The sequence below is a fragment of the Lactuca sativa genome, unplaced genomic scaffold, assembly GCF_002870075.4.
Source record: "Lactuca sativa cultivar Salinas unplaced genomic scaffold, Lsat_Salinas_v11 Lsat_1_v11_unplaced_17, whole genome shotgun sequence".
Taxonomy (NCBI): domain Eukaryota; kingdom Viridiplantae; phylum Streptophyta; class Magnoliopsida; order Asterales; family Asteraceae; genus Lactuca; species Lactuca sativa.
In genome coordinates, this window is record NW_026440209.1 from 1 (window position 1) to 66,922 (window position 66,922).

Below are 66,922 nucleotides of genomic sequence, written 5' to 3' on the forward strand. Positions count from 1 at the left end.
TAAATTTTAGCATCATCTCCTGAATACTAAATTAAAATTGCATTGCTCCTGGGGTACAATGAAAAAAAAAAAAAAAAACTAAAATCAACAATCATGGAATCGACAATTATCAACAACTGAATCTGAGTGAGTAAACATACATGCACTTTGTGCCACAATCACAACTGTAGGAAAAATGAGATGGACTTAATATTTATAATCTAAAGGTTAATAATATTGTTTTTAATTGTAGAATAGTGAAAGTTCATTACACTTATATATATTTCATCAAACGATTAAACAACATAAAAAATCTCCTTTGTTGTCGCGGAAAACAAGAAGAAAAAGTCAGCAACAGAGTTGAACTTCCACATCACTGGAAAAAATATTAAAAAGATGAAGGAATTCAAAGCAAGTAAAATCGATACACATACAAGAGAAATATACTACTAAATAGTGTACAACAGACAAATAGTTGGAAAAAAAAACAGTGTACATACTACACACCTCATGAGAAGTAAAAATCATTTGCTTCAAAGTTCATTGTTGTGACTGAGTTCTTGTTAAAAATATAAAAATGTGGGCAAAATAGTCATTTTACATGGATTTAATGGCTACCTTTAGGCAGCATGAAGCGTTAAAAAAAACAAGTGGTTATATAATAGGGACAAAATTTGTAATTTAGTAGTATAAGGCTATTGATATAAATTTCTAAGTACAAAAATGATAAAAGTTGATAGGATGGTAGTAAATTGAATAGAGTGGGTGAATAAGAAACAACAAACTATCTCAATTGCAATTTAACACCATGTAACTGTAGAAAAAAACCAGCTCCATTGTGAAAGTTAATAACTTCAAACATAGAATTAGTAAAAGTATAAAAATGGTGCCAATTATGCTTCAAAGTTCACCAATTAGTAAAAAAAACCAGCTCCACAAACTTAATTAAACATGCTATATAAGGATACAAAAAAGGAAAGACGCCATAGTATTATAGAAATCATTAATTAATAGAGGAGAAGAGAAGTCACCTATTTGTGCCCCTTAAATTCTAGCATTATGTCCTCCTGAATATTTAAGAAAAATTGCATTGCTCTTGACTCTTGAGGTACACTGGATAAATCTGAAATCACCAACTATGAGGCACATAAACTAACAATGCTGACTGATGTATGATAAATGATCAAAAAGAAGAGGAATGAGCAAACAACCTAAACCACACCACATTAATTAAGGTTGTATAACAAGAAACAAAAACTGGAATTCAAGATCATATTAATGCATAAAACAAAGAGAGGAAAAGAAATTCATTATCAGTATTATCAATGATCAAAAGGAAGAGGACTGTAAGTAGAAACACAATAATGTTCAGTTCAAGCAAATAGCTAAATGCTTTCATGAATTGAACTTGTGTATTGTAGCATCTTACCTTCGATTATAAGTTCATAACATTGTATTTTCAATTAAAGGATTGATATTTTTCTTATTTAGTAGGGCATTATACTTTGAAAAATATGCCTTATTATAATTAATAACAGTAAAAATTGTTTTGTATTTGTAAGATATTGCTATAACTGGGTAAGTATTTCAAAGTGCCATGTTGTAATAGGAAGAATGATGCTATAATAAACAAATCAATGAAAGTACATTGTCATTTATTGCATTTATCATAAGATAAACAAGTGTTTCCTTCATCTTCAGTGAAGGAAAAAAGAAGTGTTTCTCTCAACATGCTTTGGAGGATAGGATAGGAATCCCTGATTTTGAACTTTCTGCACAAATGAAACCAATCATTTTGATCATTGAGCATTACTGAATTAATAATCACAAAGAAACATATAAATGAACCTTGCATTTTTGCTATATACATAATAACATGTGCTCCCCAGTGTGTTGCTCCTATCAAATTATTTTTCATGAGAAGCTTACAAATAACCTATTAGAGAAAAAAAAAAAAGTTAAAACAAAAAGACAGATTCTTGAAATTCAACATACCAATCAGGCAATGGGCTAAAAGCATGACTTTCAGGAGTGATTAAAGCACCTCCTTATACACACTTTGAGTAAACCCACAAATCATCATTCACATAAACACCATTATATTCATATTTCATATAATCAAGTAACCTACAGTTCCTGATCCATAGACTATAAGCACACATACACACAAACAGAGTAAAATGAACAATATTAACAATCTGTAGTCGATTCCTCTGAGATTATACAGTGCACTGATTTAGATGGTTCTTAAAAATTTAGAGTACAAGTCTTAAGTTAGGTTAAAAGAAGAGGGAAATTGCTAATTCCACAACCAGAGAAAAAGTATGGCTCAAATGGTTCATGGAGCTATGAATATGAATAAAACATTTGGTGCCACCATATCAACAACAGAAAAAAGATGAGATGATCTTAAGATTCATAATCAATTAAGCTTTTATAAATTTATTCTCAGTTATATAGAATGGTAAAAGTTCATTACATATACTAACATAGGATAGTAAAGCCATTCAAATAAGCCCTCTCTCTCTCTCTCTTGACATGAGACACAAACAAACTAATTTAAAAGAAAATCAAGGATAAACATGTGTGAAACAAATGGGACAAAGGTTAATAATGAAATAAATAATTAAAATAAGACCCCAGGCATCTAAAGACGATGGAAAGATACCCTTACTGTTTGAATAAAACTGACTTACTAAGACTTATGACCAAGATACCCTTACTATATATTATTAAACTTACTACATCAGGATAATTCACAAAGCTTTCCTTCTCCTGTAGAAAAACAATGTAACTATCTTAGGATCTGTACAAAAGGTATATATAATTAAAATATAGAATCATGAAAGTTCACAACATTACTACATTTTGGCTGCTTCGCCATAAAACTGACTTACAGAATCATTACACTGCAATAAAAGAGAGAAATCATCTCACCAAAATGGAAGAGAACTCTCATGCTTGTGCTCCACAACTTTCAACCACAAACCCAAAAAAGCAAAACACATAAGAGTAAATATACATGCATTAAGTGCAAAATGATAAACTCATACGATGATCCAAAATTAAAAGTTTCAATAACATAATGGTGAAACTGCACTAGTCTGTTATAAACAGATCGGATGCCTAAAGATAGGTGGAAAAAAAAAAGACAAAAAGCTCAATTGCAAGAGTTGACAAGAAGATAACCAAACCTGTGCATGAGGCAATATGTTTAGATTTACAATTAAAAGGTTGATAATATGATATAGATATGAAGCACAGAATGGTGAAAGTTGATTAGAATGATTTAAATATGCAGGATGCATGCAAGAGTTGACAAGAGTGGAATCTGAGTAAACATGCATGGACTTTGGGGCCTCTGTGGCAACTGCAGAAAAAAGATGAAAGTTTAAGAATCTATAAATGCTCAATTGGAAAATGAAGAAAGTTCATAACATTGCTATAAATAGATATAATGACTAGGAGTACCAAAAAAATCCTGCATGTAAAAAAAACCATGAGTTTACCAGAACTCAAAAAGGAAAAAACATTTAACTGAAAACTAGTAAAAACTAAGAGGGAAAAAAAAGTGAACTTAAGTTCAAATCAGTAGTTAATAATTTAGATTCCATTACACTGCTATAAACAGATAGGAAGCATTGGAATACAAGTTTTGTCTAGAGAAACCCAAAAAGAAAATTATAATAAATTACAAGTAATTAGCACTTTGGTGAATATCATCAATCAACTAACGAAAATGTGTGATAGTTGAAAAATAACTAATCTGACAAGAACTCTTTCAATCATAGAATGGTGAAAGTTCATTACAAGTGCTTTTTTTGCTTCACCAAAAAATTAAACGGAAAACCAAAAGAAAGTCACTATAAGAGGTAGACTTCATCATTACCAAAAAACATTAACAAGAGATATATAAACAACTTATATTATCTCCAAAATAAGAAGGCAAATACTGAATATACATACATACCATCATGCATAGAAATGAATGTGAGTATACATATACTATAGATGCATTAGATGCCACAATAGCAATTGTAGGAAAGAGTTCATATGATCTTAGGATTCATAATCAAAAGTTTAACAATTAATTAAGAAGATTTCAATAACATAATTTATTACATTTCTATAAATAGATAGGATACAATTTACCATCATCCAAGAGTTGAAAAAAGATCCAGCTCACTTGCAATTAATTTACCACCATGCAAGAGTTGACAGGAATATAATAATATATGAGCATGAGGCAATCTTTAGATTTATAATCAAAAGGTGAATACTCTTATATTTATATGCTCTACTTTAGATCTACAACACAAAAAATTACATTACAACTTCTATCATTCAGATCTCTCCCAACGAAATGACTTCTCTAACAATCAAAACCTAACTCCTCTCTTCCGTATATATATCCACAAAATAGACAAGTTAATGGAGATAAAAATAAATGTGATACCCATTTATCCCCTTATTAAATTTCTACCCCAACAACAAAGTACATAAAGATAAATTGGTTGAATTTTCAAAGTAAAATGCCTTGATAAGAAAAAAATGATATGATTTTCAAAATAAAATGCCTTAGAGAAGAAAATACTTGAAAGTTACAATGTTTTTAACACAAATAAAACTGTAACGTGCAATGATACAAGTGGGATCATTTTTTACAGGGAAATATGCTTATTATATAAAAAAGAAAGTACAATGCTATTGTTTCTAGGTAGATTTTTCAAAAAAAAAATGCCTTAATAATGAAAAATTCGATAGATTTTTAAAAGTAAAATGCCAATGTATCACTTTGAAAACAGTGGAGTAATAGAATAGTTATTTCTATGATTTTCTAGATCAAAATATCATGTAGTTCCCCATCTACTACCCCCTTAAGAACTCTATAAGGACAACACATTTAACAGATAAACAAGTAAAATGTATTAACTAGAAGCAAAATGTAATAAACATGCTAAGGATACCCACTATATAATAAGAATAAAAGTTATAAAAAAGTAATTATAAAAGATAAAGATGAGTTATGAAATAATATATATTTCAAGTGCAAAATGGAAAAAATTCATTTGCAATGCTATCATAGACTGGGCAAATAATACGAATAAGAAACAACCAACAAACATCTCAATTGCAATTTTGCACCACAAATGAGTTGAAAAGAACCAAATCAAAGTAAACATGAATGCATGTATTATTAGGTTCCACCATAGGTACATAACTAGATAGGATTCCTAAGGTTGAAGAACACACACTTGGGCTACCTTTCCTAATGAACAAATCCAAAAGGTTATTAAACAAATGAAAATATATTAATATGGAATAGATAGGATAACACAATGCAAGAGTTAACAAGAACTCAACATGAGTAAACATACATGATTCAGAATCAAAAGGTTAATAATTTATAACCACAGAAAAACGATGAGTTGTTATCAAGCTTCATAATCAATTGGACTGAAGAAAAAAAAACTGTTTGAAAAACAATGAGATGTTATCAAACACTAACAATGAGGTTATTAATAAAAATTCCTAAATGCAAAATGATAAAAGTTCAATGCACTGCTTCATAGATAGGATGCAAGTAAAATGAATAGAGTGGGCGAATAAGAAACAACAAACTATCTCAATTGCAATTTAACACCATTTATGAATCGACAAGAACAAACTCCACATGCATTGAAGAAAAAAGCACAAATGATCTTAGCATTCATAATTAAAAGTTTAACAATCAAGATTTCGAGAAAAATGATACACATTCAAGAGAAGTGAACAATTTCCATCTCCAGATAAGAAGGCAGATATATTACTGCATAGCTCATGTATAACAACATAAACAAGGTCATGGAAAGAACTCAAAAAGGGAAAATAATAAACTGGAAACTAGTAAAAACTATTAAATATGTGAGCACATAAAACTTTATAGAGAGACCCGAAAAAAGAAGGGAAAACAAGGTCAAATCAAAAGGTTACTTATAATCTTAAATTCCAAGAACTGAATTGTAATTTACCAGTATTCAAGAGTTGACAAGAACTGAATCTAAGTAAACAGATGATGTACATTTGGTATAGCAACCATAGAAAAAGATGAATATTTTCCAAAGTAAAATGCATTGAGAGTTGCAACGTTTTAACACAAATAAAACTAAAAAGTGCAATGCTATAAATGGGTTGAGTTTTTAAAGGGAAGTGTGCTTATTATGTAAAAAATGAAGATATGATGTCATGTTTGGTTTGATTTTTCAAAAGAAAATGCCTTCATGTTGAAAAATATGATAGATTTTTAAAAGCAAAAAGCCTTATATGAAATACATAGACATGGGTTGAAGATAAATTTTTTGGGCTTGCTTACTCGTGAACAAATCTAAAAGGTTATTAAGCAAATGAAGATATATTAATATGGGATTGGATCATAAACCATTTAAAGAAGATTAATTTGAAGGAAAAAAAAATGTAAAATATATAAAATAAGGGTAAATAAGAATGGACAAACCAGACAAACTGCAATTTACCAGCAAGCATGAGTTGACAAGAACTGACTTTCAGTGAGCATATATGTGTGTTTTCCTCCACTATAGACTCTGTATAAATAAATTAGATGTTGTTAAGATTCATAATGAAAAGGTTAATAATGGAAATTTTCATTAAATAAAGAAAAAGACCCCAAGCATCTCAAGAGGATGGAAGACAAGTAGGTGAATAAGAAAGGAAAAAACCATCTATCTCAATTGCAATTTTCCACCATTCATTCACGAGATGCTCTTAAGCTTAAAAATCAAAAGTTTAATATAATAATCTATACACTGCTATGAATCGAGTGTCTGAATAAAGAGTTGATGAGAAGACTAAATATGAGTAGAGCATACATGCATTTAGTCATCATAGAAACTATTAAAAACGAGGTGATATGATCTTAATAGAACGGTTAAAAATCAAAAGGAAGAGGAAAGAGCAAACAACCTAAACCACACCACATTAATTAAGGTTGTATAACAAGAAACAAAAGAAGAAACAGTTTTCACCATGAAACTTATAGCCATAGTAGTTTTGTCAAGACTTTTGAGTTAAAAAAACACACTTTAATAAGTATAGACATTCCTTTAGATTGAGGAACTCATATGTAGATGGAATACCAGATATGGAAATCAAAAACTTTAATAGTAAAAAAAAGAGGTAAAATAATGTTTTTAAAATATGGGCTTATTATATAGGTTTTATGAAACTTATCTTGATGTTAAAACTTTATCATTTTGTGGGACAATAAAGTTCACCTACAAATACAATTCATGACAAATCCAACTATTGAGGGATATTCCCAAACCAAACCTTGAACCACAAATACAAACATCACTCAAATCAAATCACTATGTTTCATTATGTATCTTCTTTATTCTAAATGATTGACAAAGAAACTCAAACAATGAACTTAAAAAGAATAGAGAGTAGCAAATATATTACAAATAAATAAAACCAAAAAATTAAAAGATTATCTCTGTATAAAATGAAGAACATGATGAAAAACAAGAAACCGATAACCAAGAAACTCAATGACCTTAATTTTCAAGTTGGAAAGAATTATATAAGGAACCTCTGACATTCAAAAATCAAAACCCTTCAAAAAAAACAAGATGTGATATTAAGATTCATAACAAAATTAAAGAGCTAATAAAGGAAAAAGTTCATTCTTTAGGATTTGCTTCTACAACAACTTAAACAATCTCCATGTTCACCAAAAGACTGTTATCAACAATAAACAAAATCCAAATAAATTTAAAAAATACAGACATGGTAAAGTGGCTGAATGGGTGAAATGGTTTGTATGGAGAAAAATACTGTATAGATAAAGCATGTTTTTTTGTTACGTATTAGGAGTGACAATTGATTAAACCAATGACATTTTACAAAGTTCAAAGTTGAGGAGATCAAAGTAAAATTTAAAAAAATAGAGATAAAAAATACATTTTACAAAGTAGAGTTATTAAAATTCATAATGGAAAAATTCATTAGATAAAGAAAGAGACCCCAAGCATCTCTAGAGGATGGAAGACAAGTAGGTGAATACTAATCTTGCAACAGAAAGAAAACAAAGAAGTGTGAAGCTATAAATGGGTTGACTTTTCAAAGGGAAATTAATATGCTTATAATAAGAAAAAATTAAAGTACAATGCTATAGATAGTATTTTTGTTTTCAAAAAAAAAAATGTCTTGATGAGGTAAAAACTTGATAGATTTCTATTATAAGTAAAATGCATTGCTATATTTTGGTTTGAAATGCCAATCAATGTAAACTAATACACACAACACAACAAAATATATACCTGCATAAATAATTGAAGTGTTTTGCTGTTTCTCAGCATACCCACTATAATTGACAAGATTTAAGAACACACAACAAAATAAGAGGTAAGAATATTCAAAATTAAAAAGAATAAAAGGGGTGGGATAATTACATCAAACAAAAAATAAAAATAGAAAAGGTTAGAGAAGTTTACCTCATGAAAGACTTCCTTGATACCCTTGTGCTCTTTAATTACTACACATGTTGAAGATATCCAAAAAATGATTTGTAGATAGTCATATTCTAATATTCAACATACAGTTATTTCTTTCATCTAACAGGAAATGTTAAATGTTGATTTTTATTTTGTTCATATTATAAGGTTTTATTAATATAAATTTCTAATTGCAAAAAAGATACTACTAAAAAGAGATATGAACACAGCAGGTAAGTCACATGTTTGTGCCCTAAATTTTAGCATCATGTCCTGAATACTTAAGAAAAATTGCATTGCTCCTGAGGTACAATGAAAAAAAAAAAAAACTAAAATCAACAAACATGGAATCGACAAACATACATGCATTTTGTGCCACAATCACAACTGTAGAAAAAATGAGATGGACTTAATATTTATAATCTAAAGGTTAATAATATTGTTTTTAATTGTAGAATAGTGAAAGTTCATTACACTTATATATATTTCATCAAACGATTAAACAACATAAAAAATCTCCTTTGTTGTCGCGGAAAACAAGAAGAAAAAGTCAGCAACAGAGTTGAACTTCCACATCACTGGAAAAAATATTAAAAAGATGAAAGGAATTCAAAGCAAGTAAAATCGATACACATACAAGAGAAATATACTACTAAATAGTGTACAACAGACAAATAGTTGGAAAAAAAAACAGTGTACATACTACACACCTCATGAGAAGTAAAAATCATTTGCTTCAAAGTTCATTGTTGTGACTGAGTTCTTGTTAAAAATATAAAAATGTGGGCAAAATAGTCATTTTACATGGATTTAATGGCTACCTTTAGGCAGCATGAAGCGTTAAAAAAAAACAAGTGGTTATATAATAGGGACAAAATTTGTAATTTAGTAGTATAAGGCTATTGATATAAATTTCTAAGTACAAAAATGATAAAAGTTGATAGGATGGTAGTAAATTGAATAGAGTGGGTGAATAAGAAACAACAAACTATCTCAATTGCAATTTAACACCATGTAACTGTAGAAAAAAACCAGCTCCATTGTGAAAGTTAATAACTTCAAACATAGAATTAGTAAAAGTATAAAAATGGTGCCAATTATGCTTCAAAGTTCACCAATTAGTAAAAAAACCAGCTCCACAAACTTAATTAAACATGCTATATAAGGATACAAAAAAGGAAAGACGCCATAGTATTATAGAAATCATTAATTAATAGAGGAGAAGAGAAGTCACCTATTTGTGCCCCTTAAATTCTAGCATTATGTCCTCCTGAATATTTAAGAAAAATTGCATTGCTCTTGACTCTTGAGGTACACTGGATAAATCTGAAATCACCAACTATGAGGCACATAAACTAACAATGCTGACTGATGTATGATAAATGATCAAAAAGAAGAGGAATGAGCAAACAACCTAAACCACACCACATTAATTAAGGTTGTATAACAAGAAACAAAAACTGGAATTCAAGATCATATTAATGCATAAAACAAAGAGAGGAAAAGAAATTCATTATCAGTATTATCAATGATCAAAAGGAAGAGGACTGTAAGTAGAAACACAATAATGTTCAGTTCAAGCAAATAGCTAAATGCTTTCATGAATTGAACTTGTGTATTGTAGCATCTTACCTTCGATTATAAGTTCATAACATTGTATTTTCAATTAAAGCATTGATATTTTTCTTATTTAGTAGGGCATTATACTTTGAAAAATATGCCTTATTATAATTAATAACAGTAAAATTTGTTTTGTATTTGTAAGATATTGCTATAACTGGGTAAGTATTTCAAAGTGCCATGTTGTAATAGGAAGAATGATGCTATAATAAACAAATCAATGAAAGTACATTGTCATTTATTGCATTTATCATAAGATAAACAAGTGTTTCCTTCATCTTCAGTGAAGGAAAAAAGAAGTGTTTCTCTCAACATGCTTTGGAGGATAGGATAGGAATCCCTGATTTTGAACTTTCTGCACAAATGAAACCAATCATTTTGATCATTGAGCATTACTGAATTAATAATCACAAAGAAACATATAAATGAACCTTGCATTTTTGCTATATACATAATAACATGTGCTCCCCAGTGTGTTGCTCCTATCAAATTATTTTTCATGAGAAGCTTACAAATAACCTATTAGAGAAAAAAAAAAAAGTTAAAACAAAAAGACAGATTCTTGAAATTCAACATACCAATCAGGCAATGGGCTAAAAGCATGACTTTCAGGAGTCATTAAAGCACCTCCTTATACACACTTTGAGTAAACCCACAAATCATCATTCACATAAACACCATTATATTCATATTTCATATAATCAAGCAACCTACAGTTCCTGATCCATAGACTATAAGCACACATACACACAAACAGAGTAAAATGAACAATATTAACAATCTGTAGTCGATTCCTCTGAGATTATACAGTGCACTGATTTAGATGGTTCTTAAAAATTTAGAGTACAAGTCTTAAGTTAGGTTAAAAGAAGAGGGAAATTGCTAATTCCACAACCAGAGAAAAAGTATGGCTCAAATGGTTCATGGAGCTATGAATATGAATAAAACATTTGGTGCCACCATATCAACAACAGAAAAAAGATGAGATGATCTTAAGATTCATAATCAATTAAGCTTTTATAAATTTATTCTCAGTTATATATAGAATGGTAAAAGTTCATTACATATACTAACATAGGATAGTAAAGCCATTCAAATAAGCCCTCTCTCTCTCTCTCTTGACATGAGACACAAACAAACTAATTTAAAAGAAAATCAAGGATAAACATGTGTGAAACAAATGGGACAAAGGTTAATAATGAAATAAATAATTAAAATAAGACCCCAGGCATCTAAAGACGATGGAAAGATACCCTTACTGTTTGAATAAAACTGACTTACTAAGACTTATGACCAAGATACCCTTACTATATATTATTAAACTTACTACATCAGGATAATTCACAAAGCTTTCCTTCTCCTGTAGAAAAACAATGTAACTATCTTAGGATCTGTACAAAAGGTATATATAATTAAAATATAGAATCATGAAAGTTCACAACATTACTACATTTTGGCTGCTTCGCCATAAAACTGACTTACAGAATCATTACACTGCAATAAAAGAGAGAAATCATCTCACCAAAATGGAAGAGAACTCTCATGCTTGTGCTCCACAACTTTCAACCACAAACCCAAAAAAGCAAAACACATAAGAGTAAATATACATGCATTAAGTGCAAAATGATAAACTCATACGATGATCCAAAATTAAAAGTTTCAATAACATAATGGTGAAACTGCACTAGTCTGTTATAAACAGATCGGATGCCTAAAGATAGGTGGAAAAAAAAAAGACAAAAAGCTCAATTGCAAGAGTTGACAAGAAGATAACCAAACCTGTGCATGAGGCAATATGTTTAGATTTACAATTAAAAGGTTGATAATATGATATAGATATGAAGCACAGAATGGTGAAAGTTGATTAGAATGATTTAAATATGCAGGATGCATGCAAGAGTTGACAAGAGTGGAATCTGAGTAAACATGCATGGACTTTGGGGCCTCTGTGGCAACTGCAGAAAAAAGATGAAAGTTTAAGAATCTATAAATGCTCAATTGGAAAATGAAGAAAGTTCATAACATTGCTATAAATAGATATAATGACTAGGAGTACCAAAAAAATCCTGCATGTAAAAAAAACCATGAGTTTACCAGAACTCAAAAAGGAAAAAACATTTAACTGAAAACTAGTAAAAACTAGAGGGAAAAAAAAGTGAACTTAAGTTCAAATCAGTAGTTAATAATTTAGATTCCATTACACTGCTATAAACAGATAGGAAGCATTGGAATACAAGTTTTGTCTAGAGAAACCCAAAAAGAAAATTATAATAAATTACAAGTAATTAGCACTTTGGTGAATATCATCAATCAACTAACGAAAATGTGTGATAGTTGAAAAATAACTAATCTGACAAGAACTCTTTCAATCATAGAATGGTGAAAGTTCATTACAGGTGCTTTTTTTGCTTCACCAAAAAATTAAACGGAAAACCAAAAGAAAGTCACTATAAGAGGTAGACTTCATCATTACCAAAAAACATTAACAAGAGATATATAAACAACTTATATTATCTCCAAAATAAGAAGGCAAATACTGAATATACATACATACCATCATGCATAGAAATGAATGTGAGTATACATATACTATAGATGCATTAGATGCCACAATAGCAATTGTAGGAAAGAGTTCATATGATCTTAGGATTCATAATCAAAAGTTTAACAATTAATTAAGAAGATTTCAATAACATAATTTATTACATTTCTATAAATAGATAGGATACAATTTACCATCATCCAAGAGTTGAAAAAAGATCCAGCTCACTTGCAATTAATTTACCACCATGCAAGAGTTGACAGGAATATAATAATATATGAGCATGAGGCAATCTTTAGATTTATAATCAAAAGGTGAATACTCTTATATTTATATGCTCTACTTTAGATCTACAACACAAAAAATTACATTACAACTTCTATCATTCAGATCTCTCCCAACGAAATGACTTCTCTAACAATCAAAACCTAACTCCTCTCTTCCGTATATATATCCACAAAATAGACAAGTTAATGGAGATAAAAATAAATGTGATACCCATTTATCCCCTTATTAAATTTCTACCCCAACAACAAAGTACATAAAGATAAATTGGTTGAATTTTCAAAGTAAAATGCCTTGATAAGAAAAAAATGATATGATTTTCAAAATAAAATGCCTTAGAGAAGAAAATACTTGAAAGTTACAATGTTTTTAACACAAATAAAACTGTAACGTGCAATGATACAAGTGGGATCATTTTTTACAGGGAAATATGCTTATTATATAAAAAAGAAAGTACAATGCTATTGTTTCTAGGTAGATTTTTCAAAAAAAAAATGCCTTAATAATGAAAAATTCGATAGATTTTTAAAAGTAAAATGCCAATGTATCACTTTGAAAACAGTGGAGTAATAGAATAGTTATTTCTATGATTTTCTAGATCAAAATATCATGTAGTTCCCCATCTACTACCCCCTTAAGAACTCTATAAGGACAACACATTTAACAGATAAACAAGTAAAATGTATTAACTAGAAGCAAAATGTAATAAACATGCTAAGGATACCCACTATATAATAAGAATAAAAGTTATAAAAAAGTAATTATAAAAGATAAAGATGAGTTATGAAATAATATATATTTCAAGTGCAAAATGGAAAAAATTCATTTGCAATGCTATCATAGACTGGGCAAATAATACGAATAAGAAACAACCAACAAACATCTCAATTGCAATTTTGCACCACAAATGAGTTGAAAAGAACCAAATCAAAGTAAACATGAATGCATGTATTATTAGGTTCCACCATAGGTACATAACTAGATAGGATTCCTAAGGTTGAAGAACACACACTTGGGCTACCTTTCCTAATGAACAAATCCAAAAGGTTATTAAACAAATGAAAATATATTAATATGGAATAGATAGGATAACACAATGCAAGAGTTAACAAGAACTCAACATGAGTAAACATACATGATTCAGAATCAAAAGGTTAATAATTTATAACCACAGAAAAACGATGAGTTGTTATCAAGCTTCATAATCAATTGGACTGAAGAAAAAAAAACTGTTTGAAAAACAATGAGATGTTATCAAACACTAACAATGAGGTTATTAATAAAAATTCCTAAATGCAAAATGATAAAAGTTCAATGCACTGCTTCATAGATAGGATGCAAGTAAAATGAATAGAGTGGGCGAATAAGAAACAACAAACTATCTCAATTGCAATTTAACACCATTTATGAATCGACAAGAACAAACTCCACATGCATTGAAGAAAAAAGCACAAATGATCTTAGCATTCATAATTAAAAGTTTAACAATCAAGATTTCGAGAAAAATGATACACATTCAAGAGAAGTGAACAATTTCCATCTCCAGATAAGAAGGCAGATATATTACTGCATAGCTCATGTATAACAACATAAACAAGGTCATGGAAAGAACTCAAAAAGGGAAAATAATAAACTGGAAACTAGTAAAAACTATTAAATATGTGAGCACATAAAACTTTATAGAGAGACCCGAAAAAAGAAGGGAAAACAAGGTCAAATCAAAAGGTTACTTATAATCTTAAATTCCAAGAACTGAATTGTAATTTACCAGTATTCAAGAGTTGACAAGAACTGAATCTAAGTAAACAGATGATGTACATTTGGTATAGCAACCATAGAAAAAGATGAATATTTTCCAAAGTAAAATGCATTGAGAGTTGCAACGTTTTAACACAAATAAAACTAAAAAGTGCAATGCTATAAATGGGTTGAGTTTTTAAAGGGAAGTGTGCTTATTATGTAAAAAATGAAGATATGATGTCATGTTTGGTTTGATTTTTCAAAAGAAAATGCCTTCATGTTGAAAAATATGATAGATTTTTAAAAGCAAAAAGCCTTATATGAAATACATAGACATGGGTTGAAGATAAATTTTTTGGGCTTGCTTACTCGTGAACAAATCTAAAAGGTTATTAAGCAAATGAAGATATATTAATATGGGATTGGATCATAAACCATTTAAAGAAGATTAATTTGAAGGAAAAAAAAATGTAAAATATATAAAATAAGGGTAAATAAGAATGGACAAACCAGACAAACTGCAATTTACCAGCAAGCATGAGTTGACAAGAACTGACTTTCAGTGAGCATATATGTGTGTTTTCCTCCACTATAGACTCTGTATAAATAAATTAGATGTTGTTAAGATTCATAATGAAAAGGTTAATAATGGAAATTTTCATTAAATAAAGAAAAAGACCCCAAGCATCTCAAGAGGATGGAAGACAAGTAGGTGAATAAGAAAGGAAAAAACCATCTATCTCAATTGCAATTTTCCACCATTCATTCACGAGATGCTCTTAAGCTTAAAAATCAAAAGTTTAATATAATAATCTATACACTGCTATGAATCGAGTGTCTGAATAAAGAGTTGATGAGAAGACTAAATATGAGTAGAGCATACATGCATTTAGTCATCATAGAAACTATTAAAAACGAGGTGATATGATCTTAATAGAACGGTTAAAAATCAAAAGGAAGAGGAAAGAGCAAACAACCTAAACCACACCACATTAATTAAGGTTGTATAACAAGAAACAAAAGAAGAAACAGTTTTCACCATGAAACTTATAGCCATAGTAGTTTTGTCAAGACTTTTGAGTTAAAAAAACACACTTTAATAAGTATAGACATTCCTTTAGATTGAGGAACTCATATGTAGATGGAATACCAGATATGGAAATCAAAAACTTTAATAGTAAAAAAAAGAGGTAAAATAATGTTTTTAAAATATGGGCTTATTATATAGGTTTTATGAAACTTATCTTGATGTTAAAACTTTATCATTTTGTGGGACAATAAAGTTCACCTACAAATACAATTCATGACAAATCCAACTATTGAGGGATATTCCCAAACCAAACCTTGAACCACAAATACAAACATCACTCAAATCAAATCACTATGTTTCATTATGTATCTTCTTTATTCTAAATGATTGACAAAGAAACTCAAACAATGAACTTAAAAAGAATAGAGAGTAGCAAATATATTACAAATAAATAAAACCAAAAAATTAAAAGATTATCTCTGTATAAAATGAAGAACATGATGAAAAACAAGAAACCGATAACCAAGAAACTCAATGACCTTAATTTTCAAGTTGGAAAGAATTATATAAGGAACCTCTGACATTCAAAAATCAAAACCCTTCAAAAAAAACAAGATGTGATATTAAGATTCATAACAAAATTAAAGAGCTAATAAAGGAAAAAGTTCATTCTTTAGGATTTGCTTCTACAACAACTTAAACAATCTCCATGTTCACCAAAAGACTGTTATCAACAATAAACAAAATCCAAATAAATTTAAAAAATACAGACATGGTAAAGTGGCTGAATGGGTGAAATGGTTTGTATGGAGAAAAATACTGTATAGATAAAGCATGTTTCTTTCTGAATGAGAATAAATGACCTATTACCCTCACTTTCCAAAAAAGTATAGTAAATGTCATCATAAAGAATTGGTAGTTTGTCAAAATAAAATAACTCATTTTGAAAAATACGATAGATTTTTAAAAGTAAAATGCCTTGACAGGCTAAATTTAAAAGTTATAATGTTGTAACTGAAAGAAAACTAAAATGCACGATGTTATAAAAACGAGGTGATATGATCTTAAGACTCATAATAGAAAGGATAAAAAATGGAACCATCAAAGAAAAGAAAAGCTTAGAGAAGTTTACCTCATCATAGACTTCCTTGATACCCTTGTGCTCTTTAATTTCTACACATGTTCAAGATATCCACATAATGATTTGTAAACATGATCATGTTTCTGCACATGAAAGGTAGGATAGTCATATTCTAATATTCAACATACAGTTACTTCTTTCACCTAACAGGAAATGTTAAATGTTGATTTTTATTTTGTTTACAGTTCTCTTAGGTGGCACCTCATCAATAACAGTAATGGGCAAACCCAAAAATTAAATTATTGTGGCCTTTAAAATAATCAATTCTGCATCAGATAAATAACTCTCAATTTTGTTGAATGGAAAATTACATACCTTTGAGCTTTAAAACCTTTCATAACATCTGATCTTTGACCTCCTTCAAACAAGTCATTGGTTGTGAGTTTCTGTCCATTGTTGTGATTGCATGAGTTCTTGTACAGAGTTAGTAAAAATATAAAAAATGTGGGCAAAATAGTCATTTTACATGGGCGGCATGAAGCCCAAAGACCAAATCCAAAAAGGATAAAAAGTGCAAGAAAAACAATCCGAAAACAAGTGTTATAAAATTTGTGTAATTTAAGTGTCTTATAAGGTTTTATTAATATAAATTTATAATTGCAAAAACATATCACTGAATAGAGATATGAACAGAGAGAGCAGGTAAGTCACATGTTTGTGCCCCCTAAATTTTAGCATCATCTCCTGAATACTAAATTAAAATTGCATTGCTCCTGAGGTACAATGAAAAAAAAAAACTAAAATTAACAAACATGGAATCGAAAGGGACAAGTTAATTACACTGCTATTTGAAAGGGAAAAGTTAACTAAAACTAGCATAAGATTAAGGACTTAAAAGCTGTAAAATAGAAAGGGAAAAGTTAATTACACTGCTATTTGATTTTGCTTCAGCAACAATTAAACAACCTAAAAAGGCTCCATTATGTTATCAATAATAGAGTTGTTGAAATTCTTGATTACATTTTTCAGATTAAAAAGAAAGTAAACTCGTTTCCAGACAAGAAAACCTAAATTCTATCTCCAAACCTAAATAGCATAATCTAGAGAAAAAAAAGAAGAAGTCCATGAACATACTACATACATCAAAACCATAATAATAATCAAAAAAAGAATTTATAGATTTTTTAAAAGTGAAATACCTCAATAAGAAATTTTTTGAAAGTTAAAATGCGAAAAGCGAATAGTGCAATGCTTTAATTGGGTTGATTTTTCAAAAGAAAATGACTTGATATAGTAAAATATGATACATGTTTAAGGAAACATTTGAAAGTTTTATAAAAAAAATGTAAAATCTATAAGATAGGATGCACATGAACATGAATAAAGGGGGGTAAATAATAAGAATGGACAAACAACAATTTACCACAAAAGCAAAGGTTGAAAAGAACTGGCTTTCAGTAAACACATATATGTGTATTTCCCTCCGCTATAGCAAAAGTATAAATAAATTAGATATAATTAAGATTCATAATGAAAAGATTAATAAAAGAAAAAGTCATTAACTAAAGAAATCGCAAGAGGATGGAAGAGAAGTAGGTGAATAAAAAAGGAAAAAGATCTCAATTGCAATTAATAGAAGAGAAGAGAAGTCACCTATTTGTGCCCCTTAAATTCTAGCATTATATCCTCCTGAATATTTAAGAAAAATTGCATTGCTCTTGACTCTTGAGGTACAATGAATAAAAACTAACAATGCTGACTGATGTATTATTATTTATTATAAATGATCAAAAGGAAGAGGAAAGAGCAAACAACCTAAACCACACCACATTAATTAAGGTTGTATAACAAGAAACAAAAACTGGAATTCAAGATCATATTAACGCATGAAACAAAGAGAGGAAAAGAAATTCATTATCAGTATTATCAATGATCAAAAGGAAGAGGACTGTAAGTAAAAACACAATAATGTTCAGTTCAAGCAAATAGCTAAATGCTTTCATGAATTGAACTTGTGTATTGTAGCATCTTACCTTCGATTATAAGTTCATAACATTGTATTTTCAATTAAAGGATTGATATTTTTCTTATTTAGTAGGGCATTATACTTTGAAAAATATGCCTTATTATAATTAATAACAGTAAAAATTGTTTTGTATTTGTAAGATATTGCTATAACTGGGTAAGTATTTCAAAGTGCCATGTTGTAATAGGAAGACTGATGCTATAATAAACAAATCAATGAAAGTACATTGTCATTTATTGCATTTATCATAAGATAAACAAGTGTTTCCTTCATCCAAGTCTACTAATGAAATGTGACTTACCACCTATAGTAGTTTTGTCAAGACTTTTAAGATTTAAAAAAATTACATTTTAAAAAGTATAGACATTCCTTTATACTGAGAAATTCATATGTAGATGGAATACCAGATATGGAAATCAAAAACTTTAATAGTAAAAAAAGAGGTAAAATAATGTTTTTAAAATATGGGAAAACTTATCTTGATGTTAAAACTTTATCATTTTGTGGGACAAAAAAGACAATAAAGTCTACCTACCTACCTACAAATCCAACTATTGAGGGATATTCCCAAACCAAACCTTGAACCACAAATATAAACATCACTCAAATCAAACTACCATTCAAAAGAAATTTCTTATAATTAAAAACATCAATACCTCTCAACCTTGCATTTTTGCTATATACATAATAACATGTATGTGCTCCCCAGTTGTGTTGCTCCTATCAAATTATTCTTCACGAGAAGCTTAGAAATAACCTATTAGAGAAAAAAAAGTTAAAACAAAAAGACAGATTCTTGAAATCAACATACCAATCAGGCAATGGGCTAAAAGCATGACTTTCAGGAGTGATTAAAGCACCTCCTTATACACACTTTGAGTAAACCCACAAATCATCATTCACATAAACACCATTATATTCATATTTCATATAATCAAGCAACCTACAGTTCCTGATCCATAGACTATAAGCACACATACACACAAACAGAGTAAAATGAACAATATTAACAATCTGTAGTCGATTCCTCTGAGATCATACAGATAACTGATTTAGGTTAAAAGAAGAGGGATATTGCTAATTCCACAACCAGAGAAAAACTATGAATAAAACATTTGGTGCCACCATATCAACAACAGAAAAAAGATGAGACGATCTTAAGATTCATAATCAATTAAGCTTTCATAAATTTATTCTCAGTTATATAGAATGGTAAAAGTTCATTACATATACTAACATAGGATAGTAAAGCCATTCAAATAAGCCCTCTCTCTCTCTTGACATGAGACACAAACAAACTAATTTAAAAGAAAATCAAGGATAAACATGTGTGAAACAAATGGGACAAAGGTTAATAATGGGGGAAAAAAAAAGTCATGAACTAAAGAAAAAGACCCCAGGCATCTGAAGATAATGGAAAGAAAAATAGGTGAATAAGAAAGGACAAACATGCATTTGTTGCCACCATAGAAACTGTAGAACAAGAATAAGATGATTCTAAGATTCAAAACTAAAAGGTTGATATAATCTAAAGTGGTGTTTGTTTTCTGCCAAAAGCTCTTTTTGACCTCTTATGTCTACGGGAGGAAAGACATTTGTGAAAAAGACTGTTTGCTTTTCAGAAGACAAAGGATATATAAAAAGATCTTTTTGACATCTTTTTCCGGAAGACAAAAAAAAAGCTTCTAACTTTGGAAGACATTAATTTTTAAGTTCTAATCCTAATTTAATATTTCTTTTTCCACCTATTTTAAGATTCAAAACTAAAATTTGAATAATCTACAGACACTGCTATGAACCGAGTGTCCGAATAGAGAGTTGATGAGAAGTAAATATGAGTAAAACATAGCGGCATTTAGTCATCATAGCAACTATATGAAAAGCTCAGATGATCTTATGATTCAATAACAGAATCAGTACACTGCAATAAAGGAGAGAAAGAGAGCTGAAATCAGACACATCCACATTGAGAAAATATCCCACCATAATGGAAGGAGAAGTCTCATGCTTGTGCTCCACAACTTTCAACCAGAAACCCAAAAAAGCAAAACAAATTAAGACCATTATAGAAAAGAAGATGCTTTAAATTCATTAGATTTAGTCAGACTCCCATCTGTCTCCTGTAAGGTATATATCCACATACAGAGAGAGCATCAGAAAAATCACCATATCCATAGCTTCAAATAACTAAATATGAGTAGAAAATTTTGACATTAATATGATCTTATGATTCATAAACAAAAAGATTAATAATCTAGAGGGAAATTGTCAGAAAAGTCCCAATATTTACGGAAACGTTACAGTTAAGTCCTAATTTTTTTTAACATAAAAGCCCCGATTATTTCATTTTGGCTCAAATTAACAAAAAAGTCCTTTTTTTCTTTTAACAGGAAATGACATATTACCATGTAAAATCAACTAACCGGGACTTGTCTGTTCAAAAAAAATAAATTGGGACTAAAATGTAACTTTTCCGAAAATATTGGGACTTTTCTGACAATTTCCCTCTAGATTGCAACTTAGCAACGTACAGGAGTTGACAAGAACTGAATCTGAGTGAGTAAACGTACATGCATTTTGTGTCACCATGCATCATCACAACTGTAGAAAAAAGATGAGATGATCTTAATATTAATATCAAAAGGAAAAGGTTAATGATATCATTTTTAATTAAACAATGTAAAAAGCTCCTTCATTTCTCATCGAGGAAAACCAGAACAATTAGACAGAGTTGAACTTTTCCTCATTACAGTAAAAACTACAAATCAGAGAATTAATATTTATGAACAGAAGTAAAACTCATATAAGTGACACTGATATATCCCTTTATCTTTCAAACCACAACAGAATACATACATTAATTAAAAGTTTAGCCAACAAAATAAAAAGATGAATAATATATACCTGAAAGTGGTACCTAAACACATGAAAATAGTCTACAAGAGGGACATCATATTCAGGCTATTAGTCGAGTTGTTTTGAACATAATGTCCTTCCTGCAAATAGCCTGGAAAGCCCATACCATTAGAGATTAGAAAGATTCAACCAACAAATAGGAGCAAGATAGAAAAGACCATTTGATTCAAAGTTCATTGTTGTGAGTTCATGTACAGAAGAATTAGTAAAAATACAAAAATGTGGGTGAAATAGTCATTTTACATGGATTTAAGGGATATCTCAGTTGCAATTTAACATCATGTATGAGTTGACAAGAACCAAATCAGAGTAAATATGTGTGCATTAAGTAAGTGAAAAAAAGTTCAGGTGAAAAAGAAAAGACAAACCAGCTAAAATGAAATTTACCACTGTGCAAGAGTTGACAAGAACATAATCAATCTTTAGATTTACAAACAAAAGGTCGATGATATAGATTTCAAGCACAGAATGTTGTGAATATGAAGGATGCCTAGGAGTATGAATATGAAGGTGAATAAGAAAAGGCAAACAAGCTTAATTAATTGCAATTTACCACCATCACAGGAATGGATTCTGAGTAAACATCCATTGACTTTGGGTGGGGCCTCTATAGCAACTGCAAAAAAAAAAAAAAAGGTGAGCACATAAAACCTTATAAAGAGACCCAAAAAAGAAGGGAAACAAGTGAATTTAAGGTCAAATCAAAAGGTTACTTACTAATAAGAAAGGACAACCTAACTCAATTGTAATTTACCAGCATGCAAGAATTGAAAAGAACTGAATCTAAGTAAACAGATGTACATTTGGTGTCATCATAGCAACTATAGAAAAAAAAAAGAAAAAAAAAAAGATGAGAGGATCTTAGATTCTAAGAACAGGATCATTGCACTGCAATAAAAGAGAGAAAGAAAGAGCTGAAATCAGACACCTACTTGAATGGAATATCCACATTGAGAAAACATCTCACCAAAATGGAAGAGAACTCCCCAACTTTCAACCAGAAACCAAAAAAATAAAAAAGGAAACACATAAAGACCATTATAGAAAAGATGATACTTCAAAATCATCATCATTAGTTATCCTGTAAGGTATATATCCACAAAATAAACAAGTTAATGGAGATAATCATTAAAGAAAAATATTTGTTATATAAGCCATACTGATATCTCTGTATAAAATGAAGAACATGACGAAAAAAAAAAGAACCCGATAACCAAGAAACTCAATGACCTTAATTTTCAAGTTGGAAAGAATTGTATAAGGAACCTCTGTCATTCAAAAATCAAAACCCTTCAAATAAACCCATCAAAGAAGAACCAAGAACAAGACAAGTGACAGATGAAAAACAACATATGATAAACAAAGAATTGAATCTTTGGATCCATACATGCATTTGTTGCCACCATAGGAACTGTAGAAAAAGAATGTGATGCTCTTAATATTAATATTCAAAAGGCACACAATCTACACTCACTGCTATGAATCGAGGGTCTGAATGAAGACTTGATGAGAACTAAATATGAGTAAAAAACATTTAGTCATCATAAGATTCAAAATAGAAACAGTCATATAGCTCTCCAGATTAAGTGCTTAACCCATTAAGCCAAAAAGAAACACTAAATATACATTCCATAGCATGAATATGGTACTAATTAAATAGTGTAGAACACACAATCAGTTGGAAAAAAAACCATAGCATCAAAGAAAGAAATTCCTGACCACACTACTCATGATTCATATAAGCATTTAACTGGAAACTAGTAAAAACTACAAGTGACACTGATGTCCCTTTATCTTTTAAACAACAACAGAATACATTAAAAGCTTAGCCAACAAAATAAAGATAATTAATAACCTAAACACGTGAAAATAGTCTACAAACATATATGAGCAACACAGAAAGAACTCGAAAAGGAAAAACATTTAACTGGAAACTATAAAAAGGTTACCACACAAAAGCTTGCATAATAAGGGAAAAGAAAGAGAAGTTAAGTTCAAATCAGTAGTTAATAATTTAGACTTCATTACACACTGTTATAAACAGATAATCTAGATCTGAAACATGTAAAAATAGAGACAAAATATGACTCAATGAGATGATCTTAAGATTCACAATCAAAAGGTTGTTAATAATCTCAGATTTCAAGAACAGAATCATTACACTGCAATAAAAGAGAGAAAACATGCACATAAAGACCAATATGGAAACAAAGATACTTCAAAATCATCATCATTAGTCAGCCTCCAATCTGTCTCCTGTAAGGTATATATAATATCCACAAAATAAACAGGTTAGTGGAGATAATCACTGAACCTATATCATTGAAGAAAAATAACTTTTACATATATGTGATATCCCTTTATTTCTACTCCTACAACAAAGCACATAAAAATAACTTGGAATTGCTCATCTAGAGAAACCCAGAAAGAAAACACGTTTGTAGATGAACAAATTCAAAAAATAATATATTTATATGGAACAGATAAGCCATCTAACAAAGCATTACGAAACAAGACACATCTCTCAACTATTTTCAGAAATATTCATCAAACCCTCCCTACGATAGAAGGGGAAAACCCCCAAAAAATTTATTCTGATTCATTCTATCTTCTTGTTCTTAATGATTGACCAAGAAACCCAAACAATGAACTTAAGAAGATTAAAGAGCAGGATCAATCGACTATCAAAAACTATTTCAAATAAACAAAACCAAAAGATTCTAAAGATTATCTATGCATAAAATGAAGAACATGATGAAAAACAAGAAACTGATCGATAACCAAGAAGTGGAAAAACCCCCAATTTTCAAGTAGGAAAAAACTGTATAAGAAACTGTTAGCCTTTCAAAATGAAAACCCTCGGAAAAAATCTGTCAAAGAAGAATCAAAAACAAGACAATCGACAGAAGAGAAAATTAAAAGATGCAAAATACAGACATACATGGGTACTTGAAGAGACTTATCATGGGTAGCTTGCTAATGCTGTTGGAGAAGAACGATCGAAGGGAGTGCAGATTGATTACTGATATATGTAGGTTTCTAAAGGCGGTTTATGTGCGCAACGGTAAATATATTTTATTTCCTTATTTCGCGTATCCAACTAACGATTCTTCTTCTTCATGGTTTTTAAGGCGAATCTAAAGATACCTGATTTAAAACCACTTTGACTTCGAGTAAACCCCTAGGATATCATAACATATTAAATTTTCACAGTATTGGTCTAAAGATATACGAAATTATTAAAATTTTTATTTATAACCATCTAGGATATACTAAAATTCTAGTTTATATTTTCAAATATTAAATATTTTATTATAGGAATTGTGATATAATATCTCAATTTTATTTTGTATACTTATATAATCAAGTTTATTTTATATAATTACACAATCATTTTTATTTTGTATAATGTCTCAATTTTATTATAGGGATTTTTATATAATATTTCAATTTTAAAATTGTTTTTAACGGTCGTATTTTAAGATGAATCTAACAAACATGAATAGAGATTTGTCCAAATTCTTTCATTTAACCTTAAAGGATAAACAACAAAACACGAATAATTAAAAACATAATATCATATTTTTTTCATATCAATAATAAATAAAAATAACAAGTTTCATTTACAGTTGTTTTGTCAAATACTATCAAATTTTAATGTTATTAATTACCAAGAACATCAACTACATGAATATTATAATTATTAAGTGGTGCATTCGGTGGAATATATGCATTAAGTCGAACATTATACAATATTTCTCATCTAGTAAAACATTCTAATATGTTGTCACTTCAAACTGGCAAAACTATAAGCATTGGGTGTGATTCTTGTAAATCAACTTTCACGTAATGGCCATTTATAGTGAAATATAGGGTAAGTTAGAGGGTGATTATACACATTCATCGGCAGCCTCACTAAGCTTGTATAGTGGCATTCCAACCTGGGGTATTCCATCCTAATGATGACTAGACCAGAGGTTGACTAGGTCTGGGGTATTCCAACCTGATGGTCGATTGGACCCGACATGCATGATTGTATGTTTTATCGTATGGGATATTTTGGGAGAAACTCACTAAACTCCGTGCTTTCCCAGTTGCTTATTGTTACAAGTATCATCAGTTTTCTCAGGAAGATGAAGGCGTGAATGTACACATTCATCAGCAGCAATGAAGACTTCGCGTTTTAAATATTACTCTAAAATTATTATAAATGTATTTGGAATAAACCTTTTCTCAATATTTTTTTTCTAATTTGGAGGATTTCCTTAAATAAAAATGAAAATTTTTTGTTGTGAAAATGGGACGTGACAACGAAGTTTAGCGTGTTCCCCAAGATACCACATACAGCACAACATATATATATATACAATTATGGGTTATCAGCAACCTTGAGAACTATTAACAGTCCCAATGAGCTAACAACACGCCCGATGGGTTATCAGCAACCCTGTTAGCTATCAGGCATCAGCAGGCCCAGTCACATATAAATAGCATAACATAACCATAATAGCTAGACCATGTTGGTTATCATAAGTACAGCTATCCTAACACCCAGGTAAGAGTAAGTAGGTAAGAGTAAGTGAGGAGACTCACCAGATACTACGACACGAAAATCTAGCACCTGAACTTTCGGATCTACACTCCGCCTAGATAACAAAATAATTAACTCTAATTAATAATTAAGGTCCAAAAACTCACTTGCAAATCCAAATCCCACGGCTAATCCTTCTAAGGGTAAAAGGACCATTTTACCCTTCACATGGTCTAAAAACCCTAAATATTGACCAAAGGTCAAAGCCAACGAAAGCCAACGCTCAACGAGTACGCTGAGTGTACCAATCTTTACGCAGGGTGTACAACAGGGCCAGCTTTCATCAGGGAAGTATTAAGCTACGTTGTGCGTAGCCAATAGTAAGCCCGACGTACTCCGTTTGCCTCTATTTCCACTAAGTTAGTGTCTTAATCCATTAAGACAACCAACCCAACCACATATCTGACCAATGTACGATGTCTTAATCCATAAAGTTGTTGGCTTTAAGCCTTTTCACCATGTTTTGAAAACCGGACCGGACCGGCCGGTTCAACCGGGAACCGGTCGCGGATCCGGTTCTTTAATGCTAAAAAACCGGTATTCATGTGAACCAGTAAAAACCGGTCCGGTTGAACCGGTCAAAACCGGAAATTTTAAAAAATATTTATTTTTTTCGTTTTTTGTATTTTTTATTTAATTAAATATAATTATGCATCATCCGGTTTTTCCGGTTTTTGAGACCGGTCCGACCGGTTGGACCACCTGAACCATCGAACCGGTAAGACGATCGGTTCAGTCTCCTATCCGGTTTTCAAAACCTTGCCTTTTCATGGTTAGGGAGGACTCAATATAAAAATCTTCAGCTTCTAATGCACTCTAAGCTACTTTATTCATGCATGAACCAAAAGGAATGATCAAGGAACCATTTTTGTGAATCCACAAGTCCCATAATACATGAAAGAACAGCTATAAACCCCTGGAGTACCCCAAACTCATAAAGGTCTAATCTTTGGGGACAATACTATTAAAAATTCGAACATGGAGATCTAATGAAATGCTTTCCAAGATACAAACTTTATACATGAAAATGATGCATAGGGAGGGAAGTTTTCTAGATCTACAAGCTTGCTAACACCCACTCCTTTTTCTCTAGTTTCCTTCTTTAACTAAAAGCACCAAAAACACCTAAATGAACTTGCAAGGCTCACACAATCACCCAAACTTAGGATTAGGGTTTAGGGAAGGTTTGGAGGATGATAAGGGTAACCAAAAGAGGACTTAATGTTCTTTATATAAGGAGCAACCCATGGAATTAGGGTTTGGAGTCTGGGCTAGTACGCCAGGCGTACCACACGTATGCCCAACGTACTAGCTGGCTATTCGCGATCATGCATTCTGCATGAGTACACTGCACTTACTCATAAGTGCGCGCTGCGTACGACCTAATCCGCAAGTCTAAGCACAGTTTTGGAAGGCTAAGCACAGTTGTTCATCGGCCGGAGAAATCTCTTTGTTATACTTGCTATAGATTAAGGTCTTCTCATTGGCATCATATTCATTACCAAAGATTTTGTCATTTGCTGAAAAACTGAAAACCTTGTTGATAAAGATTTTAATTCTGGCGAACAACCTTCAGATCCTTGTTATGGATTTATCCTTAAAAAATAAAGGTACAGGAGATTCTGAAGAGCAACCTTTCAGATCATTCGTTAAGCTTCGTTGAAAATGAAGATGGTTTTCAAGGAAGACTAATGATTAAACAAGAACTTCTTTCAAAAAATTGAGATAACAGATCTTAAAATAAAGAAAGAAAATATATTCAGAAACGTTCATTCAAGATTTAATATTTTGAATACGTTAAAAAGAAAAATGAAATATTTTACTTCATTAGTACAAAAGAAATTTATGTCGACATAAAATATACTACATTATCTGTTTATCTACCACTATTAACCAAAGAACAAATAAATTGTAACCTAAAAGATATTCCTACATAAATAAGATCTAAAATTAGAATGGTCCACATCGGAGCAGTAAAAATTCCAATCACATCTCAATTTCAAGAAGGAATTCATTCTCCAATATAAATGGCCTTGATTGATGATAGAATTAAGCATCGACAAGATTGTATTCTTGGTGTAGCCTGAGGAAATCTAGCTTACCAAAAATTCATGTTTTCAGTTTATCCTAAATTTGCCTTAGATCTAAAATCAACAAAATTAAATAAGGTTTTATCTTTTATTCATCACTTTGAAAGAAGTGATCTCATGAATCCAGGAGATAAACCCTTCACAATAACCTACCTCATAGGATATGCATTAACAAATAGTCATCATAGCATAGATTATAAAAAAGAAGAATACATAAAACTTGAAGATGTATTATGTGATAACTTAAATTTAAGATGTAGAAATATATATGTAATTAGATTATATCATCATAATAAAAGGATTAAATTCAAGGAATAATGAGGTAATTAGTGGAGAATTATGGGGATTAATGGCAAAAACCGTCATCTTCATTAGGGCTGTAAATTTGAGCAAATGAAAGGGCTGCACCAGTTGTAGACTTAGGTGATATATATAGCTTGAGAAATCAATTGGAAACCCCATTGGAATTTCGAAAAGGGTGAAGAATCGAGGAAGAAATCGGAGGTAGAAGGTTGTGAAGGATTTCAGAGTTTTCTTAGAAATTAAGGTATGATTATTCGAATTAAGCTTAATATAATAGCTTAGATTGATGTATATGCATGGTAAACGTATTTTGGTTCAACCTACAGTCTCAATTCGATCAAACCAATAGCAATTTGATAAAAATCTTAGGAATGAAACTTTTGGTATAATGAACCCTGAAATTTGTATGATTGTGAGTTTATTTGTTAAATTTTATTGATAACAAGAAGTGGAGATGCTTAATGGTGATTTTACAATTAAATTTTACAAGATTTTTCAAAGCTTTCCAGTTTAATAAAAATGGCAGAAAAGGAAGAAAACAAGAGTGTCGGGTGAGGAAGAAAGCTAGTTCGGGTATGGAGGGTCAACGTGTGCCGTAGCTTTTAGAAATAAAAAAGAGTTTAATATTATTGATAATTTGTTTACTTTTTCATGTGGTTAGAAAAAAAATTGTGATTACAGCGAAGCAAACTGTACATTTTTTTTATTACCTGTTTGCAAATCGATGTATATGCCATTTTCTTTTCAAATATGAAAATACAGTATTAGCCCCTCAACTTTTAAAACTATTTATTTTACACTATCATATAGGAAGCTGGAATTTTCAGATAGAACCCCTGAGTTTTATAAACTTACCAATTCTTTTGAAGTTGTAGGATTTAACATAGTTCGGTTTTAGCCCTACACTTTGGTATAATATAGTTCAAAATAATTTCGGATATTACAAATAATCCCTTCAAGTATTTTAACGTCACTCACTTATTTAATTATTGATTATTTATTATTCTAGAGCATTTTTAACGGGAAGTATTATAATCTTCTAAAAGAGTTATTACGCGTGTCATAATTAACGATGGTCGAATGATGTTGATGGTTGAACCAAAATGGAAGCATGGGATGTTTGATAGGATTATAGTCTTAGAAAATATTTGTTGGTGGAATGTAGGGTGTGAGTGGCGCGGCAAGCTCCGGTTAAGTCCTAACAGCCAATAAGGTGAGTTTCGTGTGAATTTTGTGGTTGTTTGCATGAAAAGTTGATTCTAAATTATTTGCAATTATATGCTACTGTTGTTATTGCTATGGATATTTGTGTGAAATTTTGTGAATTATTTCATATAAAAGGGTGAAAATGGTGGGTGACATATAGGGAACAGGTGTATTTACACGGTCTTATTATTAGTCGTCGTACGAGGTGTTAGTACGCGGCGGAGAGCTTACGCTCTGTTTATCTAGACGTAAGCATATTTGTTGTGCCCGGCGGAGGGACTCGTTCCCTGAAAGTGACAGTAGTTCCCTAATGTGTCACCAAGGGTGGAAAGAAATGAAAAGATTTATATTGATAAATTGTTGCATTATTTTTATTTTATTGACGTCAATATGCATGAAAACCACGAACTCACTAGGCCCTAGGCTTACCCATTAGAATCTTTAAATGCACGCAACCCAGGAAATTACGTAGCAAGTGGCAGCGGGAATGGAAAGGATAAGGTTCAGACTTGAAGAAGGCGACAAGTTTTGAGGAAGACGTGGCGCACCAAGTGTTTAATTAAATTTCTAATTGCTTTCGCTATTATTATTAATAATTACTTTAGTATTTGAATCTTGATTTTTGGAAGTTTTGGGACTATGTTAAGTTATATTTATATTTGAAATTTGGGGTGTTACAAGTTGGTATCAGAGCGTGGTTTAAGCAGATTAGTCGTTGTTTAAACGCCTAAGCTTAAACGGGAGGAGCGGTACATCGCCTAATCTGGAATGCGTCTCGTTTGTAGGTACTATGGATCATGGAAAGGCAATCGTCGATGGTGGGGTGTCAGTTGAGGGTACTAGTGGGTTACTTCCCCACGAGAAGTTGAAGGCCGAGTCAGAGCTCTCTGACTCGGAAGGCAATCTGGAACCAACGACCCCACTCAGCCTCTCTGAACGGGATGAAGAAGACGAGGATGTGGAATCCGAGGTGGAGCCCGAAGAAGATTGTAACAGCCCGGAACCTCAGGTATTATTAAATTATGTTTTTGGGGTGATTTAAAGGGGGACTCGGCGAGTTGGAGCCTAGACTCGCCGAGTAGGATCGCAGACTTGGTCGCGGGATCGCGACGGGACTCGACGAGTCCAGGCATGGACTCGGCGAGTCGACGCTGTGCAGCAGAAACCCTAACCGTTCAGTTTGAATCGTATATAACGCCTCTTAGGCCGTCATTTGCAGTCTTTTGATCGATTGAAAGGGATCCTAATTGTTGTGGACGTCTAGGGCAAGAGAGAAAGCTATTGGAACTTGGAGGAACTTGCTAGGCAAGAAGAAGAAGAAATTGGCCAAAGGAATATCAAGGAGGATCAAGTTCTGAGGTTTGGGGAACACAGAAGGAACGTTCTCAGGTAATACTCGGACCAAAATCTGTTATCTTGATGTGTCTATGAGTTTAGGGTTTATGAAACCCATTTAGGGATTAGATGGGTTATTATGTTGTTACCCAAACGCTTTTACCCCCAGTAATGAGATGTTTAGATGTCCAGAGGGTCCCATGGTTGTATACCTTGGGGCCATACGTGATTCAGGAAGCAGTTACTCGTCTGCATGGCATGGACTCGCCGAGTTGTTCTTCAGACTCGGCGAGTAGCTTGAAGATGTACTGGGACTCGCCGAGTTGTTCTTCAGACTCGGCGAGTGGAGTCGGGGTGGCCCCGCGATTCTTCCAGGAGTAACTCGTCGGGTCGAGGAGGGTACTCGACGAGCAGATAAGGAATCTCAGAAAGTTGAAAGACGTCTAGACTCGCCGAGTCGCCATGGGACTCGCCGAGTCCAGTCGAGTTGACCGTTGACCAGAGTTGACCTAAGTCTGACTTCTTAGGGATAGTCACACTTAGATGATATGAGTGCTAATGAGTTATGTAATGTTATAGGAGGGTTGTAGCTCGTTGGTTTGTGCACGAGTGATTTCAGGAGTTGCTAGTTTCAGCATTTACGAGGTGAGTCTTCTCACTATACTATACCCGGAAGGGTTTGACTGTATGACCGGAAGGTCGGATATGTTATGTGATATGTATGCTATATGTGGTAAGTTAATTGTTATGTATGCTATGTATGATATGTGGGCCGGAAGGCATTTATATATGGGCCGGAAGGCGTTGATATGAGGACCGGAAGGTCAGGGCCTGGAAAGGCGTATGTGTGTAAGTGTATATTGGGGAACTCACTAAGCATTTATGCTTACAGTTGTCGTGCATGTATTTCAGGTACTAGCGAGGACCGTGGGAAGGCGCCGGCATGATCGATACACACTGAAGATTGTTTTATGATCTTGGGAGTTTGAATAATTGTATTGACCGAATGATTATACTATTTATGCCCTGTTTTTAATGGAATAATTATGTTTTAAAAATAAAAATTTGCTTGAAAAATTTGAGTTGTTACAAAGATCCTGAGGAGGAGCCCGAAGAAGATCCTGAGGAGGAGCCCGAAGAAGACCCCGAGGAGGAATCCGAGGGAAATCACGTGGAGTACCATGCGGAGCAAAGATACGAAACGTTCCATATGCCTTATGTGGAGTACACGCCAACTAGTCCTGGTACCTACGGGGAGCGACTTTATAAAGATGAAATGCCACAGGCACAGCTCGAGATTCACAGTTTAAAAAGAAAGATTGAAGAGATAGATGAACATAGGTCAAGGCTCGTACAGGAGAACCAAATAAGGGTTGATGCTGCTATGAAAAGTAAACGCAAGATACAAAGGTTGGAACAGGAGGTGTCAGAGCTAAGGAAACTGACTATCACTAAGTTGTGGGAAGGGTTTGTGGCTTGGGCAAAACAAGCCAAGGCCACGACTTACGGATTACTAGATAAGGTGGTTGGAAGAGAACCACCTCAGGCCGAGGTGTTGGTCATTCAAAGTGGTCCCGGAGATCGAAAAGCTAAAAAGATAAGGAAGTACTTGAAGGAGGGAAAGAGAATATTGAAATATGATGACATCGTTTTTAAAAATTAGAAAGTAGGAGTGCAATGATTTGTCTTTTTTGTTTCTTTTTTTTTTATTATTTCTCTTGGTTGTTGGCTTGAGTGACTTGATGTGAACAAGACGTATGCCTATTTTTGAAGTTTTTGGAATAAAATTTATGTTTGTTATACTTATTGTGTTATAAACATAAATATGTAGTTGATATGTCTTCACGAAGATCTGGGAGGTTCACTAGGGTCACTCCGGAGGAAGAGCGCATCCCAATTGGAGCTTATGTTAGAGCACCAGGAGATGTTCCAGAAACCCCACTGAACCCGAATGCTAGTCGTGGACGGGGCCAAGGAAGAGGAAGGGGTAAAGGAAGAGGCCGAGGTGTTGTTACAGCACCGATACCTGTACAATCGGCCCATGGTAGCTCTGGATCCCACCGCGGTCGAGGTCGAGGTCGTGGAAGGGGTCGTGCGGCAAACACGATCACTAGAGAGGAGTTGGCTGATGAGATTGCTCGAGCAATTCGAGACACCTTACCGGATGTAATTGCTCAGGCACGAGAAGCAATAATGGGTGAGTATGAAGGTAACTTGGGTGGAGGTGAAGAGGACTACGATTACAGTACACCAAATATGAGTCGTAAACCAAGTATTGCACAACCCACAAGGCATCATGGCAACCACGATCGGCGGGGTTGTAGTTACAAGACGTTCATGAACTGCAAGCCACCCATTTTTAACGGAGAGATTGATCCCGTTTTGTCATCAACATGGATCATGGAGATTGAGGGAACATTCGATACTAGCAAGTGTGCGGATGAGGACAAGGTGATTTATGCTGCGACAATGCTAAAAGGGGAGGCAATACATTGGTGGGGCATGGTGAAGGAGGTTAGGGGGCATGAGGCAGCCAAGAATATGTCATGGGATGATTTCCTAAGAATTTTTAAAGAAAAATTTTGCCCTCGTACAGCGGTTAAACAGTTGGAGGAAGAATTTTTAAGGTTGGAGCAGGGGAATATGACTGTGAGGGAGTACACCACAAAGCTCACGGAGAAGGCTAGGTTTGCCGAATTTTACGTATCTACGGAAGAAAGAAGGGTGGAATGCTATATTTGGGGATTGAGAACAGCTATCCGTGAATTTGTGCAAATTCAGAAACCGGGTACTTTCCAGTCTGCTGTTGATGCTGCAGAAGGTCGTGAACGTGAGAAGAATCGTCAAGGTGAAGACAGGGCTTTGGGGAAAAGAAAATGGGAGGGTACAAATAATGATTCGAAGAAAGGCAAGACTTCAGGGCAAGAACGTAAGGTTGATCAAAGCTCTGGAGTAAAGCAATGTCCGAAATGTAACCGTTATCATAAGGGGGGGTGTAACATGAATCAGAAAGTTTGCTACAAGTGTGGTAAGCCAGGGCACATAGCCACAGAATGTAAGACAGGAAGGGTATGTTACGGGTGTGGTTCCCCTAACCACATTAAGTCGGAATGTCCTCAGAGTAAAGGTAACAACAATCAAGGCAGGATAACAGACAATCGGTCGACGGATAAAAAGGCTGACACTGGTAGAACAAAAGCTAGAGCTTTTCGCATGACGGCTCAGGAGACCCCGGATGTGGTGACAGGTACTTTCCTAGTAAACTCAGTTCATGCTAGGGTGTTATTTGATTCTGGTGCAAATAGATCTTTTGTGTCTTCTACTTTTTGCAAAAACCTGGGTAGAAATGCAAAGACTCTAGAACATGCCTTAGAAATTGAAACTGCTGACGATCATTGGGTAGTAGTAAGAGAGGAATATGATGATTGCTCTATCAAAATCGAAGGTAGTGTGCTACCATTAAAATTATTACCTATAGCCCTAGGTGATTTTGATATTGTTATAGGGATGGATTGGTTGTCAAAAAACCAAGCGATTATAGATTGTGAAAATAGGATTGTTCAAGTTTGGATGCCAGAAAAAGGAATGGTAAAAATTTACGGTGATCGGCGAATTAAGGACTCTATTTTGATATCAGTGACTAAGGCAACTCGTTATCTAAAGAAAGGGTGTCAAAGTTATTGGGCATATGTTCTCGATTCTAAGAAGGACAAGCCTGGAATAACACATATACCAGTTGTACGCGAGTTCCAAGATGTGTTCCCTGATGACCTAACTAGCTTGCCACCGGATAGGCAAGTGGAGTTTCGAATCGATCTTACCCCAGGAGTAGCACCGATAGCTCGTGCGCCCTATCGGTTAGCACCAACCGAAATGAAGGAGTTGATGACTCAGTTGCAAGATTTGCTCGGCAAGGGTTTTATTCGGCCCAGTACCTCACCGTGGGGTGCACCAGTACTATTCGTCAAGAAGAAGGATGGGACAATGCGAATGTGCATTGACTACAGGGAGTTAAACAAGGTGACTATAAAGAACCGGTATCCATTACCGAGAATTGATGACCTATTCGATCAACTCCAGGGGGCAAGTTACTTCTCAAAGATCGATTTACGGTCAGGGTATCACCAGCTGAAAGTCAGAGAAGAAGATGTGTCGAAAACAGCCTTTCGAACTAGGTATGGTCATTTCGAGTTTTTAGTAATGCCATTTGGTTTGACCAATGCACCAGCTGCATTCATGGATCTGATGAACCAGGTGTGCAAGCCATACCTAGACAAGTTTGTAATCGTCTTTATCGATGACATATTGATATACTCTAAAAGTAAGGCAGACCATGAGCAACATCTGCGGCTAACACTTAGTTTATTGAGGAAAGAAAAATTATTTGCCAAATTTTCAAAGTGCGAGTTTTGGCTTCGGGAAGTCCAATTTTTGGGACATGTTGTAAACGAACAAGGTATCAAGGTGGACCCAGCAAAGATTGAGGCGATTGAAAAGTGGGAACCACCAAGGACCCCATTAGAAGTTCGAAGTTTTCTTGGGTTGGCAGGATACTATAGACGGTTTATACAAGACTTCTCGCGCATAGCTGCACCGCTAACTACCCTGACAAGGAAAAATGTGAAGTTCGAATGGAAGCCAGAGCAAGATAATGCCTTTAACGTCTTAAAGGAAAAGCTTAGCAGTGCACTAGTATTATCTTTACCAGAAGGCAATGATGGCTTTGTTGTTTATAGTGATGCATCCAAGTTAGGTTTGGGGTGTGTTTTGATGCAAAACGGTAAGGTGATTGCTTATGCCTCACGACAGTTAAAGGTTCACGAGCGTAAATACCCAACACATGATATGGAGTTGGCTGCAGTAGTGTTCGCTTTAAAGATTTGGAGACACTATTTGTATGGGACAAGGTGTCAGATCTTCACTGATCACAAGAGTTTGAAATACCTGTTCGATCAGAAAGATCTGAACATGAGACAGCAACGGTGGATGGAACTATTAAAAGATTACGACTGTGAGATATTATATCATCCGGGGAAGGCAAATGTGGTAGCTGATGCACTAAGTCGTAAGGAAAGAAGAGAACCACCTAAGATTCGAATGATGAAGATTAGCATAACCACCAGCTTACTAGATGATTTGAGAAAGAATCAAGAGGAGGCCTCGAAGGAAGAGAAATGGAAAAGTGAAAGGGTGGCGGGAGTAATACAATCATTGGAAAAGGATAGTCGTGGCTTGAAGTGTTTCCAAGGAAGGGTTTGGGTACCACGAGTGGGTGAAGTGCGTAACTTACTTCTCAAGGAAGCGCACATGTCAAAGTACTCAATCCATCCGGGAACAAACAAGATGTATCAAGACTTACGAAAATCTTACTGGTGGCCTGGTATGAAAAAGGATATAGCCTATTTTGTTGAAAGGTGTTTGACGTGCTTGAAGGTGAAGGCTGAACACCAAAGGCCATACGGTCAGTTACAGTCAATGGAGATTCCAGTGTGGAAATGGGATCACATCACAATGGACTTTGTGACTAAGTTACCAAAGACACCAAAAGGTTATGACGCGATTTGGGTAGTTGTGGATAGATTAACCAAATCGGCACACTTCCTTCCGATTAAGGAGACGTACCCGTTAGAAAGGCTAGCTAAATTATACGTTGACGAGATAGTGAAACTGCATGGAGTTCCATTATCTATTATTTCGGATCGGGATAGTCGTTTTACGTCGACATTTTGGGGTAGCTTCCAACGAGAAATGGGTACTCGAGTAAAATTGAGCACGGCATACCACCCGCAAACAGATGGCCAAAGTGAACGGACAATACAGACCTTGGAAGACATGTTAAGGTCTTGTGTTATTGATTTTGGAGGGTCGTGGGAAACTCATTTGCCGTTAATTGAGTTTGCCTACAACAACAGCTATCATGCAAGTATAAAAGTCGCACCATATGAGACTCTATATGGCAGGAAGTGTAGAACTCCATTATGTTGGAATGAGGTGGGGGAGAAACAGTTGGCTGGACCTGAACTTGTTCAGCAAACTACCGACAAAATCCAGGTGATTAGGGATAACATTAAGGTTGCTCAGGATCGGCAGAAAAGTTATGCAGATAAGCGGAGAAAGCCAATAATGTTTCAGGTCGGTGATAAAGTTATGTTAAAGGTGTCCCCATGGAAGGGCATTGTTCGTTTTGGTAAGCGGGGGAAGTTAAGTCCTCGCTACGTTGGACCCTTTATAATTAAGGAACGAGTTGGACAGGTAGCCTATCGATTGGAGCTACCAAGGGAAATGCAGGGCATTCATAGCACATTCCATGTCTCTAATCTAAAGAAGTGTCTAGCGGATACCGCCATGGAAGTGCCACTTCAAGAAATTAAGGTTGATGAGAAGCTACGATATACAGAAGAACCCGTTGTGATTATAGATCGAAAGGTCAGAAAGTTAAGGAATGTGGAGATACCACTGGTGAAAGTTCAGTGGAAGTATCATAAAGGTTCGGATGCAACATGGGAGACCAAGCGAGATATGAAAACTAAATACCCTCATTTGTTTGCTTAATTCAAATTCCGAGGACGAAATTCCTTTAAGGAGGGAAGTTTGTGATAACTTAAATTTAAGATGTAGAAATATATATGTAATTAGATTATATCATCATAATAAAAGGATTAAATTCAAGGAATAATGAGGTAATTAGTGGAGAATTATGGGGATTAATGGCAAAAACCGTCATCTTCATTAGGGCTGTAAATTTGAGCAAATGAAAGGGCTGCACCAGTTGTAGACTTAGGTGATATATATAGCTTGAGAAATCAATTGGAAACCCCATTGGAATTTCGAAAAAGGGTGAAGAATCGAGGAAGAAATCGGAGGTAGAAGGTTGTGAAGGATTTCAGAGTTTTCTTAGAAATTAAGGTATGATTATTCGAATTAAGCTTAATATAATAGCTTAGATTGATGTATATGCATGGTAAACGTATTTTGGTTCAACCTACAGTCTCAATTCGATCAAACCAATAGCAATTTGATAAAAATCTTAGGAATGAAACTTTTGGTATAATGAACCCTGAAATTTGTATGATTGTGAGTTTATTTGTTAAATTTTATTGATAACAAGAAGTGGAGATGCTTAATGGTGATTTTACAATTAAATTTTACAAGATTTTTCAAAGCTTTCCAGTTTAATAAAAATGGCAGAAAAGGAAGAAAACAAGAGTGTCGGGTGAGGAAGAAAGCTAGTTCGGGTATGGAGGGTCAACGTGTGCTGTAGCTTTTAGAAATAAAAAAGAGTTTAATATTATTGATAATTTGTTTACTTTTTCATGTGGTTAGAAAAAAAATGGTGATTACAGCGAAGCAAACTGTACATTTTTTTTTTGCAAATCGATGTATATGCCATTTTCTTTTCAAATATGAAAATACAGTATTAGCCCCTCAACTTTTAAAACTATTTATTTGACACTATCATATAGGAAGCTGAAATTTTCAGATAGAACCCCTGAGTTTTATAAACTTACCAATTCTTTTGAAGTTGTAGGATTTAACATAGTTCGGTTTTAGCCCTACACTTTGGTATAATATAGTTCAAAATAATTTCGGATATTACAAATAATCCCTTCAAGTATTTTAACGTCACTCACTTATTTAATTATTGATTATTTATTATTCTAGAGCATTTTTAACGGGAAGTATTATAATCTTCTAAAAGAGTTATTACGCGTGTCATAATTAACGATGGTCGAATGATGTTGATGGTTGAACCAAAATGGAAGCATGGGATGTTTGATAGGATTATAGTCTTAGAAAATATTTGTTGGTGGAATGTAGGGTGTGAGTGGCGCGGCAAGCTCCGGTTAAGTCCTAACAGCCAATAAGGTGAGTTTCGTGTGAATTTTGTGGTTGTTTGCATGAAAAGTTGATTCTAAATTATTTGCAATTATATGCTACTGTTGTTATTGCTATGAATATTTGTGTGAAATTTTGTGAATTATTTCATATAAAAGGGTGAAAATGGTGGGTGACATATAGGGAACAGGTGTATTTACACGGTCTTATTATTAGTCGTCGTACGAGGTGTTAGTACGCGGCGGAGAGCTTACGCTCTGTTTATCTAGCCGTAAGCATATTTGTTGTGCCCGGCGGAGGGACTCGTTCCCTGAAAGTGACAGTAGTTCCCTAATGTGTCACCAAGGGTGGAAAGAAATGAAAAGATTTATATTGATAAATTGTTGCATTATTTTTATTTTATTGACGTCAATATGCATGAAAACCACGAATTCACTAGGCCCTAGGCTTACCCATTAGAATCTTTAAATGCACGCAATCCAGGAAATTACGTAGCAAGTGGCAGCGGGAATGGAAAGGATAAGGTTCAGACTTGAAGAAGGCGACAAGTTTTGAGGAAGACGTGGCGCACCAAGTGTTTAATTAAATTTCTAATTGCTTCCGCTATTATTATTAATAATTACTTTAGTATTTGAATCTTGATTTTTGGAAGTTTTGGGACTATGTTAAGTTATATTTATATTTGAAATTTGGGGTGTTACATATTATCATAAATAAGACATGTCAAAGATAAACAACTTTGTGACATAGATCCTCAAGATAGCTCTTGGGCTTTAAACATAGCAAAAAAAAAGACAAAAAGATTTAGGAGAAAAGCTACCACCTAGAATCTCAATAGATTCTCATCATATAGGTGATATATCCAAATCCCTAGAACCTACTCCAAGTGATATACTCAAAAGCATAAGAAGTGTAACATCCCAAATTTCGAGTCCAAAAATTTCTTTTAAAACATTACTAATTCATAATGTTAAGTCATTCAAACATACAAAAAGGGTTTATATGACAAATTATAGTTTAATTTCCAAAACACTTGCTTAATTATCAGAGTAAACATCCCAGGCTAACTTGTCATGGTGTGTGCACTACAACCCTCCCGAGCTCCTCTTCTGAAAACTAAATACCTGAAACCAAAACTGAAAACCGTAAGCATGAAGCTTAGTGAGTTTCCCTAACCTACCACATACCACACATATCTACTGATCCATACATGACATACATAACATTGTGCACATAACCACATACTAGGCTCCAGTCCGCTGCATTGGGTCTCGCCCGCTATCAGACCCCGTCCATTACCAGGCCCCGCCTGGCTTCGAGCCCCGCTTGGCGTACAGATCTGTTTTCCTTAGGCCCCGCCTGTCTCCGGGCCCCACCCGCTAACATATACTAACATACAATCATATCACAACACATAACTAACATACTCTACTGGATTACTGTACTAAGGCCTCGCCTATCTTGGGCCTTGCCCCTGTCCTACTACTGAAGAATCATGGAACCCCGTCCACGCCCCTACTGACAGTGAGATACAGGCCCAGCCCACACTCACTCTTTTCCTCACTTGGGCCTCGCCCCTGCTCTACTAATAATGAGGTATGGAACACCGTCCACACTCTGCTATTGGTGAGATACAGGACCTCGCCCACACTCACCTCCCTACCAGGCACATACATGTATCACACAGACAACAAGTATAACTATCATACAAACCATTCCTTGGGCACTCGCCCGCTAACATTGGACCTTAGTCCCTAATGTCATACTAGAATATTATGCCTAGGGCTAACTCGCGGGTCTTCCTACTCATAACTACATGGGCCGACATTGTGGCGGTAGACCCATTCACACAAAGGGAAACTCACATGCACTGCTGAACGTTGCTGATAACCCTTTGGCCGTTGTCCGACAACTTTCTCAACCGCTGCTCCACTAGCTCCTCGAGCTACTATTATCAATATAACACTTAGTTCCAAACTGAACTCTAGAAGTCAAACTAAGTCAACTCTGGTCAAAGTCAAAGTCCTGGTCAAAGTCAACCTTCCAGTTGACTCGACTCACTGAGTCAACTCATAGACTCGCCGAGTCCCTAAGCTCAGAAACTCACCAAATACGACTCAACTCGCCGAGTCACCCAAAGACTCGTTGAGTTCAACAATCTCTGAGTACCATCCTGTCCAACTCGTTGAGTCACCACTCAACTCACTGATCTGCGTCTTAACCAGAAAAGGTTGAGATTTTGCGGCCAAACTCGCCGAGTCCAAGGCAATCTTCAACAAACTCGCTGAGTCGTTCTTCCAACTCGCCGAGTCCACGCTCATATTTATAAAACTCGCCGAGTACACCCCTGTGACTCGCCGAGTCTCTTTAGATCTCAATCCATACAGTGGCTTTTCGAGCCATGTAGGGGCTCCAATCCATAGACCCACTCTTCAACAGTCTATCCCCCACATAAAGTTGCAAACTTTACGTGAAACTAAGGAGCTAAAGGCCAAAAACACTTTAGGGCTAGGGTTTAAGACAAAGAGGATTCACCAATAACTTATTGACATAAACTTTATGACCTTCTGGACCATCCCAAGTCTAGATGTCACAACTAGAAATTTTGTGTCTTGTAATCACAACACTCAAGTAAAATATTGAATCAAAAACTTAAGAGCATGTAAGATACTTACTTCATGGCAACAAAATTTCAATCAAGTACACCATACAAGCATTTCAAATAGTCAACAAGTAATTGGAAACCCTAGAAGTTCTTGTGTAGGTCCATTTTGGACTAGGACTTCCTTATTGGGCCCAAGGGGCCAATAAGCTTCCAACTTGGCTATCTTGGGCTTAGAACCTTAAATGGGCTCTAATTGGACCCACTTTCATTTATTTCCAACATTTTGGGCCATATTGGGCCTAGAATGAAATAAATCAATTATATGAACTACTATGGACCATAATTAACCTAATCTAGCCTAATAAAGCATAAAAATCACACTTATATTTTATAAGGCCAACAATCATTCAACCTAACTCTAATATGGGCTTAGTGGCAAAAAGCCCAAAAATCCTTTCTCTCCTCTCTTTATTCTCGGCCCAAGACAAGCCCAAAAGAAAAGGAAGAGTTGACTTATTTCATGACACCTCATTTTTGTCCTTAGGTTTTCCATGCAACACACATATCTCCATGCAACAATCTTGTCAAGCTTCTCACTCCTTCCCTCCCTTCTTGTTTCGGCCGAGAGCACACACACACACACCTCACAAAAACACTCTCTAAATTACTCAAGAATCACCCACTCTCTCCATCCAAGATCTTGAAAATTTGGCTAGAAGCTTAAGGATCTTCATAAAGTGATTCATCATCTAAGGTAAGTTAATGGCTAACTTATGATCTAACTCCCTTCACTTTGTAAAAATCTCTTCTAAATTCATTCAATCTTGTGATCTTGCACCTTAGAAGCTCCTAAACTCGAGATCTTCAAGGAAAGGTTGCTAGGGCCGAAAATCACCTCATTTCTTTCCATCTCTTCTCCAAAACCGAAACCACACCCAAAGGTGAGCTTCATACCCCCTATTTTTCAGTTTTTATAAGTTTTTTTGGGGGAGAATACAAGCAAATGTGTAGATCTATGAGTGTATGTATGCTTTGTGTGATTTCTATGTTTATTTACATGTTCTTATGTGATTATGGTGTTGGATCTAGTCAAAAAGGAACTCAAAACCGAGATATACATTATGTTGAATGAAATAAGTATAAATCATATTATTTCATATAAATCAACTCTAGAAAAATAACCAAGTTGGTTAATATGAACTCCTTTGGGCTAAAATCCCATTTTTGGACTTTAAATGTTAAAAATATAAAGTTAAAGGGCCCAAAATGTCAAAATACAAATTCTGATGGTTGAGATGAGTTAAAAGAGTTTCAAAAATGTATTTTCTGGAAAATTACTCTTTTGAAGGACTAAAATGGAAATTTTTAAACCTAATGGGCCAAAAATGCACTTTTCGGCCCAACAAGGCCCAAATTGCGAGACTTTCAAACTAGAGGGGCTGAATCTGTATTTTTCTGTAAAACAGAGGACTACTAGTGCTCCAAGTCCATTTCAAGGGTTAAAAATACTTTTCATATTCAAAAGGGACTAAAGATGCAAAAAATTTCTATTTTGGGCCAAAAATGTAAAAATTGCGAAAATTGAGGTTTCAGCCGAGAAAACTTCATCTTGAGGGACTAAAACTGTTTTTCAAATAAACTTGAGCTGAAAAATACCCTTTCAATAAGTTTTGATACTAAAGTGTCAAGAAAAATGGTTTAAGGACTAAAACGGAAGTTCTTTTATACAAAGGGCCAAAATTGAAAATTTATCCAAAAGAAAGGGGCTGCAAAAGAAAAATTCTAGTGATTTTAAACAATAAATCTATTAGGATGGAATACTAGTACCACGACTATCGACGAAATATAATACACCTTCAACACCCAAAATCGTTATCAAACGAACTGATTCGGTCTCGAATCAATAACGAATCCGAACTTAATAACACGACGCTACTTAAATACACACGCAGAAATTTCGGGAAGTCAATACACACTTGGGAATACACCAGACGTCGATACACCATCTTTGGGCCCGAAAGTTTCAAATCGTGCTTGTTGGGCCTAGCTAGCCCAATGACATGATCTTTAGGCCCGAAGGAAACTCGCTTACATGTAGTTGGGTCTTATATGAGCTAATTCCGTGTAAAAGGACTTTCAACGGCTTTTGTGCTGTTGGGCCCCAAGGGTCCTTTGGTACTGCTAGCGAAGTCGAGAATTCACCAATGCGAGTCGGGCTAAGGGCCCTTTGCATTCACGATAGCCTTGAACGACTTATGGAAATATCGAGGGCTTCGTACCCTCTTTTCCTCCTCGGTTGTGGGGCTATGAGAAGTCGGGTGGTTGGATTAAGTGAACAGTACGAACGACGCCTAAGGGATCGATTGTATAGTTGTAAACTAGTCATTTTCATTAATGTGTGTTTATAACAATTCACAATCCATAATTAATCCAATGTCACCGGGACTCATCAAATACACACGTCGCAACAAAATAACAAAATATAAGATGCTTAATTCAAAGTATTAGGAAAACATCGGGTTTTCCTAGGGTTTTTCAATTCATACACCTACGAGATGCATACCAAGTTTAACAAATTCCTTTTTTTACATTTATAGAAACAAACAAGCATACTTACGGATCTTCACACTTTTTATACTATGCTCTTTTCAGAAAATATCGAATTTTCTGGTGGTTTTCAAAACAATACAAAACATTATATTTCAAACATTACTTATGAACTCACCAACATTTCATATGTTGATGTTTTTCAAAATACTTGTATTCTCAGGTAACAGGTAAATCGAAAGGGAAAAATGTACTCAGTAATGTCTTGCTGTTTGTTTAATTAGTATCGAACAATTTACTTTTGGGCATGTAATGTTATGGATCAATGTACTGAATGTAAACGCTACCAGTTGTAATACTTCAATACTTGGTGATGTATGATGTTATGTTTCATGTATATTCATTGTGATGGTATTCAATTGAGTCACAATAGCCCTCGGACGTTTCCGCCGTCTGGTTCGGGGGTGTGACAAGATCTGAGGTAGCAACCTCAGATCTAGGCCTCTAACTTGACATGGATCTCAATCATGCCCAAAATGCCCCAAATCTCAAACATAAGATAGATCTAATTGCAATAAAGCCAAAGCAACAGCTTATTACCTCCAAAATATGCTCCAACTAAAGTAGATCCCGGATCTATACCACTCCCTTGCAGCAAGCCTCTTGATCTTCAAGCCCTTTTCCACCAAAATCACTTATCTAGGCTCCAAATTGCTTCCAAGGACTCTCACTCACGATTTAGGGTTTCTTGATCTCAAAAGGGGAGTAAAGAGGCTGGGGAAAGGGTGTAATGTTCTTTAAATAGGGCACAACCCCTAGAATTAGGGTTTTTCTTGTCCAGACCAGACTCGCCGAGTCCACTAGCCAACTCGCCGAGTCGGTCACTTACTCAATACCCCGGATCCCGCTCTGACTCGTCGAGTTCCTCCCTGGACTCGACGAGTTGACTCATGACTTAGAGCTTTTCCTTTCTTTTCTTGGTCTTTCAGATTCTGGGTGTTATAAGAAGTGTCTTCTAGAGTTGATAATTTAAATCTAACGATCACCCAACTAAGCGAAAATAATAAATGAGTAAGATAGACCTTCCTCATATTTACAAAAAGGGTTAATCATTGAGACTTAAAAATCTTGATGATCCTACTCAGAAAAAAAAATATGCTTTTTCTTATTCAGGAAAAGTAGGCATTCAAACCCTAGCTAACCTTTGTAACAATATAAATCAGATTGTCGCAAGATGTTGGTTAAATACGCTCAAAATAAATCATTATTTTGTAATTCAAAAAGATATTTCTAGAGATATATCAAAAAATAATAAACCTTTCAATCAATTTAAGAAAGATTTAATTGCCCTTCAAAAAGGAGGAGAAATTGATAACAATTCGTTTGAAAAAAAATTACTCAGTTAGAAAAAATGAAAAACATAATAGAACATAACTCAAAACTACTAGAAACTTTTAATAAAATTCCTAAAAAATTCGATGATCTACTAAAAGAAGTTGCCCATAACTCATCGAATTTTTTAGAAATTTTATTAAAAGTTTAGAGTAGTTTTGAGTTATGTTCTATTATGTTGTTCACTTTTTCTATTGTTATCAATTTCTCCTCCATTTTGAAGGGCAAGACTTAAATCTTCCTTAAATTTATTGAAATGTTTATTATTTTTTGATATATCTTTTTGAATTCCAAAATAATGATTTATTTTGAGTGTATTTAACCAGCATCTTGCGAAAATCTGATTTATATTGTCCTAGTTAACTTGGAGAGACTCGAATTCCCGTTGGTAGCATAGAATTACAACAGCCCTGCCAAAACCCCTGTATGGCTTCTTCTATTTCTCGATAAAGGGAAATATGACCAAGAGTGGTTCGAATATATATATAAAGAATTTCTTTTTTTATACTTCGTACTATTAGATAGTGTCCATAAATCTCATAATAGGTCCCCACAGATTCATAGTGAATTTCGATGGGAACTTCTCTTGCAGCAATAACGCGTTGATCTAGTCGCCACCGCAGCCACAAAGGACTACCTAAATTGATTCGTTTTTTCCGATAAGCTCCAATTGCATCATAGGGATTACAAAAAAAGGGTTCTTTTTTTTTTGTATACTTATAGTTATTATCTTCATTTTGATAGTTTCTACGATTACATGGATTATACCTATTTACACAAATACCCCGACGATTTCCACTCGTTAAGACATAGAGTCCACTAAGCATATCTTGAGTTGGTGCCGAAATCGGATCCCCAATAGTTGGAGACAAAAGATTCATATGAGAAAACATAAGTAAACGCGCCTCTGCTTGAGCCTCCAAAGATAAAGGCACATGAACAGCCATTTGATCCCCGTCAAAGTCTGCATTGAAGCCCTTACAAACTAATGGATGTAAACAAATAGCGCGCCCTTCCACTAAAACGGTGAGGAATGCCTGTATGCCTAATCTATGCAGAGTAGGCGCTCTATTCAGCAATACAGGATGGTCATCCACAATTTCCTAAAGTATTTCCCATACAATCGGTTTTTTTTTCCGAATTTGACTCTTAGCAACTCCTATGTTCGAAGCAAGATGTTTTCTAATTAGGTCACGAATTACAAATGCCTGGAAAAGTTCTATTGCTATTTCGCGAGGCAATCCACATCGATGTAATGAAAGTGAAGGGCCCACGACAATCACGGACCGCCCTGAATAATCGACTCGTTTACCAAGCAGAGTCTCGCGAACTCTTCCTTCTTTGCCTTCAATTACATCTGAAAGCGACTTGTAAACTCTATTATGATCATCCCTCATTGGTTGTCCGCAGATTCCATTATCAAGAAGTGCATCCACGGCTTCTTGTAGCAATTTTTCCTGAGATATTATTACTTCTTCTGGCGTAGCTATACTTGTTGTTAATAGATCTTTAAGAGTATTATTCCGATAGATAATTCTTCTATAGATTTCATTAATATCCGAGGTCACTATTTTATCCTCATCTATATGATAGATTGGTCTCAACTCAGGAGGAAGAACTGGTAATAGACGCAAAACCATCCATTTTGGTTCTATATTTTTTCGAATAAAATGCTTAGCCAATTCCATGCGTCTAAGCAAAAAATCTTTTCTTCTTCCAACTTTTCGATCTTCCCATTCGTTTCCCTGTGGGTTCCTCTTCCTCCAATTCTTTCCATTCTACCAATGAATAGTCTATAATAATTCGTAAATCTAGATTGGCTAATTGTTGTCTGATAGAACCTCTACAAATGTTAGCTAGGGTTTGAACACCTATTTTTCCTGAAGAAGAAAAAGCATATTCTTTTTTCTGAGTAGGATCATCAAGATTTTTAAGTCTCAATGCTTTACCCTTTTTGTAAATATGAGGAAGGTCTATCATACTCATTTATTACTTCGCTTAGTTGGCTAATCGTTTGATTCAAATTATCAACTCTAGAAAACCTACTTCGTATGCTTTTGAGTATATATCTTGGAGTAGGTTCCAAAGATTTGGATATTTCACCTATATGAAGAGAATCTATTGAGATTCTAGGCGGTAGCTTTTCTCCTAAAGCTTTTTTGTTTCTTGCTATGTCTAAAGCCCAAGAGCTATCTTGAGGATCTATGTCACAAAATTATTTATCTTTGATATGTCCTATTTCTGAGAATACATCTTCAAGTTCTATGTATTCTTCTTTTTTATAGTCTATTATATGATGATTATTTGTTAATGCATATCCTATGAAGTAGGTTATTGTGAAGGGTTTATCTCCTGGATTCATGAGATCACTTCTTTCAAAGTGATGAATAAAAGATAAAACCTTATTTAATTTTGTTGATTTCAGATCTAAGGCAAATTTAGGATAAACTGAAAACATGAATTTTTGGTAAGCTAGATTTCCTCAGACTACACCATGAATACAATCTTGTCGATGTTTGATTCTTGTCGTAAATCAAGTCCATTTTTATTGGAGAATTAATTCATTCTTGAAATTGAGATTTGATTAGAATTTTTACTGCTCCGATGTGGACCATTCTAATTTTAGATCTTATTTATGTGGAAATATCTTTTAGGTTACAGTTTATCTGTTCTTTGGTTAATAGTGGTAAATAAACAGATCATGTAGTATCTTTTATGTAGACAGACATTTCTTTTGTACTAACGAAGTAAAATATTTCATTTTTCTTTTTAACGTATTCAAAATATTAAATTTTGAGGGAACGTTTCTGAATATATTTTCTTTCTTTATTTTAAGATCTGTTTTCTACCTTTATTTTTTAAGGATAAATCCATAACATGGCTCTATATGCAAGGCGCTTAATCCCAAATGAATCAAAAATGATTAAAGAAATGAAGATAAACAATGTCCCCTCACGAGATATTCTATCGGCGCTGAAGAGACAAAATTCCAAAAATGTTTCTATAGTAAAAACATGTTATAATGAGTGTTACAAACTTTGAATATATGAGTGTGGAGACCGAATTCAAATGCATGTTGTCTTCGGATTTTTGCATTCAAAAGGATATATATTTAACCATCGTGCAAATGATACAACCAATTCCTTGGAAGATCTGTTCTTTTTTCACCCAATGTCATTGGAGATATGGCGTGCATTTCCATAGGTTATGATGATGGATGCCACCTACAAGACTAACAAGTACAAATATTTTATTCTTAATTGTTTTGTATTTATTAATAGGAGTAACATGCCTTTTATGTTTTGTTATACTAATTATTTTTTTTATTAATAGGTATAACATGCCTTTTTTTGGAGATTGTTGGTTTTACTTCAACAAACATGACATTTTTCATTGGTTTTGGGTTCATGGATAAAGAAAAAGATCCAATTACATTTGGGTTTTAAATTGTCTTAAGTCCATAATCGACGGATATGATAGCTCATGTGTGATCGTTACTGACAAAGAGATAGCATTGATGAATGCATGTGAAAAGGTATTCCCATCGGCCATTCAGATACTTTGTAAATTGCACATATCTCAAAGTATATTTACTAATTGTAGAGGATGTTGATGATGAATGAAATTCTTTTTTAAAAGATTGGGATACTTTAATTAACTCATTAACATTGGCAACATATTTAAGAAATTATGCAAAACTTGAATCAAAAGCGACATATCATCTAGGTATTAAACAAGTTCTCGATTATCTCAATCAAGTATGGTTGGATAAATACAAAGAAAATTTTGTGTCCGCTTGGACTAAACAAGTTTTAAACATTCACAACGACACTAATAACAGAGTTGAGAGACAACATGCGAAGTTGAAAAAATTCTTGCAGACACACCATGCTAACTTAGATAAATTTTTAAACCGAATAGTAAAGGTAGGCGCATCACAACACACAAAGATAAAATACATTTTAGAAACAAACCAAACTAAGTTAATGTGTCGATACAACATACCTCATTTTAATGGTTTGTGTGGAAATGTTTCACACCATGCATTGGAAAAATCAGACAAGAGTTGGAACGACCTGACGCACATCAAATAACTAAGGACGATTGTTGTTGCCAATTGCGCCATAGTTGTGGGTTACCTTTTACCCACGAAATTGCAATATACTCACATGCGAACCTAGCGATACCATTATCATCTATTGATAAATTTTGGCGTAATATTGATTTAATCAACGTCAACATTACTGATGATGCTAATTTTGGTTTCGAAGAGGGCATGGAATTTTTAAATGAGTGGAAATGTAGTTATGCCATAAAATTGTGGGACATATTTTCACCATCAACAACTATAGTTGTTGATTCAGGTACTATTTTCTTTAATATAGTAATTTGTATAAAAATATGCTAACAATTTACTTGTTTATTCAGATGTTCAGAAAAATACTTGTGGATGACCACGATTGAGCAAAAAAAAAGTCCAAAAAGGTAGAACACAACACCCCACCCATACCAAGATCAACCATTTAGCACGTACTCGTTTTGAGAACCTCCAATGTCCAATTCATACTTTAACCAAGATCAACCATTTAGCACGTACTCGTTTCAAGAACCTTCAATGTTCAAATCATACTTTAACCAAGATCAATCATTTTATACTTCAAACCCACCTATGAATGAAATTCCACATCAATTTCATCCATACGTCTGGAACATTACAGATGTCGAAGGAGATGGAAATTGTGGATTTCAGTCTACAACAGTTGCACTTGGTTTTAGTGAACATGATTGGCTTCAAATTAGGTACGATCTATACAACGAGTTATTATCACACTATCAAGAGTACGTTATGACTTATGATTTATGGTGATGCTGGTTTTTTAAATCGCATAAGTCACTCGTTGAATTACTCTGGATTGGGCTTTGCAGTATTGGAGTATTGGTTGGTTATGCCAGACACTGCTATACTCATTGCTAACAGATATGGTGTTATCGTTGTTTATCTAAGCAAGCAAGGTTCTTCAACATGGTTCCTACATTAATATGGCCCACAAAACATACCAAATCCTGCATATGTTGTTATCACCCACGTTCACCCTAACCATTATGTAATGTTTGATTTACGGGGAGCATATCCAATGTCTGATGTTTTTTCCAGGCTTCTCCGTACATATAGATCAGAATATTTGGTTACATGGGAAACATTGTATAGTGTTCGACTAAATGCTTTCAATCCGCATAACACACCACACAATTGTAATATCGAACCAATTAATATATGTGATAAATAAAGACAAACTATGTTTTTATTCCATTTTATATAGTCATTTGAATTTTATAATGTCGTCTGAATTTATAATGTCGTCCAAATTTAAAATGTCATTCGAATTTTAAAATATTGTCTGAATTTTATATGGTTATCGAAATTTATAATAATAATAATAATAATAATAATAATAATAATAATAATAATAATAATAGTAATAATAATAAGATTAAAATATAAAACAAAGAAGAATTAAAAACAACAAAAAACAAAATAGGGAAAAAACAAAAAAAACCAAAAACAAAAACAAAAGAAAAAACAACAAAAGACAAAAAAAACACATAGCGGGTGGAATTGGAAAATAAGGGAGGTACTTATAGCATTACCCTTTTTTCCACAGTTTCTATTAGGGCAATTTCTATACGTACCCCCACCCAATGTTGTATACCCCTTACATGTGAGTGTAATAGTGTTTGTGCACCCCCTGATGTGACACTATATGTGAGTGAAGGAGGGGTACTTATAGCACAACCCTTTACTAGCCTCTTGAAGATTTGTTAAATTAATTAAAGGGAAAAAATTAAAATGTTAAGATATTTTTCAATTTGTATACATTAAGTCACTGGATTTTTTTTTTGTCAATATTTACCCCTTCAATTTGTATATATTGTACACATTCAATCACTATTAACAGTTGATTCAATATTTCTCATGTGACTACCTACATGGACAATCATTAAAAAGAGTCATATGTGGTATAACACGAACAAAACCCCCAAAATTGACCAAAACTATTCCAACCCTAGCCAAAGCCGGAGAAGAAAATACGATGGGTTCATCTAGCTCATCGCAAATAAGGAGGATCTTTGTGATTTTCGTCTCCCATATTGAGTATGCAAGTCCAAGACTAAAGATAATGTAACATCCTAAAATTCAAGATTGGTTTTTTAAATTAATGAAGTGAATAAAGGAAAGATGATTTGTATAGTTAAAGCATCAAGGGATAATTATAACATTAGTTGATATAATGCTTAGAAGGTTAAAAGTGAAAATAATGACATTTTAAAAGTTCGAGGACCAAAAGTGTCAAACTGGCAAAGTAAGTTGACCAAAGGGCTGACTCAATTAATGGAATGGAATAATAAAGTTTTATAATGGATGGACGAGGACTTATTGTGTCAAAACTTAAGTTGAAATGACAAATATTAAGGTTTGGTGAATTTTGGCAAAAACAAGTAAACCTGAGGGACCAAATGTGAGCAAGTGGGAAATAAGATGAACACTCCTTTCATTTCTCTTCCAGTTACGTATTGAGCATGCTAGAGATCTTCAAATGGTGATTTTCTTTTCCTTTCCATCTAAGGTTCGATCCAAGTGAAGAATGAAACAATCAAACAACGGAGAGAAGGAATGAAGGCTTAAAAGGTAAAATATTCTCATCATTTAGCTTAGAATTCGGATTTGTGGAGTGGTTCTAACCCCAATGTCGATTTTAGCTTGTTAGGATTGTTAGGGTTTGTTTTTCTAACCTCCCTGATTTGTTTTGATGATCCCAATCTCAATCCAATCGTCCCATTGATGGATTTGAGTATTTGCGGTGAAAACCCTCATGAACCCTAGAAATCTACAATTGGAATACTAAAACACATCAATGATGGTAGAATCGTGTATAAGTTAGGATTGAAATGCATTTGAGGACAATATGACGAAACCAATGGACTCCTTTCTAGTTGAGCAATTGATGAGTAAAAGAAATTCATAATCATGAATGGATACTATCATAATTATTATAATTCAAAACATAAGGTGTTTCTTGATTCCTAGATGGATAAATGGAGTTATTGGCCATAAGGGCATTTTGGGAAATGTATTAATAATTACATGATGATTGGAATATTAGAAGTGAATGGCATTCATGAACATGGATTGACACTCTTGAGATGATATTGGAACACAAACCTTTCATAACATCTGATCTTTGACCTCCTTCAAACAAGTCATTGGTTGTGAGTTTCTGTCCATTGTTGTGATTGCATGAGTTCTTGTACAGAGTTAGTAAAAATATAAAAAATGTGGGCAAAATAGTCATTTTACATGGGCGGCATGAAGCCCAAAGACCAAATCCAAAAAGGATAAAAAGTGCAAGAAAAACAATCCGAAAACAAGTGTTATAAAATTTGTGTAATTTACGAGTCTTATAAGGTTTTATTAATATAAATTTCTAATTGCAAAGAAGATACTACTAAAAAGAGATATGAACAGAGAGAGCAGGTAAGTCACATGTTTGTGCCCCCTAAATTTTAGCATCATCTCCTGAATACTAAATTAAAATTGCATTGCTCCTGGGGTACAATGAAAAAAAAAAAAAAAAACTAAAATCAACAATCATGGAATCGACAATTATCAACAACTGAATCTGAGTGAGTAAACATACATGCACTTTGTGCCACAATCACAACTGTAGGAAAAATGAGATGGACTTAATATTTATAATCTAAAGGTTAATAATATTGTTTTTAATTGTAGAATAGTGAAAGTTCATTACACTTATATATATTTCATCAAACGATTAAACAACATAAAAAATCTCCTTTGTTGTCGCGGAAAACAAGAAGAAAAAGTCAGCAACAGAGTTGAACTTCCACATCACTGGAAAAAATATTAAAAAGATGAAAGGAATTCAAAGCAAGTAAAATCGATACACATACAAGAGAAATATACTACTAAATAGTGTACAACAGACAAATAGTTGGAAAAAAAAACAGTGTACATACTACACACCTCATGAGAAGTAAAAATCATTTGCTTCAAAGTTCATTGTTGTGACTGAGTTCTTGTTAAAAATATAAAAATGTGGGCAAAATAGTCATTTTACATGGATTTAATGGCTACCTTTAGGCAGCATGAAGCGTTAAAAAAAAACAAGTGGTTATATAATAGGGACAAAATTTGTAATTTAGTAGTATAAGGCTATTGATATAAATTTCTAAGTACAAAAATGATAAAAGTTGATAGGATGGTAGTAAATTGAATAGAGTGGGTGAATAAGAAACAACAAACTATCTCAATTGCAATTTAACACCATGTAACTGTAGAAAAAAACCAGCTCCATTGTGAAAGTTAATAACTTCAAACATAGAATTAGTAAAAGTATAAAAATGGTGCCAATTATGCTTCAAAGTTCACCAATTAGTAAAAAAACCAGCTCCACAAACTTAATTAAACATGCTATATAAGGATACAAAAAAGGAAAGACGCCATAGTATTATAGAAATCATTAATTAATAGAGGAGAAGAGAAGTCACCTATTTGTGCCCCTTAAATTCTAGCATTATGTCCTCCTGAATATTTAAGAAAAATTGCATTGCTCTTGACTCTTGAGGTACACTGGATAAATCTGAAATCACCAACTATGAGGCACATAAACTAACAATGCTGACTGATGTATGATAAATGATCAAAAAGAAGAGGAATGAGCAAACAACCTAAACCACACCACATTAATTAAGGTTGTATAACAAGAAACAAAAACTGGAATTCAAGATCATATTAATGCATAAAACAAAGAGAGGAAAAGAAATTCATTATCAGTATTATCAATGATCAAAAGGAAGAGGACTGTAAGTAGAAACACAATAATGTTCAGTTCAAGCAAATAGCTAAATGCTTTCATGAATTGAACTTGTGTATTGTAGCATCTTACCTTCGATTATAAGTTCATAACATTGTATTTTCAATTAAAGGATTGATATTTTTCTTATTTAGTAGGGCATTATACTTTGAAAAATATGCCTTATTATAATTAATAACAGTAAAAATTGTTTTGTATTTGTAAGATATTGCTATAACTGGGTAAGTATTTCAAAGTGCCATGTTGTAATAGGAAGAATGATGCTATAATAAACAAATCAATGAAAGTACATTGTCATTTATTGCATTTATCATAAGATAAACAAGTGTTTCCTTCATCTTCAGTGAAGGAAAAAAGAAGTGTTTCTCTCAACATGCTTTGGAGGATAGGATAGGAATCCCTGATTTTGAACTTTCTGCACAAATGAAACCAATCATTTTGATCATTGAGCATTACTGAATTAATAATCACAAAGAAACATATAAATGAACCTTGCATTTTTGCTATATACATAATAACATGTGCTCCCCAGTGTGTTGCTCCTATCAAATTATTTTTCATGAGAAGCTTACAAATAACCTATTAGAGAAAAAAAAAAAGTTAAAACAAAAAGACAGATTCTTGAAATTCAACATACCAATCAGGCAATGGGCTAAAAGCATGACTTTCAGGAGTGATTAAAGCACCTCCTTATACACACTTTGAGTAAACCCACAAATCATCATTCACATAAACACCATTATATTCATATTTCATATAATCAAGTAACCTACAGTTCCTGATCCATAGACTATAAGCACACATACACACAAACAGAGTAAAATGAACAATATTAACAATCTGTAGTCGATTCCTCTGAGATTATACAGTGCACTGATTTAGATGGTTCTTAAAAATTTAGAGTACAAGTCTTAAGTTAGGTTAAAAGAAGAGGGAAATTGCTAATTCCACAACCAGAGAAAAAGTATGGCTCAAATGGTTCATGGAGCTATGAATATGAATAAAACATTTGGTGCCACCATATCAACAACAGAAAAAAGATGAGATGATCTTAAGATTCATAATCAATTAAGCTTTTATAAATTTATTCTCAGTTATATAGAATGGTAAAAGTTCATTACATATACTAACATAGGATAGTAAAGCCATTCAAATAAGCCCTCTCTCTCTCTCTCTTGACATGAGACACAAACAAACTAATTTAAAAGAAAATCAAGGATAAACATGTGTGAAACAAATGGGACAAAGGTTAATAATGAAATAAATAATTAAAATAAGACCCCAGGCATCTAAAGACGATGGAAAGATACCCTTACTGTTTGAATAAAACTGACTTACTAAGACTTATGACCAAGATACCCTTACTATATATTATTAAACTTACTACATCAGGATAATTCACAAAGCTTTCCTTCTCCTGTAGAAAAACAATGTAACTATCTTAGGATCTGTACAAAAGGTATATATAATTAAAATATAGAATCATGAAAGTTCACAACATTACTACATTTTGGCTGCTTCGCCATAAAACTGACTTACAGAATCATTACACTGCAATAAAAGAGAGAAATCATCTCACCAAAATGGAAGAGAACTCTCATGCTTGTGCTCCACAACTTTCAACCACAAACCCAAAAAAGCAAAACACATAAGAGTAAATATACATGCATTAAGTGCAAAATGATAAACTCATACGATGATCCAAAATTAAAAGTTTCAATAACATAATGGTGAAACTGCACTAGTCTGTTATAAACAGATCGGATGCCTAAAGATAGGTGGAAAAAAAAAAGACAAAAAGCTCAATTGCAAGAGTTGACAAGAAGATAACCAAACCTGTGCATGAGGCAATATGTTTAGATTTACAATTAAAAGGTTGATAATATGATATAGATATGAAGCACAGAATGGTGAAAGTTGATTAGAATGATTTAAATATGCAGGATGCATGCAAGAGTTGACAAGAGTGGAATCTGAGTAAACATGCATGGACTTTGGGGCCTCTGTGGCAACTGCAGAAAAAAGATGAAAGTTTAAGAATCTATAAATGCTCAATTGGAAAATGAAGAAAGTTCATAACATTGCTATAAATAGATATAATGACTAGGAGTACCAAAAAAATCCTGCATGTAAAAAAAACCATGAGTTTACCAGAACTCAAAAAGGAAAAAACATTTAACTGAAAACTAGTAAAAACTAAGAGGGAAAAAAAAGTGAACTTAAGTTCAAATCAGTAGTTAATAATTTAGATTCCATTACACTGCTATAAACAGATAGGAAGCATTGGAATACAAGTTTTGTCTAGAGAAACCCAAAAAGAAAATTATAATAAATTACAAGTAATTAGCACTTTGGTGAATATCATCAATCAACTAACGAAAATGTGTGATAGTTGAAAAATAACTAATCTGACAAGAACTCTTTCAATCATAGAATGGTGAAAGTTCATTACAAGTGCTTTTTTTGCTTCACCAAAAAATTAAACGGAAAACCAAAAGAAAGTCACTATAAGAGGTAGACTTCATCATTACCAAAAAACATTAACAAGAGATATATAAACAACTTATATTATCTCCAAAATAAGAAGGCAAATACTGAATATACATACATACCATCATGCATAGAAATGAATGTGAGTATACATATACTATAGATGCATTAGATGCCACAATAGCAATTGTAGGAAAGAGTTCATATGATCTTAGGATTCATAATCAAAAGTTTAACAATTAATTAAGAAGATTTCAATAACATAATTTATTACATTTCTATAAATAGATAGGATACAATTTACCATCATCCAAGAGTTGAAAAAAGATCCAGCTCACTTGCAATTAATTTACCACCATGCAAGAGTTGACAGGAATATAATAATATATGAGCATGAGGCAATCTTTAGATTTATAATCAAAAGGTGAATACTCTTATATTTATATGCTCTACTTTAGATCTACAACACAAAAAATTACATTACAACTTCTATCATTCAGATCTCTCCCAACGAAATGACTTCTCTAACAATCAAAACCTAACTCCTCTCTTCCGTATATATATCCACAAAATAGACAAGTTAATGGAGATAAAAATAAATGTGATACCCATTTATCCCCTTATTAAATTTCTACCCCAACAACAAAGTACATAAAGATAAATTGGTTGAATTTTCAAAGTAAAATGCCTTGATAAGAAAAAAATGATATGATTTTCAAAATAAAATGCCTTAGAGAAGAAAATACTTGAAAGTTACAATGTTTTTAACACAAATAAAACTGTAACGTGCAATGATACAAGTGGGATCATTTTTTACAGGGAAATATGCTTATTATATAAAAAAGAAAGTACAATGCTATTGTTTCTAGGTAGATTTTTCAAAAAAAAAATGCCTTAATAATGAAAAATTCGATAGATTTTTAAAAGTAAAATGCCAATGTATCACTTTGAAAACAGTGGAGTAATAGAATAGTTATTTCTATGATTTTCTAGATCAAAATATCATGTAGTTCCCCATCTACTACCCCCTTAAGAACTCTATAAGGACAACACATTTAACAGATAAACAAGTAAAATGTATTAACTAGAAGCAAAATGTAATAAACATGCTAAGGATACCCACTATATAATAAGAATAAAAGTTATAAAAAAGTAATTATAAAAGATAAAGATGAGTTATGAAATAATATATATTTCAAGTGCAAAATGGAAAAAATTCATTTGCAATGCTATCATAGACTGGGCAAATAATACGAATAAGAAACAACCAACAAACATCTCAATTGCAATTTTGCACCACAAATGAGTTGAAAAGAACCAAATCAAAGTAAACATGAATGCATGTATTATTAGGTTCCACCATAGGTACATAACTAGATAGGATTCCTAAGGTTGAAGAACACACACTTGGGCTACCTTTCCTAATGAACAAATCCAAAAGGTTATTAAACAAATGAAAATATATTAATATGGAATAGATAGGATAACACAATGCAAGAGTTAACAAGAACTCAACATGAGTAAACATACATGATTCAGAATCAAAAGGTTAATAATTTATAACCACAGAAAAACGATGAGTTGTTATCAAGCTTCATAATCAATTGGACTGAAGAAAAAAAAACTGTTTGAAAAACAATGAGATGTTATCAAACACTAACAATGAGGTTATTAATAAAAATTCCTAAATGCAAAATGATAAAAGTTCAATGCACTGCTTCATAGATAGGATGCAAGTAAAATGAATAGAGTGGGCGAATAAGAAACAACAAACTATCTCAATTGCAATTTAACACCATTTATGAATCGACAAGAACAAACTCCACATGCATTGAAGAAAAAAGCACAAATGATCTTAGCATTCATAATTAAAAGTTTAACAATCAAGATTTCGAGAAAAATGATACACATTCAAGAGAAGTGAACAATTTCCATCTCCAGATAAGAAGGCAGATATATTACTGCATAGCTCATGTATAACAACATAAACAAGGTCATGGAAAGAACTCAAAAAGGGAAAATAATAAACTGGAAACTAGTAAAAACTATTAAATATGTGAGCACATAAAACTTTATAGAGAGACCCGAAAAAAGAAGGGAAAACAAGGTCAAATCAAAAGGTTACTTATAATCTTAAATTCCAAGAACTGAATTGTAATTTACCAGTATTCAAGAGTTGACAAGAACTGAATCTAAGTAAACAGATGATGTACATTTGGTATAGCAACCATAGAAAAAGATGAATATTTTCCAAAGTAAAATGCATTGAGAGTTGCAACGTTTTAACACAAATAAAACTAAAAAGTGCAATGCTATAAATGGGTTGAGTTTTTAAAGGGAAGTGTGCTTATTATGTAAAAAATGAAGATATGATGTCATGTTTGGTTTGATTTTTCAAAAGAAAATGCCTTCATGTTGAAAAATATGATAGATTTTTAAAAGCAAAAAGCCTTATATGAAATACATAGACATGGGTTGAAGATAAATTTTTTGGGCTTGCTTACTCGTGAACAAATCTAAAAGGTTATTAAGCAAATGAAGATATATTAATATGGGATTGGATCATAAACCATTTAAAGAAGATTAATTTGAAGGAAAAAAAAATGTAAAATATATAAAATAAGGGTAAATAAGAATGGACAAACCAGACAAACTGCAATTTACCAGCAAGCATGAGTTGACAAGAACTGACTTTCAGTGAGCATATATGTGTGTTTTCCTCCACTATAGACTCTGTATAAATAAATTAGATGTTGTTAAGATTCATAATGAAAAGGTTAATAATGGAAATTTTCATTAAATAAAGAAAAAGACCCCAAGCATCTCAAGAGGATGGAAGACAAGTAGGTGAATAAGAAAGGAAAAAACCATCTATCTCAATTGCAATTTTCCACCATTCATTCACGAGATGCTCTTAAGCTTAAAAATCAAAAGTTTAATATAATAATCTATACACTGCTATGAATCGAGTGTCTGAATAAAGAGTTGATGAGAAGACTAAATATGAGTAGAGCATACATGCATTTAGTCATCATAGAAACTATTAAAAACGAGGTGATATGATCTTAATAGAACGGTTAAAAATCAAAAGGAAGAGGAAAGAGCAAACAACCTAAACCACACCACATTAATTAAGGTTGTATAACAAGAAACAAAAGAAGAAACAGTTTTCACCATGAAACTTATAGCCATAGTAGTTTTGTCAAGACTTTTGAGTTAAAAAAACACACTTTAATAAGTATAGACATTCCTTTAGATTGAGGAACTCATATGTAGATGGAATACCAGATATGGAAATCAAAAACTTTAATAGTAAAAAAAAGAGGTAAAATAATGTTTTTAAAATATGGGCTTATTATATAGGTTTTATGAAACTTATCTTGATGTTAAAACTTTATCATTTTGTGGGACAATAAAGTTCACCTACAAATACAATTCATGACAAATCCAACTATTGAGGGATATTCCCAAACCAAACCTTGAACCACAAATACAAACATCACTCAAATCAAATCACTATGTTTCATTATGTATCTTCTTTATTCTAAATGATTGACAAAGAAACTCAAACAATGAACTTAAAAAGAATAGAGAGTAGCAAATATATTACAAATAAATAAAACCAAAAAATTAAAAGATTATCTCTGTATAAAATGAAGAACATGATGAAAAACAAGAAACCGATAACCAAGAAACTCAATGACCTTAATTTTCAAGTTGGAAAGAATTATATAAGGAACCTCTGACATTCAAAAATCAAAACCCTTCAAAAAAAACAAGATGTGATATTAAGATTCATAACAAAATTAAAGAGCTAATAAAGGAAAAAGTTCATTCTTTAGGATTTGCTTCTACAACAACTTAAACAATCTCCATGTTCACCAAAAGACTGTTATCAACAATAAACAAAATCCAAATAAATTTAAAAAATACAGACATGGTAAAGTGGCTGAATGGGTGAAATGGTTTGTATGGAGAAAAATACTGTATAGATAAAGCATGTTTTTTTGTTACGTATTAGGAGTGACAATTGATTAAACCAATGACATTTTACAAAGTTCAAAGTTGAGGAGATCAAAGTAAAATTTAAAAAAATAGAGATAAAAAATACATTTTACAAAGTAGAGTTATTAAAATTCATAATGGAAAAATTCATTAGATAAAGAAAGAGACCCCAAGCATCTCTAGAGGATGGAAGACAAGTAGGTGAATACTAATCTTGCAACAGAAAGAAAACAAAGAAGTGTGAAGCTATAAATGGGTTGACTTTTCAAAGGGAAATTAATATGCTTATAATAAGAAAAAATTAAAGTACAATGCTATAGATAGTATTTTTGTTTTCAAAAAAAAAAATGTCTTGATGAGGTAAAAACTTGATAGATTTCTATTATAAGTAAAATGCATTGCTATATTTTGGTTTGAAATGCCAATCAATGTAAACTAATACACACAACACAACAAAATATATACCTGCATAAATAATTGAAGTGTTTTGCTGTTTCTCAGCATACCCACTATAATTGACAAGATTTAAGAACACACAACAAAATAAGAGGTAAGAATATTCAAAATTAAAAAGAATAAAAGGGGTGGGATAATTACATCAAACAAAAAATAAAAATAGAAAAGGTTAGAGAAGTTTACCTCATGAAAGACTTCCTTGATACCCTTGTGCTCTTTAATTACTACACATGTTGAAGATATCCAAAAAATGATTTGTAGATAGTCATATTCTAATATTCAACATACAGTTATTTCTTTCATCTAACAGGAAATGTTAAATGTTGATTTTTATTTTGTTCATATTATAAGGTTTTATTAATATAAATTTCTAATTGCAAAAAAGATACTACTAAAAAGAGATATGAACACAGCAGGTAAGTCACATGTTTGTGCCCTAAATTTTAGCATCATGTCCTGAATACTTAAGAAAAATTGCATTGCTCCTGAGGTACAATGAAAAAAAAAAAAAACTAAAATCAACAAACATGGAATCGACAAACATACATGCATTTTGTGCCACAATCACAACTGTAGAAAAAATGAGATGGACTTAATATTTATAATCTAAAGGTTAATAATATTGTTTTTAATTGTAGAATAGTGAAAGTTCATTACACTTATATATATTTCATCAAACGATTAAACAACATAAAAAATCTCCTTTGTTGTCGCGGAAAACAAGAAGAAAAAGTCAGCAACAGAGTTGAACTTCCACATCACTGGAAAAAATATTAAAAAGATGAAAGGAATTCAAAGCAAGTAAAATCGATACACATACAAGAGAAATATACTACTAAATAGTGTACAACAGACAAATAGTTGGAAAAAAAAACAGTGTACATACTACACACCTCATGAGAAGTAAAAATCATTTGCTTCAAAGTTCATTGTTGTGACTGAGTTCTTGTTAAAAATATAAAAATGTGGGCAAAATAGTCATTTTACATGGATTTAATGGCTACCTTTAGGCAGCATGAAGCGTTAAAAAAAAACAAGTGGTTATATAATAGGGACAAAATTTGTAATTTAGTAGTATAAGGCTATTGATATAAATTTCTAAGTACAAAAATGATAAAAGTTGATAGGATGGTAGTAAATTGAATAGAGTGGGTGAATAAGAAACAACAAACTATCTCAATTGCAATTTAACACCATGTAACTGTAGAAAAAAACCAGCTCCATTGTGAAAGTTAATAACTTCAAACATAGAATTAGTAAAAGTATAAAAATGGTGCCAATTATGCTTCAAAGTTCACCAATTAGTAAAAAAACCAGCTCCACAAACTTAATTAAACATGCTATATAAGGATACAAAAAAGGAAAGACGCCATAGTATTATAGAAATCATTAATTAATAGAGGAGAAGAGAAGTCACCTATTTGTGCCCCTTAAATTCTAGCATTATGTCCTCCTGAATATTTAAGAAAAATTGCATTGCTCTTGACTCTTGAGGTACACTGGATAAATCTGAAATCACCAACTATGAGGCACATAAACTAACAATGCTGACTGATGTATGATAAATGATCAAAAAGAAGAGGAATGAGCAAACAACCTAAACCACACCACATTAATTAAGGTTGTATAACAAGAAACAAAAACTGGAATTCAAGATCATATTAATGCATAAAACAAAGAGAGGAAAAGAAATTCATTATCAGTATTATCAATGATCAAAAGGAAGAGGACTGTAAGTAGAAACACAATAATGTTCAGTTCAAGCAAATAGCTAAATGCTTTCATGAATTGAACTTGTGTATTGTAGCATCTTACCTTCGATTATAAGTTCATAACATTGTATTTTCAATTAAAGCATTGATATTTTTCTTATTTAGTAGGGCATTATACTTTGAAAAATATGCCTTATTATAATTAATAACAGTAAAATTTGTTTTGTATTTGTAAGATATTGCTATAACTGGGTAAGTATTTCAAAGTGCCATGTTGTAATAGGAAGAATGATGCTATAATAAACAAATCAATGAAAGTACATTGTCATTTATTGCATTTATCATAAGATAAACAAGTGTTTCCTTCATCTTCAGTGAAGGAAAAAAGAAGTGTTTCTCTCAACATGCTTTGGAGGATAGGATAGGAATCCCTGATTTTGAACTTTCTGCACAAATGAAACCAATCATTTTGATCATTGAGCATTACTGAATTAATAATCACAAAGAAACATATAAATGAACCTTGCATTTTTGCTATATACATAATAACATGTGCTCCCCAGTGTGTTGCTCCTATCAAATTATTTTTCATGAGAAGCTTACAAATAACCTATTAGAGAAAAAAAAAAAGTTAAAACAAAAAGACAGATTCTTGAAATTCAACATACCAATCAGGCAATGGGCTAAAAGCATGACTTTCAGGAGTCATTAAAGCACCTCCTTATACACACTTTGAGTAAACCCACAAATCATCATTCACATAAACACCATTATATTCATATTTCATATAATCAAGTAACCTACAGTTCCTGATCCATAGACTATAAGCACACATACACACAAACAGAGTAAAATGAACAATATTAACAATCTGTAGTCGATTCCTCTGAGATTATACAGTGCACTGATTTAGATGGTTCTTAAAAATTTAGAGTACAAGTCTTAAGTTAGGTTAAAAGAAGAGGGAAATTGCTAATTCCACAACCAGAGAAAAAGTATGGCTCAAATGGTTCATGGAGCTATGAATATGAATAAAACATTTGGTGCCACCATATCAACAACAGAAAAAAGATGAGATGATCTTAAGATTCATAATCAATTAAGCTTTTATAAATTTATTCTCAGTTATATATAGAATGGTAAAAGTTCATTACATATACTAACATAGGATAGTAAAGCCATTCAAATAAGCCCTCTCTCTCTCTCTCTTGACATGAGACACAAACAAACTAATTTAAAAGAAAATCAAGGATAAACATGTGTGAAACAAATGGGACAAAGGTTAATAATGAAATAAATAATTAAAATAAGACCCCAGGCATCTAAAGACGATGGAAAGATACCCTTACTGTTTGAATAAAACTGACTTACTAAGACTTATGACCAAGATACCCTTACTATATATTATTAAACTTACTACATCAGGATAATTCACAAAGCTTTCCTTCTCCTGTAGAAAAACAATGTAACTATCTTAGGATCTGTACAAAAGGTATATATAATTAAAATATAGAATCATGAAAGTTCACAACATTACTACATTTTGGCTGCTTCGCCATAAAACTGACTTACAGAATCATTACACTGCAATAAAAGAGAGAAATCATCTCACCAAAATGGAAGAGAACTCTCATGCTTGTGCTCCACAACTTTCAACCACAAACCCAAAAAAGCAAAACACATAAGAGTAAATATACATGCATTAAGTGCAAAATGATAAACTCATACGATGATCCAAAATTAAAAGTTTCAATAACATAATGGTGAAACTGCACTAGTCTGTTATAAACAGATCGGATGCCTAAAGATAGGTGGAAAAAAAAAAGACAAAAAGCTCAATTGCAAGAGTTGACAAGAAGATAACCAAACCTGTGCATGAGGCAATATGTTTAGATTTACAATTAAAAGGTTGATAATATGATATAGATATGAAGCACAGAATGGTGAAAGTTGATTAGAATGATTTAAATATGCAGGATGCATGCAAGAGTTGACAAGAGTGGAATCTGAGTAAACATGCATGGACTTTGGGGCCTCTGTGGCAACTGCAGAAAAAAGATGAAAGTTTAAGAATCTATAAATGCTCAATTGGAAAATGAAGAAAGTTCATAACATTGCTATAAATAGATATAATGACTAGGAGTACCAAAAAAATCCTGCATGTAAAAAAAACCATGAGTTTACCAGAACTCAAAAAGGAAAAAACATTTAACTGAAAACTAGTAAAAACTAGAGGGAAAAAAAAGTGAACTTAAGTTCAAATCAGTAGTTAATAATTTAGATTCCATTACACTGCTATAAACAGATAGGAAGCATTGGAATACAAGTTTTGTCTAGAGAAACCCAAAAAGAAAATTATAATAAATTACAAGTAATTAGCACTTTGGTGAATATCATCAATCAACTAACGAAAATGTGTGATAGTTGAAAAATAACTAATCTGACAAGAACTCTTTCAATCATAGAATGGTGAAAGTTCATTACAGGTGCTTTTTTTGCTTCACCAAAAAATTAAACGGAAAACCAAAAGAAAGTCACTATAAGAGGTAGACTTCATCATTACCAAAAAACATTAACAAGAGATATATAAACAACTTATATTATCTCCAAAATAAGAAGGCAAATACTGAATATACATACATACCATCATGCATAGAAATGAATGTGAGTATACATATACTATAGATGCATTAGATGCCACAATAGCAATTGTAGGAAAGAGTTCATATGATCTTAGGATTCATAATCAAAAGTTTAACAATTAATTAAGAAGATTTCAATAACATAATTTATTACATTTCTATAAATAGATAGGATACAATTTACCATCATCCAAGAGTTGAAAAAAGATCCAGCTCACTTGCAATTAATTTACCACCATGCAAGAGTTGACAGGAATATAATAATATATGAGCATGAGGCAATCTTTAGATTTATAATCAAAAGGTGAATACTCTTATATTTATATGCTCTACTTTAGATCTACAACACAAAAAATTACATTACAACTTCTATCATTCAGATCTCTCCCAACGAAATGACTTCTCTAACAATCAAAACCTAACTCCTCTCTTCCGTATATATATCCACAAAATAGACAAGTTAATGGAGATAAAAATAAATGTGATACCCATTTATCCCCTTATTAAATTTCTACCCCAACAACAAAGTACATAAAGATAATTGGTTGAATTTTCAAAGTAAAATGCCTTGATAAGAAAAAAATGATATGATTTTCAAAATAAAATGCCTTAGAGAAGAAAATACTTGAAAGTTACAATGTTTTTAACACAAATAAAACTGTAACGTGCAATGATACAAGTGGGATCATTTTTTACAGGGAAATATGCTTATTATATAAAAAAGAAAGTACAATGCTATTGTTTCTAGGTAGATTTTTCAAAAAAAAAATGCCTTAATAATGAAAAATTCGATAGATTTTTAAAAGTAAAATGCCAATGTATCACTTTGAAAACAGTGGAGTAATAGAATAGTTATTTCTATGATTTTCTAGATCAAAATATCATGTAGTTCCCCATCTACTACCCCCTTAAGAACTCTATAAGGACAACACATTTAACAGATAAACAAGTAAAATGTATTAACTAGAAGCAAAATGTAATAAACATGCTAAGGATACCCACTATATAATAAGAATAAAAGTTATAAAAAAGTAATTATAAAAGATAAAGATGAGTTATGAAATAATATATATTTCAAGTGCAAAATGGAAAAAATTCATTTGCAAT

At 32.8% G+C, this 66,922-nt stretch overlaps 1 protein-coding gene, 1 long non-coding RNA gene and 1 pseudogene across 5 annotated transcripts; 1 reads left to right on the forward strand and 2 right to left on the reverse strand.

Annotated features, from left to right (window-relative positions):
- Positions 1-10,237: 10,237 nt before the first annotated feature.
- Positions 10,238-24,879, reverse strand: LOC111893497 (uncharacterized). Of its 4 annotated transcripts, none has more exons than XR_008227471.1 (6): positions 24,653-24,879; positions 22,265-22,327; positions 21,700-21,802; positions 21,366-21,396; positions 20,779-20,915; positions 10,238-10,610 (listed from the first exon to the last, which is right to left on the reverse strand). It is a non-coding gene; the product is annotated as an uncharacterized LOC111893497 (long non-coding RNA). The 4 variants fall into 4 exon arrangements; XR_006183233.2 differs by lacking the exons at positions 10,238-10,610; positions 24,653-24,879 and adding exons at positions 22,429-22,532; positions 22,644-24,442 and having other exon boundaries at positions 20,668-20,915; XR_006183231.2 differs by lacking the exon at positions 10,238-10,610 and having other exon boundaries at positions 20,668-20,915; positions 24,653-24,878.
- A 5,812-nt stretch (positions 24,880-30,691) lies between these two features.
- On the forward strand, positions 30,692-32,899 carry LOC111891124 (ribosome biogenesis protein ERB1-like). The gene is made up of 2 exons (XM_023887208.2): positions 30,692-30,890; positions 32,331-32,899. The coding sequence occupies exons 1-2, from the start codon at positions 30,692-30,694 to the stop codon at positions 32,897-32,899; spliced, it is 768 nt and encodes a 255-aa protein (XP_023742976.2).
- Positions 32,900-45,960: 13,061 nt separating this feature from the next.
- On the reverse strand, positions 45,961-47,602 carry LOC128129513 (DNA-directed RNA polymerase subunit beta'-like; annotated as a pseudogene).
- Positions 47,603-66,922: the final 19,320 nt, after the last annotated feature.

Coding starts and splice junctions, on each gene's coding strand:
- LOC111891124 (XM_023887208.2), top strand. CDS start 30,692: ATGGATCATGGAAAGGCAATCGTCGATGGTGGGGTGTCAGTTGAGGGT. Junction 30,891..32,330: donor GGTGGAGCCCGAAGAAGATT/GTAACAGCCCGG, acceptor GTTGTTACAAAG/ATCCTGAGGAGGAGCCCGAA.